Raw genomic sequence first — 60,951 nt, 5'->3', positions numbered from 1 at the left:
ATTTTGAATGAAAGAAAAAAAAAAAAGGTTAATTTTATCCTGAATCCTTTTACATTTTGAATATTTTAAAATTTAGTTGCTCAACTTTTAATTTAAAATTTTAGTTTAATTTGTTTGATTTTAAAATTAAATTTTAATTTATAATACGGGTAATAAATTTTCTTTAAATTTGAACATGTGAATTTTTAATTTCTAAACGTATATTTCATGATGGTATGATATTATTTTTTGTCGAAATCAAAATGTTCACTGTCGATTACAGTGACTAATTTTCTCATCACAGGTGCTCTCTAAAAAGGTAAATGACTGGTCATAAAATGTATTTCGTTCTCATGGATGGAGATCAAACTTATCTTTATGGTTAAAAGATAAGATGAACAATCACTACACCATATCTTATGGTTAATGACGTGACATTCATTCCATATCTCAAGGCATTCAATTAATATTTGAATGGCGATATTGGACAAGCTAGCAACAAAATAAAGGTTAATTTTATTTGAGAAGCGTGGGGATAGAACCTATACTGTTTAGCAATAAGGAGCATGGATTGGAAACTTCAAAAAAAAAAAACTACGGGGAGGAATTTTAAGATTATATAAGGTGCAAAGATCTATTATGGAATGTATAAAATGAAAATTATTGCTCACTTTGATTCCGAAGTTTACTTTGAGCTGTTTTATTTATATGATATGGAGAGAAAGAAGGAAACCAATTGACATCATTAGGAAAAAAATGTTAATATATAATAGCAACCATGTAAGCAACAGATTATGTATAGATAGAATCGGGTTTGAGGATGGCTACATATTGGCTAATGTAGAGGGAAAACTAAGTAAATGTAGCAGTTTACTATTTTGTCCAAATACAAAGCACAAATTATCAGAAAAAAGAAGAAGAAGATACTATTTAAATTTGATGAAATCAATTAACAGTTATTGTAAATTAAACTTTACTTTTTTAAAATTAGATTGATAGAGAAAATTAAGTTCCTATAATTAAAAGTAAAAAAAGACTATCTCAAAAAAAAAAAAAAAGACAAGCACCGAGGACATTTTTTACCCAAAAAAAAAACCATTGACTTTGTTTTATGACCGGAAAAAATGATTTTGCTTTAATGGAAAAAAAACATTGATTTGTTTTCAGAGTTTTACTTTTTAATGCTCTGTCAGCTCTTCAGGACTGCGAGTCAAAACTGACGTCCTCATTGGATGACTTCATCGTTAACGTTATCGGAGTTAAAACGATTGATCGTACTATTTAAGTGGGTCTGATGGAGAAACTGTGAAATAGTAAAGATATTTGTCCAAAAAGGGAATTATGACGGTACTGTAAACTGATCCAATAGCAATAGGCGATAAGAGTGCTTTAACGGTGTGATCCGGCAGTTTGAAGGACAGGCTCAGCCCCGTCGCAGTTTTTAATATCCCTGGTAAAAAATTTTCACAAGTTTGTGGCTCAAGGACGACCTTGGATAAAATCATAAAAGCAACGTCGTATGGTATATATTGGAATCCAGCTATTTTTCTTGTAGGATTGAAATTTGAGTTTAAACCTCAAAAGTAAAACGCCACTACATCCAATTTTTATTTTTACGTGGGTAAGAAAGTTAAGTCTTGGAGCTTTTGGGATCATCAAATATCAATGTGGATCCTATCCTTTTAGAAGAACTGATGAAGACTGAGGATTGGCTTTTTCTGGACCTATGCCCTTTCCCGAAGAATCACCTTTTTTTTCCCCTGACTCCCGTGTGGTTGAGAGCTAAAAGCCCACTCCTTTTGTTGTTTTTATCTAATCTGGATCGTCCACCGGTGGGACCATAGTACTCTAATGCCTGCAGCCTTACACAACCCCTCTTCATCACGACCAATGGCAATGGTGGAAACTCTTCATCATCTTTGGTCAAACAGTTTTTTGGTATCTTCCAGTTTCAGCATATTTAACTTTCTGGAGGAACTAATTTGAAAATGAGAAGCTAAATCAAGATTTAAATATGTTAAACTGTTATTCGAAATCAAATAGTGGACTTTGTAGTAGTATTATATATCAAAACCTTTGCCTAAAGTAACTTTTTTTTTTTTGGTGGGGTATCTTTATTCTGGGGATAAAAGAGTTGAGAAAACTTGTTTCCTTGTAGATTACTACTTAAGAAAATGAGCGCCGCATGAACTGTGTTAAGGAAGACAAGCATTTATTCTCTTTATTTAAGATCCACTACAATAGAAGCAGCATAAATTCTTATTCGGTTTGTAAAAATATGGGGTGTATGTATGTGATTAGTGGAGAATTCTATGCTAAGAATATTAAGCGAGTGTTTTAGGGAATAAAGATACCAACTTTTAGAGCGACAAAACCTATTTGGGTATTTAGGTTTGGCCTTTCCATTTTTAATTTTAGGAGCTCTCCTTCATTCGTGCATGGTTAAATGATTGACAGAAATGGAGAATCCATCCAAATTTAATATACCCTTAAATATATCGATGTTGGAAGGTACATGATAAACGATTACCGCTTGTAGTGCTTTGAAGGAGACAATGAGCTCCCACATTCCACTTCCCTTGAATAATTATTAGTATTTTACAAAAGCTGTACCGCCGATGGCTTCCACATTCTTTTTCTTGTTCTAGATCTCAAAGTTTGTAATTCTGTAACTTTGTCTTCCAGATGCAAATGAAATCTTTGTTAGCATATAATCTCAGATTTGACCCAAAAAAAGGTAGGAAAAGAGTTGAGGTTCCCTAAGGCTTTGTTGGCATTGGTTCACTAGGCATAACAAAGCTTTTTTATCTTTTTTCTTTTTTTTTTTCTTATGAATGCCCCCAAAGTGATCTACTTAGTAGCTTACGTGCCCAACCCGTCTGGCTCGATATGTAGCCAATATGGAAAGAAAATCTTGCATACTATTCGACAGCTTTGAAGCATCTTTGCCTACTTTTACTTGTTTTAGCAGTTGGGGGTTGAGCACGATCGCCCAATTAATAGATGATATTTATAAACACGGCAGTCATTTCTCAGCAGCGTTCAAGGATAAGAGTGCAGCAGTATTGGACAAAGGTCACATCTGCAGCCAGTCTTGTTTTTGTTCATCTTTTGAACTATAGTAGGCCTAGATCGCTAAGCCTGCCGACTGCGCCCTAGTGAGTTGCTTAAATGGGCAGCAAGGCCCAAAGGAAATAAGTTGATATATTAGGTTGTATTTTCAAAAAGTTAGAAAAGAGTATTCAAGGAGATATTTTGCAAGAAAATGAGTTATTGACATTAACATGTTTAAAAGCAGAGCCAAGAAACATCGATTAACAGTAAACTACATAATTAAAAACATAGTGAGCAATGCTATGGTTGCTAGCAACATAAAACATCTGGACTAATCTCCTTTACAAACTTCATGAAAAAACCAAATTATGGCATACTTAAGTTCTCCACTGCAACTCAATTTGAACCCGACCGTTCCTGGAGTCGATGAGTTGATACTTCTCATTGACTCTTCTGTTATGAACAACATCAACTAGGTTTATAGAAACATGACCCAAAGATTCCTGGTAAAACATGCGAAGTAATGTTATTTCATTACAAAAAAGGAAAAAAAGAGAGGAAGCAACAGAAGCTTGTTATGCATCATGATCTGGTGAATTATCAATATGATAAAAAATGAAAGTCCAAACGTCGTCACAATAATTAGTGTTAATAATGAGATAAGAAAAAAAACATTGACAAAAGAAGAAAACAATCCGCATCATACAAAGATAACGGAACCATTTGAACACTGGTTGGAATAAATGCAATCGGAAGCAAACCTTGGAATGCAGTAGCCCTATCCTGGAAGAGGTACTGTAAACTTCTACGTGAAGTCTATCATTTGTGGGTGGTTCTTCTAACCTAAACTGAAATTCCTCATCCCATCTTGGATCTCTGTTTTTCTTTATACGCTGCATGACAAATAACAAGGAACACGAAGCTCATGCAGGCAAAAATATAAAAGAGGCAACATTGCTGATTCACAACCAATAATGCATCCTGGACTTGGAAACTGCCGAATCTTTTATTTTTAAACATCACTGTTAAAAGACTAAGATGCATTGGAAGTTTGGCACCAGAATTCCGCACTATTTGTTTTCCTCAGTCAACATGCTTGAACAAAATATTTACAGCAGAGATTTTATGGCACATACCTTCGTTTTTCTCTCCGCCCCTTTGAATAACAAACGCACATGTGGGTTTGTGTGGTACTTCCCTTCGAGATCTTGAGCTTCATGCACAATAATTACAAGCAAACCTCCACCTGCAGGTGTTCCTTCTGGAGCTTTTTCCATCTTACCTGAATCGTCAATGTCATCTAACATCTCATCCTCCTTGAAAGGTTTGTACACGAGTTCGATGACAAGCTGCCCACGTGGCTTGTCATTTTGCGGATCATTTGGGTTCAGAGTTTTCAGCAGAACAAGAGTCAAAACTTTTGGCTCATCAGGTGTAAGGTCTTTCAATGGAACTACATTTAGGCCCATCTCTTCATGAGTGCCAACCTGAATCAGTTAATACATACAGCTTGAGAAATACTGAAATTACATTGTGGAACATACATAGGCATGCATACATGAGTATCAGGTTAGCTTGGAATGCTTTAGATGCTATCAAATTAAGTGAAGTCTTCCAACAGGGACAGAAAGAACAGTGATGCGTACTATCATTGCACATCACGACACCAAATAGAAAGGTTATACTGGTCGCATTAGAGCAACCTTGGAACCTACAATTAATCTAGAAAACATATAAAAAGGATCATACCTGGTCCCAGTCATAGACCCTTAACTCCAAAACTTGAGTTGCTGGATCTTTAATAACGAAACTAAATTCCTCATTCCATTCAGGGTTCAAGTTGCTGCGTTTCACCGTAGTTTTCTTGAACGCTACTTTTTCCTCCCTTAAATTTAGTTTCACATAAGGATCTGATTTGCCAAGGAGATCTTTCCTCTGAAGCTTCACTGCCTTCACAACTGTCACATCAAGAATTCCTAAAGGTCTCTTCAAAGCTCTGCCAATTTAACGAAATGTTAGCAAGAGATAGAATCTCATCTGTAACTTGAAAGCCTGGAATAAACACACTTACTGTTCAGGATCCATTATTTGCACTTCCAGGGCTTGAGGCCACAGGTACATATTTGCAACCTGATCCTTTATGAGCTCCTGGATATGTATAAAATAATATTTGGGTTGTATTGAGATTGCAAACAGGATTCCTGGAAAATAAAGGGGGCCGATGGCATTCTATGGCTGGCATATAGATTCCATATATGAATGCAGTTTCCACTTCCCTTCCCATTGGAAAAGTGAATGGGGGACAGAGAAATGGGCATAATATTTGGCGTACATAACCAAGGTGGAGGCCGGAGCAGTTAACCATCATCCATAAGGTAAATAACAGTGTTCTCTAACGCAACACTTGATCTATTACAAGAAGATAAGAAAAATGAAGTATTACCTGGACAAACCTGTATAACCCTGGAATGGCCATAAGATCCACCCCTAGTAACTTCAGCCCAAAGTCAACATGTGGCTACAAAATAAAAATAGAAGATTAAGATAAAAAGGAAGGGAAGGGAAAGAAAGAGGCAAGAAGATCTTTGTTCAGCCACTAAAGGTCTACAACTGTCTGGGTGATGCTTTCTCCTAAACCTTTTATGCCGAACTGAATCATGATAAAGCTTTGGACAGACAGAAAATAAAGACATGCAATAAAGTTAATAACATCAATTCGTAGTAAATGGAGATGATGATAAATTAAAAAAACCTCTCCTAACAAGAACGATGCTTAGAGATGTCATCAGCATCAAATACATAACATTTTCCAAATGAAGCAATAATGCAGGACAAACTTAATTACTGAATAAATAACCATGTATGGCTTTGTGAAATACAGCATACCTTGTTCATTAGGGAGACAAATATACTGGCAAAACAAGGAAAGATACCAACCAAAGGCTTCAGAGTGATTCGAGGAATACCGAATACTTGCAAATCAAGAACCTGAAACATTTAGAAAATCAGTACTCCCCACTGGAACCATAAATAGATTCTCTCTTTCTCCTGCTTAACCATTTTGTTTCACATGCTTGCACTAATATCTGTTCATGAGAGGGGAACAGACAGATATACATATTGTATGCACGGCTAGACATTTCTTTCACGTCTCATCATGCATATTTCTTCTCTTAATCCACCATTACACTAGCAAATACCTGAATAGTGGCTTTTAATCCGTAAGCTGTAACTGCGATAATGATGTTAGGATTCCCTGCCCACTTAATTGATGGTTCCATGATCAGTTCCTTGTCATCAGTGGTATAGACTTTCATTCCTGGGATATGATTAAATCAACAATGAGTATCACGCTATAATATTGTGCGATAAGTACAAGGGAAAAGAAGAGAATGGAATGCATTTTGTGCATAGAACCCAACAACATCATAACCACCATATGCATAATTTTTTATTCTAAATGACAATGTGCTTTCAATACTTTTCTTGAATTATTATACTACAAATGGCCATTGTTCTGACTCATTTCCCTTACAAATCCTCAGTATTTATAACTTCTCTTCCAATCTGAAAACTAGTTGTTCATCACAAATGAAATGCAAGGGTTATTCATATAACATATATATAGATAACTCAGAACCTCACTGTCAACTTTTGTCAGTCTAAAGCATGATCAAGACACATAGCATGCTTCAATTTTTTCAACATAAGATTCTAATGTTCCCATCATGACTATCATAATACTCTGATGTCTGGGATAAATATCTCTCCTTTGAGTGCACAAAAGAAGTCCAATCAAGTGATCATATAAGGAAACATATTTGATGTGCCATATGAGTTGAGCTTTATGAGTGTGAATATACAGGAATATCTGTTAGGGGAAGAGGAGTCAACCTTGAAAAGTAGGTGGTATGGTACCGAGAGTGAAAGTTTCAAATTCAACTGATTGAATTTTGTATTGTGGAGTTTGCTCATCAATAATTGGCTTTGCTATATTCTTGGCAGTTGTACAAATTGCCTAGAAAACTTGAAGTGTCAAAACTCAGCAAGGAATTCAGAAAGGTAAAGCCAAACAAATGAAACAGATCAAAGATCATTAGAGTTACACATACCCTGTCCAGGTAAGGCCACATATTCTCAATAAATCTGTTAAGCCAGTCAACCTTCAGAGAAACACAGTTATAACCTTGTTGCATAAGTTAATTCAGTTAAGACATAACATTGCAGAAATCCCAAAGGAAATAAGAACCTATAGCAAGAATAACATACACGATCGAAATCTGGATTTTTGACCCACAAGGGGATCTCTGGAATCAACCGCTGCAAAGTTTCCAAGTCCTCGACCAAAGGACAAACTTTTACATCCTAAAAACAGACATGTTTAACAACCAAAAGAAACAATGCAACCATCTTGTCAATGTTCAAATGGTTGAATCATCATATTGGAGACAATTTACGATGTTGTTTAGCTTCCACACCAAAATGCTCAGTGGGATATCATATCACTATTTAGAAAAGCCTAAAAAAACTGAAAATTTTCCTAGAAAAACCTAAAGCCTACGCTCCTGTGATCATTACACAATAGTGTTTTTCAACTTAAAATGGTGAATATGCAACTTTCAAGGTCATAATGACACTAAAAAGTAGTGATATTTGCACACTGAAACTGGAGATAGAATCCAGAAACTAAAATAGGCTGAAGAAACAAACAGGATCTCATATATTTATCAGACCATAATGAAAAACTGTTGATCACCTAGAATGAAGTTTTTATCTTATATTCACTTTTCAACTAAAAAATGGGTAAATTTTACAGCCGCTTATGGAAGTACAAGAACAGCCACCCATGAAATAGCGCTTCACTCAAACAAAAAAATGATGAAAATCATAATGCATAAGAACCAAAAAAAGTTATCAACATCCACACGAAAATAATAGAAGCAAAACATAATGAGAATTCAAATGAAACAGAACCAGACCTCAACATCAGTGGGCAGTGCGTTTATAAACGCGTAATAGCCAACGACGAGCCCAATTGAAGTTCCAATTCCGAAGGCAAAAAGACTAAATATAGAGTTCAGAAAACCACACAAAATACCGAATATAGTGCTCAGAAAACCCATTTTTCTTCCTTTTTTCTAAAAGATGGCTAAAATAGTTAAAACATATAGGCTTGAAGTTTTTGCTCTGTTCAAATATAATAACAGAAAAAAAAAACCCAGAAATGGAATCTAAGTAACAAACATTCTTGATCGAGGAAAGAATCAGATAAAAACGAAAAGGAAAGAAGTATTGCAAAGAGATATTATGGTTTAAATCTCATGAAGAATGCATTAAAGGTTCTTGTGGCCAATCTTTTTACGTTCAAAGAAGCCGCTTAGTGTTTTTGGACCTATACAACGGCTTTCGCTATGAAATATTCTTCAACCGCGTGATATTTGGCCTTTCGCCGTCTTGTCGGTTGGTTGGTTATGATTTATGAATTTCCCTTCCGTTTTTTTCCCTAAGCTTTACAACATTCCGAAAATTTCTGAAATGTCATTTTCTTAAAAAAAGTCTGGAGTTCAATCTCACAGTATACAACTGTCATTCATGGATTTTTATAATTTTTTCCATTATATTTACATCGGTGAATGCAGTGTATTTTTAACGATAAATTATATATATATATATATATATATGAAAATACCACACTTATTTAACAAATATATTTATAAAATAAACGCCTTAGTTGAAATGGTAATATAAATATTTTAAAACTATAATGTCATAATGTGTATTTTCTATAAAAGATAAAAATATTCTCAAAGTAATATAATTTATTTTGTAAAATAGGGTTATTTTAATTATTAATCAAATGAATTGGTGTTCGATTAACTCGTAACACCAACTCAATTAGATTTATATAACTACATTTTCTCACATCTACATAGGTGAAAGAAAATCGATATATCAATAATTGAGTTCCAAGTAAAATTGTAAAGCGTTTATGAATAAATTCTCCTTAGGATTTCAATTATTAAACATTGTAATTTTAATTGTTTTACTAAAATTTCATATAAAATAGTAAAAGACTAAAACATCATTGTATTAATATTTAATGCTTGTAAAAGTTTTTAAATAATTTTTATCAAGTCAATGTGAAGTTAATTCATAACACCAATTTAATTAAATACAAGTTTTATACATATAGTCAATGTTTTTAGAACTAGATCGATAGTCAAATTGGTCAAGTCACGGATTCAATCAATTCAATTGAAAAATCATTAAAAATTATAAAATAGGTAAAAATATAATAAAATAAACTGGTTTTTAGTAAATTCAAATAGTATGTACCAATTATTGATCTAATCAGTGTAAAGTCATTTTCCAAATTGATACCCCAATCGATTTCCGATCCAATCTATCCGAAATATCGTTGGATATAACCAGGGGTGAAGCCAAAAAAAATTTTTAGGGGGTGACGTAAAAATACAATTTCACCATTTTAATAGCCTCTATCTTTATAATTTTTAAAATTTAAATAAAATTTTTATCATTTTTAGGAGGGGCCAAAGTACAATTTTACCTTTACTAATTTAAAATTTTAAAAATTTAAAATGGTTTAAATGAAAAAATTTTCATTTTAGGGGGGCCAGGGCTCCTGCCAGACCCTTGATTTCACCCATTGATATAACCAGAAAATATAATGAAAAGTATGATATATGGAAAGAAATAAAATTTTTATTGATGTGATTGCGAATTTATTTTGTTTGTATATTTTTTTATCAAAATATATTTTAATGTGAATTTTTAAGAAAGCAATGATGCACTATAAAGGAAAACAAAGGTAATCAACAGCTACATAGGAGAAGTCATTCTATAATATTCTAATCTGTACAGAGTCTATTATTTACCCCTCCTAATCTATTTATACTTTTCCCCAATAATCTAACTTTCACTATAGCTTTTATATTCTGTGTTTTGCAACCCTTGGAAAATCCTTCTATTTCTTTCTTTCCAAATCATATAAATCTGTGAATTACAAGCAAGCTTCAAAATGAGAGTAAGAAGAGACTTTCCTTTCAACCTAGCAACAGTCCAATGCAGCTCTTGATGCCATCTTATTATTCTTCTATGCAACTAACACAACTTCAAAATTTCTTCCCATATCTTGAAAAATCATAATCAAAGAAGAGGTGCTCTCTGCTTTCTTGCACCCTTCCACAAAGAGAGCAATTCTCATCAATATTCGTACCATAAGAAAATAATTTCTCCTTTGTTGGCAAACTGTCCAATATAGCCATCCAAGAAATAATAAAGTGTATTGATAGATGATAACTGTGTTACGTATTGTCTTGGTGCAAAACCCAATTTTCCATTACTCCATCTGGCGAAATTGTGACAATATTGTCTTATTAGTTGGTTTTACATGCGGGGTTCAGATGACTTTTTTAAAAAAAGTTGATTTTACATCAAAAACAACAAAAGTTTCACACAAACATATAAACATCCAAATGAAAAACTTCGGCAATAAACTAAAAAATAAGAGAAAAAACGAATAAATTCAATTGCTCTGCTAAAACAATCTAAAGAGCTTAATGCCAAGTTAAGCTAATTGAGTTTACGTGGAGTTTGACTCTTTTCATTATTTTTTATGTCCAATTATTATCTAATACAATTTTAAGAATGGTGATTAATGTATGGATGACAAAATATTGGATAGTATCCAATCCCTTTACATATATTGTAAGGATAGACATAAGTTTAGATAAATTCATTTTGAATTTATTTTAAAATGTGTTTGATAAGATAATATTAGATTAAATTGAAAACATTAACATGTTTGGATGATATAAATTCCGCCAAAATTCCCGAATATCTACCAAAGATAGGATAAGATTAGTTTCTCGAACAATTCTCCGTATTATCCATTACAAGATGGAATTTGGATAGCTTAGGCCTTGGTGTAGTAACTGTTATGCTCTTGGAACATCGGGACACTGTGAGCTGGTAAGAAAACAAAGGGCGCATGGTGAGAGGATCGTCGTGGACGTGCGCTGGGAACAGTAGCTGTTGCTATCACCTGCGTGCACCGAGCGTAGTGCACTGTATAGCCAATGCCTAAGCTTGCTTGGATAATCGATACTGAGAGGTGTTAGAGATCATCATTCCCTTCTTCTCTGCACTGACAGACAGGCAAATAAAGAAGACGCATTGACTCGTCCCTTACTGCAAGTCAACTCCCTAAGCACCCCGGAAAACAGAGAGATATAAACAACTTTCAGTTCTTCTTCAAATTTCAATAACTTGTTCGGGTAAAGATGTCACAAAATTCAACTTGAATGCCCAAATGCAATAAGAAACAAAGAAGATGCAGCTTCCGCTCTTTGAAGCGAAGAAATTGTGGTTGCGTTGGGCTCAAGGTCCGTGATAGTAATGGTTTTAACGAGCTAAGTTGTAAATCTAATTCAACGGGCGGCAAACTAGGTGTTGATGAGCCCATTTAGACACATTAGGCCTTTTAAGGTCAAACTCAACAAGCCCTTTCCTCTTTTAAAGATGGATTATAATTTACTAAATAAAATATTAATATTCTATACTGAAAAATAAATATGAATAATTTTATTTAAGTGAAAAGAAGGCACAGTCTTACGGGTCGTCTGGAGGTGCGGTCGCTTAGTGTCTAAAGTTGAAAGGGATTCAAAATATTATTTTTTAATTTTTAAGGGCTCAAAATTTTTTTACTAACTTTTAATAAACATAAAATCTCATTTTATTATTTTACCTAAGGTCCCAAAATTGTCAAGAATGGACTTGGTCATTGAAAAAAAAAAAGTGATTCATTAATGAGATGCTATGTGCACTGTAGGATATATGAATTTTTTATCATTTGACCACCTTTTAGGAAAACCATCTTCGGTGTTTGTTTAGGGAGACGTCAGATGACCCCATTTTCATGCATGGGCACTAATTCACAATTGCCCTTCGTCTTAATTTAATCCAATTATATTCCAAATATTCACCTCCACGAAGTTCATTTGATCGAGAAAAGATCCGATAGGATTTTTATCGAAGAAACCCAAATAATTAAAGGCCGCCTAGAATATAAAAATGAAATAAAAGATTACACAATCAAACCCATGGCCATGGCTTTTATCAATATGGTCGGTGCGTTTAAACTGATATAAATCTCACGTCACCGCCTATATTATATACAAAGAAAAAAATCAATGAGATTAGGGGACAGTGTAATTGTAAAACACACGTCAATTTGCCCAATTTAAGTAAACTTTCATGCTAGTCCACCTATGAAAAGGAAAGGGGATATGGGCGGACCATTCAGATTTGGCAATTTTTATTTTTATTTTGTAGAATTTTATATATCACATAACCAAAGCAAATAACAAGCATCACCTAAAATTTAAATATTAAAATTTACCCAAAAACTAGTCATGACTTTGTGACAATCTCATTACTGTAAAAACAAGTTGACCAATATAACACCCAAGTTATTTGTTTGAATCAACCACAATCTAATTCTCATATTTCTACTGTTACTATTAATTATATAACTAATTTACAATTGGAGAATGACTACTACTAACAGTCCCATAGTTTGTTGATAATGTGTTAAAAGTCTTATAGTTTCACCAACCAAAATTTGATGTTAAACTTGTTGTTCCATTATTAAACGATAATAATATGGAGTTTTTAAAAGAGAGTTTAAAATATCTTAAGATAAAAAAAATTTAATGACGAATGTGTGATAGAATCTTTTTAAGTAGCCATCTTTGGTTGCATTTTATATTTTTCATTATATATTTAAACTTTAAATAAAATTATCGACTAGGTTTGTGTTTTGTTCATTGGTGGATCAAATCAATAAACTATGAAGTTTAGTATTAATATAGATAAAAAAAATCACTTATAACTTGTGAAAACAACACCAATAATAATATAGTACAGGTGTCATGATGATGATTAGGCAAAGTGCCGGAGTTAAGGGGTTCGCCTCCTAAAATAATTTTATTTTATTTAAGTCATTTATCATTTTAAAATTTTAAATTAGTAATAATAAAATTATATTTTGATTATCTCAAAAAATAATTAAAACTAAATTTAATTTTTTAAAAAAATTATAAAGATATAGACAATTAAAATAATAAAAATTTATTATTAAAATATATAATTTAATTCTCTACAAAAAATTTTTTTTTTTTGGCTCTGTCACTGGTCAGGTATACGTGAAAATCTATAATGCAAAGCTTGGAACAGAAGCATGAAAACTGAGCAATGAGGACCATAAATTTTGTATAATCATTTGTACATGGCAACTAGTGTTACTATTGTCAACCCTAGCTAGGATGGTCTTACTTTCGCTGTTAATTTTTAATGGCGTCCGAATATTCCTGATTATCGGATTATCTACTTGAATATTTTAGAATTAAACGATTGAACAAAAAAAAATATGTATTTATAAATAAATAAAATTATTCGTTTAATATTTAAAACATTTTAAATCATCCTAAATTAGTAAAGATAAATTTATATTTTTCTTCCTAAAAATAATAAAAAATAATTTAATCTTTTAAAACTATAAAATATAAACTATTAAAATGATGAAATTTTATTTTTACTATTATAAAATTACAATTTAATTTTACCCTAAAAGTATTCACTCCAAAGCAAGTTTCATGTACATAGAGGACCAGCCAAATTGAGAATTGATGTAGCTCTCTTTAGTCTTAACAATATCTTGGTTTAAAAAATTTCATACTTATTTTTGATGAATTTGGTAATTTTATTTGTCTTAAATAAATAAGAATTAAATTGAATAAAATAAAAAGACAGAGTAGCAAATCTATTATATGTTTTATACATAAAATATCAATATAAAGTATTTCCCATCATAATTTTAATGGAGTGACAATGTTGCTTCTTTATTCAACGTAATGGAACCGATTTATCAATGTTTTCATTATAGGGACCGAAAAATATCTAAATTATAGTATAGGAAGTATTATGGTACTTTTCCCTATTGCTTGCATCACATTAATTAAGGCGAAAGAAAGTCACGTGCAGAAAGAACCGGAAAATCTCATCAAATGCTTCCACGTGGAAGAATCTCAGTAGGACTTGCACTGTATTATTGTAGGACCATTTGGTGCATCATGCTCATCATGGGTTCTGCCTAGAAAAGATTTATTATAAATAAATATTTTATTAATGCGTTGTCCGCGCTCATTCCCTGTGCTTGAGGTAAAATAAAATAATACCCTCCCAAAATAAGTCTGGGTCCCACCAAGTTGGGTACGTGTATGGCTTAGATTTTATCAAGTCCCTTTCATACCGGACCAACCTCGAAGAACCCGAGAAACTCATCAACGGCTAGTATCTCCTCAACGGCTACATCAAATAATTGGATCCAACGGTCAACATCGAATCGGCGGCTGCCGCCCAAACGTTTGTCTTCCGGGTATTGTCGGTAAATTAGGAGTAAATAGTAACATTTAAGTTATAAAAATAAAATAGCCGTTGGAGACTTCGGAGGCTATATCGCTTCTATAAAAAAGAGGCACAGAGTTTTAACGTTCATGAAAAATTACTAACCAAAGATAAAGAAAGAAAAATCCAAAAACCTCCCCTTACATACAAAGGGATCTTTCAGATCCGTTTAGAATCTCTCTTCAATATTTTCTCTGGATGAAGATATATTTTGTATGTATTACTTGATCAGCTTGAAAAAAAAAACTTGTTTCCTCCTTTTCTGTTCTTGGCATTTTCTTTGTAAACATATGCTTTTAAATACTTATTCCTTGAGAAAATCTGTAAAGCTCTGTGAAATATAGACTTTTAAAGGTTTTGGTTTTAGGCTTTTGATCATATTATTTCAAAGATCATCGCCTGTTTTTCTTTGTAAAATTTTTGCTAAAAAAAATTTGTTCCTCGTTTTCCACATAGATATCTTTATTTTTTCAAGTTTCAGTGGAAACAAACAGGTTTTAAAAGAGAAAAAGAAAACCCAATATTATGGAAGCAATTTTCATATCATCTTCAGGTGAGAGATCATTTTCTCCTTACAAGCAACTCAAGAATATTCCAAAGAGAAATATCGGAGCTAACTTCGTTTCGAATCCAAACGAAAACTTAGCTCCAACATACACCATCAATGGAGGAGGAGGAGGAGGAGGCGTTTTGTTTGCTCCGCCACCGTCTCTCTCCTTTTCTTATCCTCCTTCAGGTTCTCTTCTCAATCCAATGTTCTATCAGCAGATGCAGCAGCGGCAACCCCCTCTCCTTCCATTTCCATCCCCTAATAAACCTCCACATAGCTCTCTTCCTTCTCGAACCCGAAGCCTCTCTTCCTCTCCTTCTAACAGGAAAAACCACAGACCCAGAGACCAATCCCTCACACCCAAGAGGTCGAAATCAAAACAACTCATCCCTGGGAAAATAGAGGATCATCCAAATAAAGATCATTTGAAGCCAACAGAAGCAACAAAAACACAGGCCATAAGTAATTTTCCCATCACGGCATCGGTTAACCCGTTAGGACCCGACCCGAGTGATCTCCCTAAGGTTTTAAAGCCATCGTACATAGCAACAGGTAGCGTCGCCAAAGGTTTGGAGAAGTTTTCAGGTTCCGTCTTTACACTCTCTCCACCGCCTAGCAGCTTGCCTTTGCCCAAGTTCTCGCTTAGACCGAAGCTCGGATGCAACGCTGAAGCCGCTGAGTTCGATGTGGGAGCCACTGACAATCTCCGACGGCTCCTACGTCTCCATTGAGTAAACGAAAGCTTGAGTCGGTTTTGGTTCGTGGTGCAGTTTGAACTTTGAAGGGTCCTTCGCTTAAAGGGCCTTATTAAATTTAAGGGTATGCTTTCCTCAATCGACTAGTAGTTTTCTATTTTCCGTCTTCACGTTTCTCTGCTGGGTACTATTATTATTTCATGGGAAATATTGTGATCACCTCCTGTGTTTTTTTTTTCTGAAATGAGGTGCACGAAAGGAAAAAAAGAAGAAGAAGAAGAAGGGTCGTCGTCTTAGATTTGTTGATGATTTTTCTTCTTTTATATCCATGGTTGTGTGTAATATATATGTGTTTGTAATTTAGATCCGCATATTGTGATCACCACCTTGTTTTTGAAATGGGGTGAGCATAATTATACTGGCGGATGATTGTATGGTTGATTTCTGTAGAAAATTGCCAAAATTATTGTTGTTGTTATTATTATGAAAATCAATACTCCTACTACTAGTATAAATTCTTACATACCTGTAGGCTAGTATATTTTAACGAGAATTTTGTTTTTTAAAATTAAAAAACGATTAATTAGAATTGAGGCCTGATTTACTTAAAGGATCCCAGTTGGTGACAATATCAATTAGCTGGACGGCATAAACAATGAGTAATAATTTTCAAACCATATAATTCCGGTAATAAAGGTGGAATAAATCTGTAGAAAAATTTAATAAAGGTAGAATAAATCTGTAGAATTTAATGACCTAGCAATCTAGTTTAACATGATGTTTGTTGAAGTAGGAGCTTATAAATTGGAAAGGATAATGGTAAAAATGATGGAATAGCAAGGGGGGCTGGCCAAGTCGTATCCGTTGACTGCTCAGATCCGATATTTCAGCTGGTCTGATATTGGAGTCGTTAGCACCTTTTTCTCTTGTGAACTGCTTTGGCTATGGCTTCCAAGAGAAGGGCTCCTTCTGCTTGCCACGTGGTCTGATATTGCTATGCCTAAAAGAAAGTGCTGGTGCGGAGTTCAAGCCATTTGGAGTTCAATGAAAGCGTGGTTCGTGGGCTTCAGCCCGTTTCTGCGGGTCTAACAATCGGATATGGATAATGGATAATGGCATACTTTAGGTAAAAACTATATTTTGAAGTAAAAATAAAATAAAAAATCATCATTCCGGGAGATAACTCTTTCCTTACGCAAATTTCAGTTGCCATGCAGTGGTAAACCCTATAGTCAACCAACAAAGAACTATCCAATTTGATGATCGCCATGACAACTATTCTCGGTTCCTTACTTATGGAGGTGGCTTATACTTTCTTTTCTGTTCAAGTTATTTCACAGATTCGCCCCATTTGTAGGGGATGTAGAAACAGTTAAAACATTTTTCTGTCATTGATCGTATTTTATGATAAAAAAAAAAAAAACAAGCATTTTCGTTTTTGCAGTGGGATCTAGCAACAGCAAACCTTGCCCTGCCATTGCTAAAGCCCCTGCATTAGCAAGAACTGCCAAGTAGTTATAAAACAGTAGGTTGGTGTGTTCTACAAACGGCTCTTGCATTGTACAAGAAACTTAAATAATTAAAAGTGGCCTCCTTGTTCTGATGATATCCAACTTCATTCTTTAATTAGGAAGATGCCAACTCTGGTTTCAAATAGTAAAAAAAAAAAAAAAAGCCATGTCAATTTAATTATGGTTTGACAGTTTTCCGAATTCAGGTTTGAAAAGGAGGCACTCAGCTTTCTGGAGGGCAGAATCAGAGTTCATAGTTTAGCAGGCAGTAGATGGTGTCAAATCAAATAACAATTATTGTGCTACATCGAGACGTTGAAACCATCATTGTTTTGAAGAATGGTCAGGTTGTTGAGAGCGGAAACCGCATGAATTTGATATCCAGGAAGGAGAATATGCCGCTCTTGTGGGATTTCAAATATCAGAAAACATTGCAAATTCAAGCTCTATGTGTCGTTTTGATGCTTCTTGAAGTTCTAGCCTTTGACAAACTCCAGAAGTCAATATTTTGGGCAGGATTCAAGGTCAATTACAATGAAAGAATGGTCTCAGAAAAACTTTGGTGCTAGTCCATCAATATGGGAGCTGCTAAAACTAAATGTGCCAGAATGGCCCTATGCACTGGCTTAGCTTGGCCGGTGTAATTTCGTGAGGCATGGGAGCTCCACTCTTTGCCTATGGAATCACGCATGTCTTGACTGCATTGTGCTCACTACTCACTCTCCTGATGATTCCCAAATTATGAAATTAGAGATTGAAAGGGCGGCTTTTATATTTGATGGTCTGCCTATTCTTACCATTCCAATATATCTGCTGCAACACTTCATACACCATGGGAGAACACTTTTTACATTCCTCCCATTTTAGTTCTATTCAGAATATGTTCCTTCAAGTGCAGCTACCCTTCCTAATCCTATTAAGGTTCAAAAAAACTGCTGATGCAACCATAAATGCTTTAGCTGATCGGTTGTCCACAATTCTGCAGAATGTAGCAGCTACAATGATAGCATTTGTAATTGCATTCACTCTAAGCTGCCACATGGGCCTCATTTCCCAGGCTTGGCTCCAAAAATGTAAAATTGTTGCATGTTCTCTCTAAAAATTGTGAAGTTATAAATTAACACAAAATTATATTTTGGTCCCGAAAAAAATAAATAAAGACTTTGCCCCTGCGCTCCTAGGTGCTTCCACAACCAAGTAAGGTAAAGTTTAAAAAGCAGCTTAATTGCAATTAAGCTGTTTCAATAGTATGCCTATGAACGGTACAGTAGTCAAGATGGGAGCAACAATGTCAATTATGCGTATGAAGCATTCGTCAACGGTCGTACTGTTGCAGAATCCGGTGTTGAAGACCGGATCTCATTTTTGGGTGAGTATGGGTTGATGGTAATGATATTAAAGTCACTAAAAATGGAGATCATTAAGGTTGAAAACGAGTTCAGCATTGTGCTTGACCACAATATACGAAAACATCAAGTGTGGGAAAGGAGGAAGCATCAGAAATAGTGATACTGAAAGCAGCCAAGGGCAAGGCTCATCCATTCATCCGCAAACTGCCTCAAGGAAACTACAAACCACCTTATTACTATCTGTTTTAAACTACAGACATCTCGAAATTTCCACCAACTCCATTTCTTCTTGATAATGCCACTAAGCAAAGGTTCTTGATCTAGCTTGTTTCAAGTCTATAATCTTTTTATTTTATTTTAAGAAAATTGTTTATATTTTTAAATTTAACAAAAATATCTTTTAAAATAATAATATGAATATGAGGTAAACAAGTTTGAATACAGTATGCCCTCCAGATCCATCAACACATCCACCCTGAAGTGATGATTCTCTGATATCTTAGATACCCCTAAACACCCCTAGAAAGCAAACTAGCTGGATTAAAGATTTGAATGAAAAGTATTTTAAAAAATTAAGAAAATTGAAGATGAAGTTAAGAAAAAGGCTTGTACGAAAAGAAAAGTAAGATGACAATGATCCAAACAGGGCTTTATTCAAAATTCAATAGATATAATTAATGTTACGTCATATCGTATTACTATTTCTATATTGAGATTATCAATCATTGTCGAGAACAGATTGCAAAAAGTAAAAAAGAAATGGTATTTTTTTAAAAATGGAAAAAGGATAATAATACGTGGAAGATGATGAGAGGCTTAGGTGGCGAGGTCAGCTTAGCATTCAGTTCAAACTTAAACCGCATTTGCTTCCCCTTCTCCATCTCCTCTCATTTTGCCATTTTTCCCTTTTCTTTCTCCATTTCCTCTGTCATTCACTTGCTTCAACTTTCCAATCTATCTCTTTCCTTATGATTTGATTCGTGGACATAAGCGATGAAGCCTGTAGATCTCACTCTTCGTTCCACAGCTACCACCACCACCACCACTGCGTGAACCCCCATCTGACCCCAGAACCTTTGAAGAAGGATTTCAATATTCCCTACCCTTTAATTCTCACGGCGGACGAAAATGAGCGCCTCGAGATTCATAAAGTGCGTCACCGTCGGCGATGGAGCCGTCGGAAAGACCTGCTTGCTGATTTCCTACACCAGCAACACTTTCCCTACGGTCAGCTTTCTCCCTTCTTCTCTTTCCTTTTTTTTTTCGGATCTTTGATGGATAATGATCGCATGATTCATCAGGGATTTCCTTTTTTATGATTTTTCTTTTTGGTTCTCAGATAGATAAAGAAAATAAGATTTAAAAAAAAAACTGAATAAATAATGTTTCTTTTGTCGGATAAATGAAAGAAGAATTATTAAAAATGGTTGTCTTTCATAAATGCTGCTATAATTGGGCTTAATGCCGTACATTGTAGACAGATCAGCTATAACCTGATCTCTTCATAGTTAATTGAAACCAAAGTTGGGGGCGATTGCGCTATGTCAGGGTCAGATCATCTTTTAATACCCATTTTCTTATTCATAACTGTTTGCTTTAACAATTGCTCTGTTAACAGGACTATGTCCCGACTGTTTTCGACAATTTCAGTGCAAATGTCGTCGTCGATGGCAGCACTGTCAACTTAGGTTTATGGGACACTGCTGGTAATTTGGAAATGGCTTTTGAAATTCCCTTTTTTATATATTATTAGTAAATCCTTGTTATTTTTAGATTTTGGTCTGAAATTAATTGCCTTTGGAACAACAGGTCAGGAGGATTACAATAGACTACGACCACTGAGCTATCGTGGGGCTGATGTGTTTATTCTTGCATTTTCTCTCATCAGCAAGGCCAGTTATGAAAACGTTGCCAAGAAGGTTTAACCATTGAATAATTTTGTCTCTTGAGATAATAACTTTGTTGCTGATCACGTGTTTTCTTGCTTCCCATTTCAGTGGATTCCTGAGCTAAAGCATTATGCCCCTGGTGTTCCGATAGTTCTTGTTGGAACTAAGCTTGGTATCATTGTTTCGCCCCCAGATAATTGTCTTTGTAAATTGTTATTGGGCTGATTCTACTAGTGGCCGAAAATATTTTTAAATAGAAGAGGAGTGTCCTTTTTATGCTAATGGTTTTGAAATTCTTGCCATTTCATGAATTTTTCTTATGTTTTCAACTCTTTAATGCTGCAGATCTCCGAGATGATCAACAATTCTTGACAGACCATCCTAACGCAGTGCCCATTTCTACAGCTCAGGTACATATTTATAGATACATTAATTTTTTTTTCTTTCAAGGATAATAACATGTTCCACTTAAGTTTTAAAAATATTTGTCTTGGATAACTTCTTTTTTTCCTCAAGGGAGAGGAATTAAAGAAACAGATTGCGGCTCCTGCATACATTGAGTGTAGCTCAAAAACACAGCAGGTTCAATATTTTCTACGTCGTCTTCATTATCTTTGAACTGAAAATTTATGTTGAATTCTAATGGAATCTTGTGCAACGTGCAGAATGTGAAGGCAGTGTTTGATGCAGCCATTAAGGTAGTGCTGCAGCCTCCGAATAAAAATAAGAAGAAAAAGTCAGGTGGTTGCTCAATATTATGATCAGATGAAGATTCTTCAAGTCTGAAAAAGATGGAACCAACTGCCAGCTTCTCGCTGCTCGTATCTCTATATCAATTTTCCTCTCTTATTTTTTTTCTAGTTCAAGGAAAACAGCAAGCCATCATGTTTAGCATCAAGTCTTAACCTGACTTTCTATGGACTTTCTGTGAAAGCATCAGGTGATTTTGTTTCGTGTTTTTACTTAGATGACAAGTATTCCTTGTTAACATGCTCGCTTCTTCTGCTTTTCATGTTTAAACTTCACTCATGTTTTAACCAGATGTGAGGAAGATCCTAGTAGCAATAACTGGTTTCTTGCATTCTTTCTTTTTTCTTTTTTTAATTTAAAGCATTTTTATTTAATCATATGCTCCATTGATGCTTCCAGTCATAGATTTAAGTGTCATGTGATTTTTAGTATGTACAAATACCAAATCGAGCAAATCGTATCACCATTAGCCTTGCATCTTCTAATATCCACCCGTCACGAAAACACCCCCCTAACGATTTGATTTAGTGTGATAGAATAAAAATAACTTTTTTGAATGGCCATCATCCTTTGCTTCCCGTAAATTATGGATCATCTTAGTCTGATCAAATCTATTGGTTGCTGGAAAGGAATTAAGCTAACAGCTACTCTTTATTAATTTTTTAATTCTAAATTTTCAATTGCAAAAACTAACTTGTTAGAGAATTCATATTTTGACATCCCTAAAGCCAGAAGGTGAAAAATAAACCATTTTGTTCTTTAAACAGCCTCTTGAAAGGGAAAACCTATTTGTTTTCAACTTTTTTCCAACTTAAATAGTAAATATAAAATAAAACTTTGCTCGACGCCTTCCCTTTTTTAGACTTAGAGAAGGAAACAAGTAACAGAACTCGAGAATAGAGACCATTTTATAAGGCGTTTAGTTCGATAGTAAAATCAAAATACTCTCCAACTTCAACCATCAACTATGCAAAACTAAACAACATGGTTGCCCCTCCTCACAACGATAATTCTTTACATTCCCAAAAATTTACTTACAATTTAATGGATTCAAATTTGGCACCCATTACACCTCCTCTTTGTTTCTGGAATTGAATGTAACGCAAGGTACTGGCAAGAAAAGCATCTGAGGTTGCAGAATCACCCTGCATCTCTGTATTGATTAATTCTATCAGGTGTTGGATCGCAGCAGCGGTGATTTGTTTATTTCCTTTTTCAAAGTAATAGAGGTACCTGAACCAAGTTTCACCAAAATACATGTTTATATTGTAAAGATTAAGCTATTCCGTATCAGAAAGGTTCAATCTTGTACAGCTCTAAGCACTGACTTGTTCAATATCTCAACAAAGAGCGTGACTGGCCCACTGCTATCTCGTGCAATACTAGCCATTTGTTGAGCAGCATTTGCGATCCTCAATGCTCGCTTTAGGCACAGCAGGACCCTGCAACCTCCCTTATAAAGTGTTTAGTTCTAACTATTGAAAGGAATTTATTGTTTACTAAAAAGGATAATAAATAAACCTGAAGGTTAGTGTGGACATGATGAAAGAATAATGTTTTCAAGCTAAAACAGGGTAAGTTTTGAGGTCAAACCTCTCCCCATCCCTAATGCCGTCCTGACCATCAACCCAAAAAAGATGTGAACATGCGTAAACAGCTCTGCACTGGTCGGGCTTCTTCAATAGTCGAGCTGAATACTGACCAAAGTAGCACATAATTAAATTTGGTATAAACAGATCAATAAAGCACAATGATCGGAGAAGAGGTAAGCATTATTACTCCTGTGGTCTTGTGTGTCAAAGTATCTCGGTTCTCGACACTAAAGACATTCATCCTCTGGAGAGCCCCAATTATCAGATGAATTGCAGTCACTTGGGCTTTGGAGTTCTAAGAGCAACAAACACTCGACAGAAATTAGAAGACAAGAATGTGAATAATTTCATGGCTCTTTCATTGAAACATTAGCTGATGACTCTGAAATTACCGCAATTTCTTCTTCGTACAATACAAACACTTGAGTGAAAAATTCATAAGCAACATACTCAAGATCACAGCCATTAGCTGCCTGATAGTCACCAGGAAAAAGAGAGGACAAAATAGAGGTTAGAAGGTTCAACCTAAAGTTTAAGGTTTTCATACAAAACTAAAGATTCTGCGATACTGTTCATGATGCATGAATTTCCATTATCATAATGATAGAATACCATCAAATTTAAGCCATAATGAGGGGAGATTAGCAATGAGAACACCCTCTTAGCATCTAAAACGAAAATATAGACCCATAATGTATGGAATCGATAAAACAAGACCCTAAAACAAGAAATATCAACCATGACCCTAAACGTTGTCCACATGTAAAGCTGATTCTTCTTGTATGCACCTGCTTACATCAGATATCTCGTACCCCTTACAAGCAGGCATTGTAAATCTCTGTGTGTCATTGCCCCAGTACCAATTAGAAAAAAAGGCATGTTGTTGCTCTTAAAATGTAATCAAAATTTATTATTATCCAAAGGAATTCTTGAGATTCAATTAATTATTTAATGAATGACTTTTTTGCTATAGTTGTATAATCAAGACCCAAGATTACATCTTCATTAAAAGAAGAAAAAAAAAAGGAACGAAGATTACCTCAGCACATTGTAGGTACAACCTTAAAGCAAGTTCAGGTGATGGAACAGCTGAAAGTGCTTCGATCATCTGAAGGAAGAGTTATTAGAGTGATTTTTTGCAGGATAATATAGGTGTTGGGAGGGGGGGGGGGGGAAGAATATGACAACAGCATAAACAGTGATAAATCCCTAAACTGCAAAGAAACCTGACTCAAGAGCTGGAAAATTTTCTTTGGTGTTGCTGGCACTTCTTCTCCCACTATGTCTCCCTCCTGACCTTGCAGTTGCCTAACCAACTGCACACAAGCACCACAATATGTCTGAATTATGTTCACTACCAATATTATCAAGTGTTATATATATATAATTTTTTCCTTCCCTTTTGGCCTTTAGTTTCAATAAAATCTGAATTACTACATATATAAATCACACCAGATCATTAGTTGTGGAAAGGGGGTGGGGGAATGAGAGGGAAGGATCTAAGAACAAATACAATGATTATGCTCCAAAACCCAACTGCCTGCATGTATAATCTTTTAGAATTTTACCAATAAGCATTTAATACTTCCTCGTTGTAGATAGAAATAAGATGAGACATAGGAACATAACAATATGGAAAAGGAAGAAACCTACCCGAAGTGCAGAAAAAACAAGTGAAGGAACTGTAAAGGGTAGGCGTTTTGGTCCCCCAGCCATGGTATGCTTCCAAACAATACATATAATCTGAAAGGAAGTCAATTATAATAATCATTCAGGGGATAAAGGTTTTGGATTGGTTATAAACAAGGTAAATGAAAACACTGTAATTAAACATAACATTATCCTAACTATGGTACAGCGGTGATGTTCTATGGGAAATGAACAGGCATTAAACCTAACTCAAAGAAGATGGTGAAGTTCCCATTTTTCTATCCCTCAAGAATATCCACTTATATATTGTTCTGAAAAATGTCACAGAAATTAGCTTAAAAAGAAATATTAGAAAAGCATACCTTCAACATTTCCTCCGGTTCATTATTATATAGCATGTGAATTAGCTTAGCAACAGAATTTTGCTCATCTTTGAAATCCTCTTCATCAAGCTATGGCAGATACGTAACAAATGAAGGGCATAAGAAAGGAGAACCATAAGTTGATAACTTATTCACATTCTCAAAAAACATGACACACAAAATAAGCAAGAGAGGAAAGAAATAATTGAATATGGATCTGAAAACAGAGTAATAGAAGTTATATAATTCAAATATTTCAATCTTAATAGAATATCAGGAAATTTCTAGTTTCAGTATGCACCTCATCCGTAGCACCATCCAGGTCCTTAATGAGTCCCTTTATTAATTCAAACAACACCTCAACCTACAAAAAGCAATGTTACTTTCTTCAAGAAAAGAACTTGATACAAGGAGAGAAACAGAGAAGAATGAAGAGGCATGCCTTGTCCGCAGTTGATATGCATGTATTATTCTTCATAATGCTTTCAATGATAACCATTGCCATGACTTTATTTGTTCCATTATCAAGATGGTCCATTACTCGTGGATAATTAGAAATTTTCAAGGCTGTTACTGTATCATTGTATTTCTCCAATGGAGCACTCAAAAGAGCAACCACTTGTTTTGTTGCCCGGCTATCTTCAAGTTTTGGTATGCTAGACAGCTTCTTAACACAGGCTCCCTGTAACAAATGACCGACAATAGACAATGACGAATATTACTCTGACATGTTCATTGTTCCCAAATGCTGTAAAATAGCATGGCCGAAGTACAGCACTAAAGGAGAAATTTTTTTAGCAGATCCCCAGATGAAACATACCAGTACTTGATCCACATAATCAAGCCGATCAGGATGAACACGAAGAGTAAAGGTAAGAAGAGAGACATACAAAGTTATAGCTCCAACAGCAGGCATGTCTACCTGCACTTCTATGACCTGCCATTGAATCATATCCAATCAGCTAGCAGAAAATGACTCACTATTCCACATTAAATGCATAAAAATAAAGGAAGGTGTTTACTGGTAGACAAATGAAAAAGGGGCAAGATAGGGGTCAACATCCGCGGTTAAGTTCAGGGGGCCACCATCTGACTCCATTATGTCAAAGCATTTACATTCTTTAACAGAATCATTCCTTTATAACATTGGAATAAGTTTCAAGGTACCATGCAACTTCAGGGTGAGAATAATAGTTGATTTACCTTCTCAATTGCATTGCTCAATTTAGTGAAGGCTTCAACTTGTAGAAATTCAGTTAATACCTGATGTAGAAAAGGTCTGTCAGCAACTTGCATATGCAGGAAGAGAAAAAGTTAATATACTGATAACTTACATCAGCACTTGAAGCAGCATACTTTGACAGTCTGTCCATTAGTCGAGACAAAACTGTCTTGATGTCAACTGTTGGCTGTGATATAAAAGAAGAAAAATGTATTCATCAAGCTTAGTGCCTCATAATAAAAAAGACTACAAAACAAAATGAAAGCCAAAATGGTTCTAATTAACAAGATCCTCCCATACAGGAGGAGGTCACACACTAAGAGACCCAGTCTCTACCAGGCTACTCTACAATGAATGCTCACTTTATAGGACATGGAGAAAGTTTAGGTACATAGGTCTTGATAGAAAAACAGGAGTGGGAACTCCTATATGGAAACAATCAGGTTATCCAGCACATAAGATAAATTGTGTTGAGAGATGTTAGGATAGGTGGCCTAGTGGGAAGGGCAAGGCACAAGATAAAATAAGAAGATCATTTCCATTACCCACCTGGACCTGGGGGCAAGCTGCCAATAACATCTCAAGAGTCTGCAAGTGATACTCATCAGGGAACACCTGAATTATGCAATCCATCAAATAATATTGGGAAAGATCATCTTTGCAATTGACAACCTGCAAAAGAACCAGATAAAATCCTTTAATGCTACGGACCTCTCAAATTTATATTAAAGAGAGAAAGAAAACAGAGGAAAAAGAAGTAAAATTACCTGCTCTAAGACTCTTGGAAGAACTGTTTCTTTGTAAATCTCAAGGTCCACCCCTTCTATCTGACTGAGAACATGGAGATTTTTTCCTACCTAATGAGAAAGTTCAATATAGAAGCATGAATTCCCCTCGAATGTGCATCAAGCACACTGATGCAGAGTTTAGCCAATTGAAAATTTTAGATTATTGATATTACAAGTTCTTGAAGTGCGCTCCTTTCTTTTTCCCGCTTCTCTCTAACTCTACCAGGTCCCTGCAGACCAGAAATTGGAATTGAAGTCTTCAACTCAGGATGACCAAAGAGTATGAATGAATCACAAGCACCATGACACCTGCATGGCCAAAATTTATGCTCTCATGATATATTTTCACTTCTAGGCATGCATGTACTTTGGTGCATTGCATATTTGAAAAAAGCTTGATAACAGACATTCAACAAACCTCAAGCTGCATTCGCACCCAAAGTTTATTCATCTCGGTGAAATTTTCCAGTATAAATTCCACAGCATCCATCACAGTGTCAGCATCTCTGCAGGAAGACATAATCATGTCCTGGCAAGTGGTTAATTGTCTTTGAAGCAAATTCAGCACTACCATAGAGATACAACATATATTCCTTGGCCCAAAAGACAGCCAAAACAAAACAGGTTTCTAAGTGTTAACAGAGTTCAAACAATGGAATAGTGCAAAAGCTACTTTTAACTAGTTCATTGTCTTCAAATTTTTGAATAGAGAACTATGAATTTCAGCCATCTAATGTAAAAAAACAGCCAAAATACTGAAAGGAAAAAAATAATGAACAAGGACCACAATATCTTGGGAAGTGGTTCAACAACATTGAAATATCAATTCCCATCAGCAAAGCCAAAGACAATGAATCAGTCATCTTATGAAATGAAACTCATTTCGAGAGGAAGGAAAAGAAAAGCTAATCAAGAGATCTCACCCCTCGTAATCAGAACCAATATCTAGTAACTTGTCTCGACTGATTTGAGCAAGGTAACTCCTTAAAAAAAGTCCACGTATGGGATGTTGAACTCCATGACACATTTCCACAAGATCTTGAAGAAGTTCCTTCGCAGGAGCCTCCTTAGATTTGATATAGACAGATCCTACCGTGCATAGGAGATACCTGATAGATTTCCAAAATGACAATGGAGGTCTAACATTTGAGAATAGCCATATTCATAAGACAATTTAACTATTTGGAGCTTAATTATATGAACCAGAATGTCACAGTTTCTTCCATATAAGTTCTAGAGTCCAATTTTAGTGTAAGGTACTACAGTTACGGGAAAGAATTGTAGCTACAAAGAATGGAAATGCATGCCTTGAAATGTCAAAAATTTGGAAATGATATATATATATTATACGAATAATCACTTACAATCTAGGCAAAATATTGCCGGCATGTTGAACTAGCTCGTACAGATCAACCACAGAGACACCGTGTTTGCTTTCATCTTTAAAGAACATCTCCAATATCCTCAATTCATCGAAAGCTCGCATATCTGGAATCCCAATAGCAAATACATAAAATTACATAAACAGTCTGAAAATTCAAACACACTCAACTGCATCAATCAAAAGAACAAAAAAAGAAAAGGAAAAGGTAGAATTACAAAGTTCGTAATATTTTTGAGGAGAGAGTTTGGAGGTCCGGAGCTCTGATAACATCTGAGCGGAGTACTTGAGAGCATCTCTAAGATTATTGGAATCCTGAAATAAGATCGATCCAAGTTAGTACCAATGGAAGAGGATTGGAGATCGTGATGAGCTCAAATTCAAGTTGAGACAGTGAAATTTAGGAGATACCAAAGCTCGATGCAAGTAAAAAGCGTTGTGCTGAATACCAGCGATCCCTTCCGCCAGCCATTTCTCTTCGTCCTCTGCTCCGATTAACAACATTCTATCCCCCTCACTCTATGTTCCTGCTCCGGTGGAGCTGCTCGAGACTTTCAACGTGAGCGTGACCAACGTCCGCACGGTCTTCTCACTTGAACCAAAAGGAGAAGAAAAAACCAAGGGTTGATTCCTTTTAGACTAAGTTAATTACTTCCCCCCAGTGACCCGTTGAAGATTCAAGGCACTGAGGGGGAAATACCCGATTGGAGTCCAATTGAGTTAAGCCCTAGACCATTAACAATGGGCTTTTCAGAAAGACATCTGGCTTAGCGGGACTATGTTAAAATTTTCAATTATTTTGTAAACTGTTTCAAGATCATATTAGAAAAATGAGTACTTCACTTTGATAATTTACTTTTAAAAAATCAACATATTTTATTAATCACTAATCAAGAAACATAATATGGTTGAACATCTCAAATCTTAATGTAATCAAAATACAGAACATTTTAGCAAACTTATAAGCTTCTTTGTTTGGATTTTGGAGGCATTAGATTTTAATGTTCTCACGCTCATGTAGAAAATTCTTGCATTCAAGAATTACGCAACCAAATACGGATTAATTTTCCCTCATGTAGCGGATTAAAAATGATACTTCTTCAGCATCTGGCATTAATCATCCCTCTACTCTCAAAACTTTGAATCACCCACCTTAATGTCTCTATTAACTTCTGTGAATAGAAACCCAAAGATCTGAAGGTTCATATTTTTATAAAAATTTTACAATATAAAATTAATATTATTTATGATTATGTGTGCAACAGAAAATTAGTTATAAAATGAAATCAATAAGAAATGCCATAGCTTGTTTAATGAATTTACTTCTAGAAAAATTTCCGTCTTTTTATAATATTTATTTTAGATATACAATTATTATCCTCGTACATACACTTCACAACATGTTTAAATTTGACATTTTATATTTAGAAAAAGAAAACACCTTATGCAATGGGAGACAATGCCAAAATTCTCCACTTACGTAATACCATGGTCAAGTTACGTAGAGTTTGTAACATAAAAATAGCATACAAGCATCTTGTCATACTTAATCAAATTAAATGAAAAATTTTAAATTAATTTAGTTATTTTATTAATTTAATTTAGTTTTTTTAAATTGAATGAAATAAAATTGAAATTGAGTCGAGTAAAATTATTTAAATTAAATTAAAAAATTAAACATGCTAAATAAAACTATTATTATAGAATAACTTACTTCATGTTAGAACACATAAATTTGAGAATATATATTTAAAATATTTTTCAGATAAAAATTAAATAATAAATTTGAAACATTAAGTTTCAAAATTATTATTTTAAAATTTTAAAAAATTATATCTTTAGAAATTTCTATAATTTTTTAAATTCAAAATTGATTTTTTATAAATATTTTAAATTTTAAAATTATTTCAATTTTTAAAAAATATTTTAAATTCCATTTATAATTTTTATTAAAAGACACCAATTTATTTATTTTCAAAATTAACAAAGACCAAAAATTATTTATACCAATCTATTATTCAAATTATTTAAATTATAAAATTCAACTCAACTCAAACAATTCAAATAACTCAAAATTTAAATTTTTTAATTTTTTAATCAAATTGAGCTTTACTAACCTTATTAGAAATGAACACGAAACATATACAATTCAAATGTCAGAAAAGCAAGCAGAGAGTATCTTCGGTGGAAATCCTATTTCCAATTAGAAATTTTATAAAATGATACATGCTAGTGTTTGGCCAACAAACAAAATTGTGTCACAGGTCGGGATTGTAGCCCAATCTCGCCTTTCTGCTCTTCAATACAAACTTTAGGAAACTGATTAAAAGAATTAGGGTCGCGCTCATTGTGGAGGAGGAAAAAACTACCCTCCACTAAGTGCTGTTGTCAGATTGCTATAACAATCAAAATGGAATGGTATAAGGCAGTGCATAAATATCAGCCTCAGAAACAAACTGAGCACTTGGCCATGAAGTTGCACAACCACGACAAGTAGTAACACCACTGTCAACTTTAGATGTTTTAGCGGCCGTTTGTCCTTGCTGCTTGACCTTAAAAAGCCAGTTATCACCGCTGTCATCATTTAGCTCAACGAGAGGTGGCATCCAACCCTCGATCAAGCTTTCATATGGCAATGCAGCCTTCTGCATCTCACTGTCACGCACTGAAGTTTCGGAAGAGGGAATTTGTGCTCTCCTTTCATCATTGTGCCATAGATTTTGTTCAGGCACATGAGTAACTGTATTAGCTTTTATACTCCAAGATGAACATTGCTCTCGAGTGGAATCCGACCTCACAGAGGTAGAGACTGTTTCTTCACTAAGAGATGCAGCAGATTGACAAGGCTTTTTCAAGGTAAACCGTATCTTTAAGGCATTATCTGTTCATTGAAAAATATAACAATTAAAATTCCAAATACCTGTACATACATTCCTCTAACGAACCAATAAGCAAGTACAACCTCTCTGATTAATCAATGAACAAAACTTACCATTAACCCTGCTTTCACTAGAGAATAAAGTTTCCCTTTTCCTCTTGTTGCTGTTTTGGCTGCCATCAGATGTGTAGCAAACAGGTGGCCCATGTTCTTCGGTAAGATCACTATTCTCCAATTGGTCATCTTTATAGACATTTAGGGAATCATCATGCTTAAATTTCTTGGTGAGACCGTGAGTTTTATCCTTTCTTTCTCTTTCCTTCTTTTTCTGCTTCTTCTCACTTCTCTTGTGTAATCTCTGTTCTCTTTTGGACGGTACCTTCTCTTTCTCGAGCTTTATTGCACAACATAATATGAAATTTAGATGACGGGGCAATGGATGACCAAAGAATCATGATTTTTAACCATGGAAGTTTGGGACATTTTTAAATTGATATAGCGTTCTATCAGAGATCAATCAGAAATTGAATTCAAACACGCTGGACAAACAGGGTACACAAGTAATAAACTCTCGTCCCAGTTAAAAGAGTATAAAATTACGGAGATAATCAATCACATCCATACAAAGAAATCAAAATCAAATTCAAGGCTTCAGACTTATCTACAAATTTATTTAGACACCTGGAAGTGTTATTTGTACAAATCTTTCTAATCCATAATTACAGAGTAACAACAGTCATTCAAGCGATTCCTTTAATATAACTTAACTTATTCCAATTGAAAAAAAACCACAAACCCAAATCATATTCAACTACCACAAACGCATGCAGTTGAGCAACAAAAGTGAAAACCAAATACTTTTGCTCAACGAACCTTAATGGATTCAGCAAACCCCTGCCTTAAATATCCTGGAGGCGGGTAAGGAAAACACCGAGACATTATCGGCTTTTTCTTTTCGAAATCCCAAGAACTTCCTCGAGAAATTTATGAATCGGTAACAAAAGATTGTTCAGTATACGAAAAAACTTACGAACTAAAAAATAATACAGAACTCTCTCTCCTAGAAAGAAACCTAAAAACCAAGAGGACTACGGCTAGGGTTTTTTTTGACAGACGGCTAAGGTCTTTGAAATCTCTTAAAACATAGGAAAAGAGGACGGCTATATATAGCGTGAAAAATTAGTGATCGACCGATAATACCCTCCTCGCTTGGCATGCATTACAAGCCTCTTCGTTGAAATTTTAATGTTCTTTTTGGTCGTTTTGGTAATCCAATTTCAGTCACGTATTCAATTTGGAATTGACTTTTCGTTTTAGACTTTTAGTCTTTAGTATCATCAAGCGATGTCGTTTTGTTTCGTGGACATAGCAAATGCCACGTAGACCAAACTTAAACCCTAAACCTTAGTGGTTTAAGTGTTTAACCAAGAACAGGGGGAATTCGAGAAGTTCTGGAAACTAGAACATACATCGACATCGCTATTTCGATTTGCAACCATGAGAAGAGTCAACGGACTCGCTACCGTCGGCAGAGCCTTAACCTGTGGCGGCGCCGTTGAGAAACGGCTGGCTCAAGCGGCGTTGATGAGTACATGCTCTTCTTCATCGTTAAATTCTCATATTTTCTCGCAGAAACTCGCTGATCGATTAGGGCTGTCGCGTCCTTCCCTCGTGCGCAGGGTTGCGGGGACCATGTTGTTTTCTGTGGCAGCATCGTCTTTGGCTCAAGATGCTCTTGCTAAGGAGAAGCCTCGCTCTGAAAAGTTCCTCCCCAAGGAAGTCGTTCTCTACCAGTATGAAGCTTGCCCTTTTTGTAACAAGGTTAAAGGTAAATAAAATCACTCTGTTTCGGAGCGAATTCCATATTAAGATACTATCCTCGTTTCCTGGATTTTTTTTCCTTTGATTTCTTAATAGAAATGAGTTTCTTGTGAAGAATAAGTTCAAAAAAATGGAGGGTGGACTTCAGTTTAAAATAAGCATGAACATAAAGTTAGCTTTTTTATATTGAATTATATAAATTGTGTAATTATGGTCATATCCTTTTGTTAAGCTTTCTAACTATTTTGACGGTTTAATTGGCCGTAATATCTAAAATGACACATTTTCATAGTTTCAGGCTTATTTTACCAATATGCCTTGTAAAATTTGAGTGTGAGAAAAAGGACCGCTAGACGACTTTGGTTTTAACTTCGTTTTTCTTTTCATTAACCTTTCTTTTCTGATGAATATATAAAGCTTTATTTGATTGATGATTGTAAAGGGGTCTAGACAGTTGAGATAGTGATAACATGCTGAATTGTGGTGTTGATCAGATAGCTTAGTTGGTATGAAGTCTTGGAACTAAAGCATATCAATACGTGTGATTTTGTTATGTTGTTTAGGAATAAATGAACTTCTTAAGTTTCTTGTAATCGGTGGAATATGTGTTTTGCTTTGTTCAGAATCTTAAAGAGTGACAGGCCATCCATTTTGCACGTGATTATTTATTAGTCAGACACTGTAATGGTTTACCATAAACTCATTCTGAGATGAAGTGAAGTGAATTTAATTTTCATTTGATCCCCATTTATTTGAGTTATTTTATTTCCCTTCATTTTTTTTTCTGTAATTCATTTGATTAAACTTTTTGTTCTTTATTACAGCATTTTTGGATTATTATAACATTCCATATAAAATTGTGGAAGTCAATCCCATCAGCAAAAAGGAGATAAAGTGGTCTGATTATAAGAAGGTGCCTATACTTAAAGTTGACGGTGAACAGATGGTTGATTCTTCTGGTTATTTGCTCTCTCTCAATCAATTGTCTACTGTGTTTTGATAGTTACATATATTTTCACCTTATAAGTTAACATTAGCATTCTTTATTTGTGTTCCAGATATAATTGATAAGCTTTTTCATAGGATCAACCCCGATAGCTCCATTCCTGATGGTGAAGAGAAGAAATGGCGTGAGTATGTTCCTATGCATCTCTGATTGTTCATCATATTAGATTACAAAAGTTGCTACTGTTTTATTTAGAGGACATCTGTGAAGATTGCCAATTATTTGTGAGAGGAAGAGTCTATCAAATTTTTAGACAAAATTCATGTTACTCCTATTTTGATTAATTTTCTCATCATTGTTGATTTACCATCAATATGGAGTCAGGCTTTCATTATAATTTATGGTGATACCATAATGTAGGTGGGTGGATAATCACTTGGTGCATGTTTTATCACCAAATATATATCGAAGTACTTCTGAGGCACTTGAATCATTTGATTATATCACCACTCATGGTAAGATAAACTTTTCCTCTACATTCAAAGATTTATTTGTATTTAATATAGATGGAAGATATGTTAGACTTTTATATTTGTGCTACCATTTTTGGTTGCAAGTGTTATTTTATTTCTTTCACAAATTTTAGTTGCTGGGAATAAAGATTAACTAGGTGGAATGGATGGAAGGATATTTACAGCTATCGGCAGTTTGGTGTTATTGACTCTAGGTTTATAATTAACTTTGAATGAAGTCAGAACTTTGTTAATTCATGGTTGTTGTTGAGATTGATGGGCAATGCTTTGCTTTGCAGGTTTTGGTATTTGAACCTCATTTAGCATCATGTTGTTTTCTACTATTTCAAATAAATATTTTTTCTTGTCAATGTCGGTCATGCTGGGTAGTGGGTTCTCTTTAGTCGATTACTTGTACTACTATTATTTGTTTAAATTGTAGGGAACGTAATATTTTTTGTGTGCTTCTTGCTCTAAAAACTTTTAAAATGATGAGAGAAAGGATGGTATTCTGCTATTCATCTTTAATTTATGTTGTTTTCTGATAAATGTAGGCAATTTCAGTTTCACAGAGAGGTTGGTAGCAAAGTATGCTGGGGCAGCAGCTATGTATTTTGTCTCAAAGAAACTGAAGAAGAAGCACAACATTACTGATGAGAGAGCAGCCTTGTATGAAGCTGCTGAAACGTGGGTGGATGCTTTGGACGGCCGGCATTATCTTGGTGTGTTTTAGTTAACAGTCATATGCAATCTAGTGTGTTTTTGGCAAAATATATGAAATGTTTTATTCACAAACCATTAACGTCTCAGTGTAATCTCTATTAGCAGGTGGTTCAAAACCCAATTTGGCTGACCTTGCTGTTTTTGGTGTTCTAAGGCCTATCCGATATCTAACATCCGGTAAAGATATGGTGGAACATACACGTATCGGTGAATGGTATGGTCGGATGGAAAATGCTGTGGGAGAGTCTGCTAGAATTAAGGAGTAAGAGAACAATTTTGGGTGCTGGAATAGAAGTCCCAGCACAATCAACCCAAATTTGTGAGTAGAGTGTTTGAAAATAATAATGCTAGAAAGTGAAACCTCCCATTGCATAGGCAAGAGTGTGACTCGGCTTAAGATTACTTCTATATTATTAAAAAATTGGTGCTGTATGGTTAATTTTACAGTTCTCATAAACACCTCTAACTAAAAACCAGAATTTCCTACTGTAGTTCATGTTAGTACCTCTTATCTATCCTGTTATTTTGCGTACTTATGTGGCTTTTTGGTGGTGACTGGTGAAGCATCAAATAAAATGCGAGCGTTTTACCCTAGTTGGTTTTTTGTTTTCCAATGTATTCACTGGGAATTTTTGTGTTATGTAGATCCATTAGGTGGATGGATAATGATCATGAATTCTAAAATTATTTCATATCTAGATCGAAGATCGTACCCTATTTAAAAGATTGAGATCCTTAAAAGTTATATTTAGATATTAGGTTCGTACCATCTTGGGGCTTATCAATTATTATTCAATACATAAAATATGTGAGTTTCTTACTTTGATCAAATTTAAGATTTAGTTCAAGTATTTATAAAGTTAAAATTTGATAATTTGAAAATACTAATTTAGTTATTATTGTAGTTTAATTTTTTGAAAAATATAAAATAATAGGGCCGAGAAAAAAAATCTAAAATAGATTTAAACAATAACATATGAGCAATATTTGGTTCACAAGTTACAGTCGCGAGCGGTGTTAAACTATATTTTATTTAAAAAATTTATTTGTAAAATAAATATTATTTTATTATTATTTAAATTTTGTTTTAAAAATAATATATAAATTTTAATTGATTATTTTTATTTACTTGAAAAGTATTTCTTTAGAAATATTAATACCATAAAACATTATCAACCCATAAAACAAAACCTATATTATAAAATAAAATTCAAAAAATAAAATTACTACGAAATAAATCAAGAACCAAAATAAATCATCACAAATAATTAAAAATAAAAATATTTTAACTGAAGTTAACCATGCCAAGTAGTGTTTGGAAAGCAAAATTTGGGTATAATTACTTGTAATTATGATGACATATTTGAATAGTTATCGTAATTTGTGAATTCCATCAATTTGAATGTAATTAGAGCACTTCAATTATATTTTCAATTATTTGGGAAGCTATGTGATGGTAAAAAGTTTGAGTACAGATAATTATACAAAATCTAATTTTAAAACCTATTATTATAACATAATTTGAGTAATTACACTCAAATCTAATTTAAAAAAACTATTTCTATACATTTTATAAAAATTAAATGATAAGCATGAACACATATGAGTGTTTGAAATGGTTATGACAAAAAATTATATTTTAATCTTAAAAATATATTATAAAAATATTTTGTATGTTTTATAAAGTTATAACAAAAAAATATTATTTTAGAATGAAAAAATAATTTACATGTTATAAAAGTATAATATAATATATTTATGTGTCAATATTATATATTATAACAGTAATATACTTAATTCATAAGAATATGTCTTATAATTTTTTATCGTAATTTATTTATAAAATATTTATAAGAAGTGTTATGAAAGTTCTTGGATAATTTATAAAACTTATTTATAAATATTATATATTATAAATATTATTTATTTGTACTTAATTTACCTACTGCAATGAGGGATATAACATAAGTCTTTCTCCAAAATAATTTTTATAAATTTTTATAATTAAGGTTATAAATTATTTGAACTGTGAATCTAAATACAATAGATTTTCTTGCACCATATTGTAGGATATGATACCATTTGAGAGAATGGTTCCAAACAAAAGAACCATAGACAACTCATGAGCTCTTTAAATTGAGACATTCAATGATTTGAGATGTGATTAATAAGACATTTGTTGTTCTAAAAAAATATTTCCCATATTAACATCACCTTATTATAATATAGAAAAAATGTTGGATCGTCTTGACATGTAGTATATTTCATAACTTCAATCATAGGTGAAATTGAGATGATTTATACTTTAAAAAGTACGTAGAATAAGGAGATTTTAACAATCTTAATGATGCATATTTAAATTCGGATGATGAAGAATTGATCAAAACCAACGAAATAAAGATAAGGAGCATATGTTAAACATTAAAGATAGAATAACCAAACAAATATCGTTAAAACAATTAAATAAAATTGTATATGATGTTTATCAAGAATCGTATTATCAAGCTGTGTTTTAAACTAAATAATACATATGATGATTTTATTTTAATCTTTATTATTTATTTAAAATTATTTTCATCATATTAATAAATTTTATAATAATTAATATTTTTAAAAAATATAAATTATGTAACAATAAAATTATATTTTTTACTAACAAACAATATTTAGAAGAAAATATAATTACACATTCACTAATTATTATGTGGGGCCCAATTAAGTCTCCAGGTTCAAATCTCCAATTAGCAGCCAGGTGAGTATTGAGGCTTAGGAGCTTCATCAGCCCAAACGGCCCAACATTGTCGGCATCAAGCATTGGCTTGGCATATCAGGCTCGAATATTATCATCTAACGGCTGGCCACCTGTTCTTTCGCTTGAGTTAACCCTACAAGATCGTGCCGCGCGTCTAGCATATACCTAAATCTCAATACATTTATGCACATATAATTTTCCCCCTTCCCGACTCCTCATCGACTTTGACTCTGCAACCAATAGAAGATAGGAATCGAAGAACAAAGGCCATAGCAATTCTCTTTCGGCAAACACAGAAGAATTTTGGTTAGATCAACGATGCAACAAGGAGATTACAGCTCCTATTATCAATATCCTTACCTTTCAAACCCCAACCCCAACCCCAACCCCAACCCCAACCCCAACCCCAATCCAGTACCCTCCGAATTTCACCAGCCACCTTACGCATCTGCACCACCTTTTAGCTCCGGTTATGCCTCCTCTGATTACTCCGTTTACCCCCCAAATTACCCTCCCTATTCCCAAAATCTTGATGCTGCCCCTCCCACTGCTTCCGCTTATACTCCTCCACCCTCAGCCACAACCACTCCACCGGCTCCGGTCATAGCTCCACAATCGTCTTTCAATCAACAACCCATTGCGCCACCCTCGGCGACCACGGCTCCTTCTTTTCCGCCATATGATTCACATGTTCCCTATCAGCCTCCGGCCTCCCAGCCTCCTTATTTCCAGCAGTATGATCAGCATCAGACGGCTTCCAGCTACGGTCCAGCTCCTCCAAACCCCAACCCTAACTCCACGCCTAATCCGTCTTACTATTCTAATCCATACGGCCAAGTTGGATCATCGGTATCAGCTGTCCATCCCGCTTATGAAAACGCTTACGACAATTCCATGAAATTCGATCACGGCGGTGGCAGTTATTTCGACGATAAATACGGAGGATATAATCTCAACAGATCCGATTTAGGATCCGATCTCTATGGAAAGCGATCGGATAGCTATTCACGATACGGTGATGATGGTGGGTATGGTGACGGGGTTTATGCTTATGAAGGAGGAAAGGCGGAGCCTTATGGGGCACGTGGTACAGCCTCAAAATCGTCGACTTGGGTTCAATTCGATGATTATGGGCGATCTATTAATATCCCTTCTGGGAAGGACTCGTCTGGTGGGTCAGGTTCAGCCGCCGGTAAGATTTTGAGGGCGGTGCCGAAGGATGACACCCAGCAAGATGTAAAAAGCGGTGTCCAGAAATTTCGTGTTAAGTTGTTGTCTGAAAGTGGAGCACATGGCCCCATGGACGTACTTTGCCAGGTAACTTTTAGTTAAATGTCGTCGGACTTGATTCACATTTGGCTGGAGAGATGAAGTTTCTTGTATTTGATTTAAACTATATTGGTTGTATTGTTGAATTATGTGTAAACGTAAACTGGATGGTTAAAATGCTTTGAAGGTTCTTCAAATTTTTGTCCGATAAGTCCTTTAGTTCTGTATGATTTATCATCATTATAGTTCATCTTTCTATCACTGATGGATAATTGTGTCTGCTAGCCCCTTATTTGTTTATCCAGTACTTTGAACTCGTGATATAGCTTATTTTATTTGGTGACAGATTGGTTTAGATGGTATTCGTATGCTTGAGCCTAGCAGCAGTCGAATATTGAGAATATATCCTCTTGAGAACATCACAAGATGTGAAGTGAGTTGCCTAGTATTTTTATCTTCTTTCTCCTCCCTCCCTCCCTCCTCCTCTCATCCCGGTGTTTTTCTCTTTGGTTTTCTTTCTTTTAATGACGTGGTCATTGTAATAAAAAGTATTTTTTTCTTGTAACGTAGGTGTTGGACTCATCTACCTTTGCATTCTGGTCCAAAAGCTCTGTTGACATTGAACCAAGACGGATCAGGTTGCAATCAAACAGTTACACTACCAATACCCTTCTGGATATTGTAACTGCTGCAACTGTACAGGTGGGTCTCAGAGAGTTATAATTTTCTTATTTTCTTGTGAGAATTAACTGTTTAATTTGTATGACTTAATGCTATCATCTTTGTCTACTTTTTTTCTGTTTTAGCTAGTACTTGGTATATTCTTGATCCTAATCTAAGGTATTTCAACTCTTCAGTTAGAAGTAGTCGTTGCTTTATATCATGGAGTTGTTTTTATGATTCTTAGCATTATTCAGCATTGTCATATAGAGTCGTATTCTGACGGATTCAGCATTGTTGCACATGGACTAAGACCTGAATGCAGATTTCATTAGTTCATTTATTTACAGAAATACACGTACACATACATGCAGAAAACCAGCTAATTTGTTTTCAGGAATCAGGAGGAACAAATTGAAGTACAATTGTGCATTGTTTGTTGTAGCTTAAGAAAATATAACCTGCTAGAGTAAATTTGTATTTCTTGATACTGCCATTAGGAATTTGAAGTGCCCATCAGAAGAGAATCCAATGGCAAGATATGTAATTCATTTGTATCACTCAAAATTTTTAAATAATGAGCCTTTAAGTCATGTTAAAGATATGGAAGATTGTCATTCTGCTGTGGTGCTTATTGGCAGTAAGCATATTCTGATGGATTCAGCATCGTTGCAAATGGATGAAAACCTACTCAAAAGACTGAATGCAGACTTGGTTATTAATTCTTTTATTTGCAGAAATACATGTACACATGGGTGCAGAAAATTAGCTAATTTGTGTTCAGGAATGAGTAGGAACAAAGTGAAGTACAGTTGTGCAGTGTTTGTTATAGCTTAAGAAAATATAACCTGCTAGAATAATTTTGTTTCTTTTGATACTACCATTAGGATTTTAAAGTGCCTATCAGAAGAGAGTGCAATGTTAAGATATGTGATTCATTTGCATCACTAAAAAATTCTTAAATAATGAGCCTTTAAGTCTTGTTAAATATATGGAAGATTGTTATTCTGCTGTGGTGCCTGTAGGCTGTATGCATATGTGCATTCATATGTTCAAAATTTTTTTTTCTTTACTATCTTGATCCTCATAAATGTATAACTTGATTCTTTTTTTATTTTTTGTCCTCTGATCGGTACATCAGACATGCTTGCACTTTTGCATGTGTCTAGATGACTTTACTCTCCTACATTTTGATTGCAGATCAAGGAGATGGGTTGGAAAAGTCGGCCTCCTGAATCTGCCAAGACTGCTGAACAACCTGCAGAAAAGAAGAGAGGATTTGCTGATTGGATGAACATTATAAAACCTGGTGCTGAGGAGAAAGATCACTGGGTAAAGATTAGAGTTCCACAGATGATCCCCCCCCCCCCTCTTACACCTGTATATTGCATGTCAAGTAACAAAAATCACATGTGAAAATTTCATAATATGCTTATTCTATATCCTTTTTCTGGTTAGGTGCCTGATGAAGCTGTTTCAAAATGCACTGCTTGTGCAACAGATTTTGGGGCTTTTGTGCGGAAGGTACGTCAGTCCCCATGTTTGGAAAAGATTTTCAGCTTGCCTTATTTGACATTTAAGTTTAATGCGCTCTGTCCTTTTTCTTTTCAGCACCACTGCAGGAACTGCGGGGATATTTTCTGTGACAAGTGTACCCATGGTAGAATTGCTCTAACTGCTGATGAGAATGCTCCACAAGTTAGGGTTTGCGACCGATGCATGGTATGCTTATCAATCTGTTTCTCACCTTTCCTAACAAAATAGTTTCTGTGGTTATTTCTCATGTTTATAGTTTTCAGAATTTAGCATACGAGTGTTAGGCATTGGTTTGTGGTAAGAGTCCAGGATGACAAGGACCTATTATACAGATCGTACACCGTCTAGGTTGAACATGTAGAGTCCTTGTATTTCTAGTGTGTCCTTTACTTTAAAGCCTCTCTTCGGGCAACTGACCAATGGAAGAGTCATTAAGGATATCTGTTGTCCTGTGGTTTAACCTTGAACTATTATTCTCTTCCCCTTTAAAAGCTTTTATTTGAAGTGGTTAGAGGCATCTGGTAAGTGGTTGAGGCAACTGAACTTGATTAGGCTGTTCAAGGGAAGGTTGAATACCTGGAAAGCATGAACGTATTTTTCATAGTTGTTTGCTGAATTATGAAAGAATGACTTTCTTTTTACTTTTCTTTGGAAAGGAATTGTCATATGTAATATTCCTATCAGTCTTAGTACTTGTCCTTCTGCTGTAGGCTGAAGTGACTCAGAGGCTGAATAATGCTAAGGAAATATCAAGTAAACCTACTGTATTGCAGAGCCACGAGGATCTTGCTAAGAAGCTTCAGGTATACATCGTTTTGGAACTATATGATTTTTAATGTTGATCATAAATTAATTTGTGTCAATCTGGCTAAATTACTTATTTGAATTGTCCCATTGTGATCTCTTATGACAGGAAGAGATGGGGAGAAGTCGCAGAGCATCATCAGGTAACTACTTGTACCTTGAGTGTTGTATGATACTGTGAAATGAGTTACTTGCATAGCATGTATATTATCGTATTAGTAACATAAAATGGAAGAGCGCATAAATGTATTGAGCTCAGGGTGTTGCTTGAATAATGTGAGAAGACGGGGGTTGGATCAGTTGTTTTTCACATTTAATAAATGGGGACATCGAAAGTTATGTTGACCTTTCTTAAACGGTTTCATTTTGATAGGCTCCATGTCTGATGGCTCTGGTAGGCGGATGAAGGAAGTTGCCTGTCCTACATGCACAGTTCATTTGCAGGTCTGTAATCCATGCAGAGCACCATTTCATGATTGCAAGCTTACCGTTAAGTGTTATTATAAATTGGCTGAATTCAAGATTATTTTGCAGGTTCAAGTTCCAAGCTCAGGTTCTGAGACCATTGAATGTGGGGTGTGCCAGCATCCTTTTCTCGTTAGTGCCCATTGATCAATGCGCTTTTGTCACCAGTGAATTGCTCTTTTTCTCTATTAATTTCTTGTTGAGGTCGTGTTTATAATAAACTAATACGGATGAGCTCTCAATTATCTCTTTTGTCATCTCTTCAAGTTATTGTGAATATGGAACTTATCTCTTGATCTTTAATCAAGTCTTTTGTGTAAAATTTACCGACCGTTTTATCTATAGTGATTGCAAGAGTGTTACCCAGCGCCACGGTTGCGCTTTGGTTTATGTTTCTGCAATTGTTGCGTGTAAGCGGAAGAATATATATACACTCAACATTGAATACTGATAATGATCATTCTGCCCCAACAATAGCCCACGACTGGTGCTTGAAACCTTGAACAAAGCCATTGAAAAATAGTTCAAAGGCCTTCCGCTGTTATGGACATGAACTTGAATTATATGTTAATATGGGTCAGGACGTACGAATCACTTTGCGGCTAGGGCTCATACTATTTTCTTTATTCATCATTACTGATATTCAACATTGTAAGAAGCACCGGCCTTCGATATCTAAGTGCACAGCTGCTAAGTCTAGTATTGTTATCATGCTACGTGAGAATTGAGAAGTTGACACGGTAATTTCACTGTAGTCCCAAAAGAAATTCAATTTTTGCCACATTAGAAAATTGACATCAGTTAATTAGCATTGTCGCAAAATACTTGTATATTGCTTGTAGTTATGGACTGCAGCATCCTCTAAAATTTCACTGCCTTTAAGCCACTATTCCGCACCTTTAGATAATTCAAAGATTTGGCCATAAATGTGTGTATTATACATTGACATTATTGTCAAAAATCAACATTAAAGATGGTGTTCCTTCAAATTGTTTGTTGACCAATATCATAAAAAGGAGCAGATGAGAGATCTCAACAACTGCTTGGTTTGGTTGGTAACAACTAAATGCTCTATAATTAATTCTCTTCAATTTTATAAACATTTGCAAGATTCCGTTCCTTCTTCCAAAAAGAAGGCCATAACTTCTAATGGCATTACTTGCCTTTAACAAACGCTAGGTTAATGACGACACTCATGGTTTAATTAGAGAGTTAATGTTTAAGTTCCCACCTCCAAAATTAAATGGTTTAAATTCGGAGAACTGTTCTATTTCTAGCCCTAGGTCTATTATCTTAAATCAAATTAAAGAAGATGTATGGGAAGCGAAAGGAATTAAATATTAAACCCTAAACCTTAACGTAATGTACATGCAATGCCTTATGAATCCATGAGTATTATCCAATTAATTAAGATTTTGTATTTGATACGTTGACATTGTTTATTAACTCATCATTAAAATGAAATGAAATATATTTATTTTTTAAAATATTTGTAATATATTATTATCTGATTCACAATTATACACTATTAGCATTAAATATAAATTCTTAGTTGTTGATATTGGCTGATAGGGTGGGTAAATGAACCAAGGAAAAGGAAGAAATTTGAGGAAACTACAAGACTCACACAATGACTTAAGGAATTTGAAAACTGAGATGATATGGTAAGTGAAAGCATATATATATTCAGACAAATGTCAAAGTACCTTGAGTTATGTGACCTAATCTTAAACCACGTGTGAACTAACCCAACTTTCATAATCTATGCGATAATGAGTCAACGTGTCTTGGCTAATGATGCAGGGTGGAATTTCTGCTACTAGTGGAGTAATACGCATTTGGCGTAATGTGAATGAAATAAGGGAGAGACGAGTTAATCCAATAAAATTGGCAATTGTGGCAAATCAGTCACCTAAGCTCCCAAGCAAGCGATACTGTCGTCTTAAAGAAGATAACTGTGGCTTGTCTTTCATGCTTTTTCCACCTATCCACGTGAGCTCTTCTTCATCAAAGCTTAGCTCTTTCCTCAACTTGTACAATTGCTTCCTACCATTCTCTCCACCTGTCACGAATCTGTTGGCAGAATTCCTTTCGTGGCCCCGGTTCTCTTAAACGCCCATCAAATAGAAATTATAGTTTAATAATGAATCAAAAATATTATTGTTTAATACAAAATGTGATTTAATCACCATAACAATGCATTGCACTTAAGATGGAAAGATTAATCCGTAACTAATAAGAAACCCAAAACATTTCCTGCATATCTAAGCTATAAGATTTAACGTACAATTAGTGTAAATCTAAAGAGTTGAAATTTCATTCCCGGGTACTGTACTGTGGTGTTCAGCTTTAAAATCATTCCAAATTTAATTGACTTTCGGTTTCAAAGTTGACAACTTAAAATCGAAAATTTAAGCGATATTTGTGGATTAGAATCTTAATTGCCAGCGGGGTCGGCCAATTTATAAACTAATTGTGGCAGTTGGAGGTTGTGATTGCGACTTTTCTTTGCCTTTAATTTGCAATTTCTTTTTTTTTATGTATATCTGCCTTAACTTGGATAATAAAATTATCTGTCAAATCTTAATAAAGAAAAATGCATACGCACGTCTCATCATTTTCATTAACTACCATTTTGGGAAATTTATTTCACAATACTTGTTTTGTTTAAACTTTTCAAAAGTTTTAGTTCGGTTGGTATTGACATTGTTATCGGTGTAAAAAAACGTGAATTTAATCGTTTTGAAATGTGTTTATCCTCAGAAAAGGCTATGAATTGTTCTAAGTGTTGTATAAAAAATAAACAAAAATATTAGAAAACACATGATTTGTTTCGGGAAATTATGTTGTTGTTTCTTTTTAAGAATTCAGGGTTTAGAGTTTAAGGTGTTATATTTAAAGTTAGATAATACTCAAAATAAATAAATAAAAATCTAAAGGACGTTAAATTATACATAATAAATTAGATGAGAAAAGAGTTAAAAATGAGAGGAAGCATGGACAAGGTCCAAATGTCGTTCATGTTTGCCATGCACATATATATATATATATATATATATATATATATGTTCTACAATATTCTTTCACTTTAGAAAAGAAAAAGAGGGTGAAAGATGGCAGTAGATCCATGACCAAAATAAAGAGAAAGCTGGGAAATTGAACGTAGAACTGGAACGTGTAGCTTGGGTAGGTTACACAAATTTTATTTACGTGATACCAAGCATTATCTTCTTCCAAAAGAAAAGCATTATCTAATTTGTAATTAATGTTTATTCACCTTCTAACACCATCTCTACCTTTTTGTTTTAATGGTTTATAGGAAGGTAGAAATATGAATATAAAATGCATTACAATTTTTTCTTTATTTTACTTCAATAAAATTTTTTGGCATAAAATTTTATACGACAATTTGCACGACAACTTACCCATTAAATTTTTAATGAAAATACTGCTATTTTTTTGAATTTTATATTTTAAATTATTTGTTAATGTGATATAGAGAAAAATAGTGTCATATCAACATGAAGTACATGTGAAATTGTCATCACATGGGTTGTCACATCAACATCATTAAATAAATTAATGTTTTAGTATACATATCTATTAAAAACGATTTGACCTTTTTGAAAGATCAATGGTTAAATTTAACTAAAAAATAGTTAAAATCAAATTAATAAGAAAAATGTAAAAGGTTGATTATATTAAAAAAAATTATCACTATAACACGAATTTCGCTGATGGCGTATAGATACAAATTTAATATTTACATACTAGTAATATAGTGTTAATGGTACAATGCCTCCTAAACAACATTACTTAAAATAGCAGCCGCGACCCTCCAAAAAATTTAATCATAAAATAGAAAAAAAGTAAGTAAAATTGGCTGTGCTTTATGAAATAGAATCCTTCCTCTTTAATTTATGATCCTGTGATTTGCATGTATAAATAAGCCAAGAAAGAGGAGTGGGAAGACAAACCATCTTTTATCAAAGTTCAATATTATATGCATACTTAGTGCAATAACAGCTTCATTCAATATACCATGGACACGAGATTGTGGTCTGTTTCATCAACCTCCTTGCTGTCTCCTCTTTTGGTAATATTAGCGCTTTTGATGTGCGAAACAAAGGCTTTGGTGAAGCTACCTCCAAATGAAACGGTTCCTGCTGTTATTGCGTTCGGGGATTCCATTGTTGACACCGGAAACAACAACAATCTCATGACCCTGATTAAGTGCAACTTTCGCCCCTACGGCCAAGATTTTAATGGAGGCATTCCAACCGGAAGGTTTTCCGATGGAAAAACCCCTTCCGATTTGTTAGGTAGTGATTAACCAATTCTCTCTTCTTCTCTTTTTTCCACATTATTAGAAATTTTCTCTCTGTTTGGTCTTCTTGTTTAAGTTTTCAGCCATGTTAATTGCCCTCTTTTTTTCATATTAGGGAAAACCAAGCTGAAAAAAAACCTGGTTTTGGCTTAACATGGTTGACATTTTTAGGATCCAATTTTTTAAACTTTTAACTTTAATTATTTTGAAATTCACAAAATAAACATATTTAAAAACTACTCATTGAAGGTTATTCTAATATATAATTTTTCTAAATTTTATTCATGATTAATTTTAAAGAAAGATCAAAGTTGAATTTTTTTTTTCATCAAAACATGACAAAGTAATAGGGACGAAAAAAGTATATAATGCTCGAAAATGGGAATTTTCATATTGTTTGAGCATAGAAATGCTCATGTTTGTAATTGTATGTTCACGAAACATACTGGCAACCCATATCTGATCAGTCAAGGTATAAAATAATATAGACAGCAGGGTTTAATAGTTGATGTAGTAGACTCAATTTGAAGGGTGCATGACTAGAAATTAATGAAATGAAAGAGGTGGAAAGGGCGGTGGTTGAGTGAAAACAATGACTTGCATTTCATTATCATAATTGATTCGTTTGCAATATCACTTATCTTACTATCAAAGGTGTACATATGTCACATGCATGCATGCATACAAATTGATGCATATTATTCGATATGAGGAAAATTAAAAACAATGAGCACATCAAATAGATTCAGACAACACTTAAGTACCAATTGAAAGCAACCCTCGAAAGAGAAAAAGAGAAAGACAAAATGGAACTTCAGAATCAGTTCAGCAGCATTTAGGTCTTTTAGTTACTGCATATTTGACTTGCTCTCCATTAGCTTCAAAATCTTGATGATTCATTGCAGGGCCCTTACTTAGAAATGATCATGTCATCACGATTAAAGGAAAAGAAGAAAAAATAAATTAAAAACATGTCGTCCCCAGTCTTCTTCACATGCATAATTAAACTATACAATATAGAATTTTATTCATCCCTGATTTATATATATCTAATTAAGAGATTTTTAAAAAATTTACTAGAGCAGCTTGAAATCTTCTTAACTTTTTAGTAATATCTCAAAAATAAAACCTTAAAAAAACTCACCTTTAAAATCCCTTGGAAAAACATTAGGTCCAGATAAAAAATCCGAGAGTAATAAATTATTATATATTTAACTTTCCAATTAATCCATGATGTTATTTTTTTCTCTTCTTTGGGTTAATTAATTTTCAGCTCAAGAATTGGGAATTAAAGATAGATTGCCAGCATATTTGGATCCAGACTTGAAACCCCAAGATCTCCCAACAGGAGTATCATTTGCTTCTGGTGGCTCTGGATATGATCCTATGACTCCCGAACTAGCGGTACACAATATTTCTTCTTAATTAAAACTTCCTTTTGTTCTACCCTTTTTCATTCTTAGTTCTTACACAAGGTTCTTTTTTTACCTTGATTTCTCCAAAAATCAGTCGGTAATATCGATGGCGGACCAGTTAAATCTCTTTAAAGAATACATAGCGAAGCTGAAACAACTTGTCGGAGAAGAGAAAAAAAAATTCATCATAGCTAACAGCTTATATCTTGTCGTAGCCGGCAGTGATGACATTGCCAATACCTACTTTGTTCTCCGTGCCAGGAAAATGCTGTACGATGTTCCTGCTTATACTGATTTAATGCTGAACTCGGCTACTGAATTTTTAAAGGTATTTGAATCTTCATGGCAATTTTCTTTGGCAACAATATGTTTTAGGCATGAATTTGTTGTGAATATAATAATATTGCAAGGAACTATATGGTTTGGGAGCAAGAAGAATAGCGGTTTTTAGTGCACCACCAATCGGCTGTGTGCCATCACAAAGAACTTTAGCAGGAGGAACGGAAAGGCATTGCGCAAATGAGTACAATGTAGCAGCTAGGTTGTTCAATAAAAAGCTATCTGCAGCGTTGAATACCCTTCGAACAAGCATGCCTGGTGGGAAATTTGTGTACGTAGATATCTACAAACCCCTCCTTGATCTCATTGACAACCCTCAAAAACATGGTAATTAAAAAGCCTACCTTTTGGACCCTGGACTATATTCTTTGGTTACACATGGAAAAACTTTTTTTAAATTTTGGGATTTTCAGGCTTTAAATTTGCAGACGTAGGATGCTGTGGGACAGGGAACATTGAAGTAGCAGTTTTGTGTAATAAATGGGTGCCATCTACTTGTACAGATGCCTCAAATTATATATTTTGGGACAGTTATCATCCAACGGAGAAGGCATACAGAGCCCTAATAATCCCACTTCTTCCCAAATATGTGAACAAATTCTTGTGAGCCAAATTCCTAATTATGAAGACAACCAACTAAAGCTCTCTATTTCTCTGTTTTCTTTTCACTCTATCTTTTACCGTGTGATATCAAAGACTGGTGTTTTGATGTATATATATTTTAAAAATATTTTTAACTACCATATATTTGGCTCATAATTATATTAATTATATTTTTAATTATGTTTTAAAAACTCACTGTACTCTATCATATCTCCATCAATAATATCATTTGGTTACTGCTTCACATATAAATAGACTTGAATAAAAAATAAGGTCCGTTTGAAAAATTGGCCAGGCCTCGGGTAAGGTATTTTTAGCCTGAGTCCGACCTGGCCCAAATTCACTAAAGGACAAAACAAAAATTTGATCTTTTTTTGTTTTGTTTTTCAATGTTATTTTCTTGTTACAACTATTTTGTTGTTATTGTTTGGATATTGTATAAAACTTATTTTATTGTTAATTTTGTTTTTATTTTAGAAGCACTTGCTTGTCAAGTTGCATTTATCTTAATGTTATTTAAGTCTACATATTTTTTTAAAATTTATTTTCAATTTGTTGGGAAATATTTATTTTGATATTTTTAATTTTTTTGATGTATTATATATATTTAAAAATAATATAAAAATTAATACGGACGGGCCAAGCCGGGTCCGAGCCCAATAAATACATAATATGGTTGAGAGTTTGGATAACTTAAAAATAAAAGCAAAGACCAAATCAGGCATTGTTGCTTTCGTATTTCTTGTTCCAGTGGACCATGTCCCATCGGTATGAATATAACATAATTAATAAATGACAACTGATTACAAAATATCACTAATAATTTTTATATAAAAATAGCTCCTCAAAAACTGTATTTACTTTACTCGTTTCTGATACTTTATGTAACTATTGATACTAATTATCGTTGGATCTCACAGTCTGATCTAATTTATAGTAAACAAAATAGAAACAGCAAAACAATTTGATTTTTCATATGCATCCATTATTATTTCACCAACTAATAACAGTGTTTCATAATTGAATAATCATGCATTTATTATTTTCTTTATGTCAAAATACACTATTTTTTAGAAGATTAAAGTGGTTGAAATTGAAACGAATTTATGAAAGATGGAAAATTGCTGTAATATGCACAAAAAGTTGCTTTAGAAATTGAAGTAAAATATATGTAATTAATTCATCCATTGACGTTTTAGTGGCGAAATTTGGGGAGAGATTTTATGAACCCAAGGTGGCCACACTTTTTCTCATCATCAAATGGACCGTCTCTGACAAGAGCCCAAAGTGGTTGATCCAACTTGTCCATCGGACGGCAGTCCCATCCAATTCATAGGTAGACGCTGGCCATTACAATATTGCTACCAAATTGCATATGAAGTAGTTAAATTGGTGAAAGAAAGGATCTCTATATTTACTGATTTTACTGTGGGATATTTATTGTTCTTCCAGTTGAACAGCTGGGAATTAAGGACGTATTGCCAGCATATTTGGACCCATTGTTGCAGCCTCAAGATTTACTAACGGGTGTAAGCTTTGCTACTGGAGGATCAGGATATGATCCATTAACGCCCAAATTACATGTCCCCGCACTTTAATTTCCACCAAAACAAAGATATTCTTCTTCAAACTTTCATCTCTGGTGAATCAGTTGGTTTCATCAATGTCGGATCAACTGCTGCAGTTCAAAGAATACAAAGAAAAGTTGACAGCAATTGCATGAGAAGAAGGAACAAAATCCATGTTGGCTACAAGTTTATACATAGTTGTATCAGGGTAAAATTATCTTCCTCTTCTTTTTTTACTTTTAAGCTGTGAATTTTTGTTTGTGACTTCACCAAATTTAAAATCTTAACATATTTCAGGGTTTGAGATTGTGGACAAAGGGTGCTGTGGCACTGGCACCGTTGAGGTGTCAATATTATGTAATCAAATAGGAAAGAAATTTGTTAATCATTAACAAAAAAAAAAAAACCATCTAGTTTGTATTTACAAGAGCTGATTTTAGATGGATTGAATTGGGCTGATGGGCTGCCTTATATTACTGGCGAGGTTAACATTGCTGGCTGGCAGGTATGGCAGATAATGGCATCTTTCAGAGCGGCCCAGTTCTAAACAATAAGAATGATTTTACACCGGAAGAAGAGGAGGAAGTTCGTGGCCAGAATCAGTTAGCCTTCGAGTGAACAATCTCAATTGAATTGAACATAGCTTTCTTCCTTTATTTCGTTTTTTCTTTTTTTTAAATTTTCAATATGCATGGGGTTGTTCTTCTCTGTTTTTCCTGGCCTTCTTCAACTTTTATGTTTCTTCCGGTCGTTTTAATTTTAATAATTTCTTCTTCATTAATTACCAGCCTGTATTTCTGGATACGATTTTGCTACATTGAAGTGGAACATGTAGGAAAACAGAGATCCTGCTTAAAGTCAAGTTAAAGAGCTTCGATTCATGTTTATTACAGTGCAACTCAGAACTTGTCGATCCTGCTATTTTTTATCCAACGCTACGCTACCACTTTTACTGCTTAGAGCAAATGTACTTCTGACCTTGTATCTTCCGTTCGACCATGTTATGGATCCAAATACATCTTTTTTGAGCGGATTTGCGGCTGAGAAACTCACTTGATACGATGACTTTTCATCAATTTTACTGAAGTGCAGTTTATCTGGGACCACTTGAACATCAAGACCTGCAGGTGCATCAATGCTTATGTTATACACTGTTTTAGCATCTTCCATTTTGGCATTTCCGGCAACGTTTGTAAGGGTTCTGTTCACTCTCCTTCCTGCTTTTTCATCGAAATTGGAAATTGCTATTGATGGATAATTGATGTTGGATATAAGATCAATGCTTGACTCCTCTGGGCATGTAAACCCATCTGGGATAGTGTTGGCCATAATTTTTATCGTAGCTATATTATAACCATGGTAGCATAGGAAATTCAGGTAGTCAATAGCAGTAGTCTCGTAAACTAGGCCAGGTTGCAATGGTCCTGTGGTGCTTACTTCTCCTGCACCAAAATCATAAGGCGTTGCTGCTGTACCTTTCTCGGTCGTAATTGGGGCTTTCATATTATTTGTTTGAGCCGCTGTAAATTGGTTGAAAGCAGTCATAGACTCATAGCTTAGTCAAAAGTTCCAGACGTTACCATGTAAATGCAAGCCTAGATTTGCATTTTGAGTTCCTCACCTGTTGTCATAATGGCTGACCTGATTACGGAGGGACTCCATGTAGGGTTTCTTGATTTAACTGCTGCGGCAATCCCGGAAACATGAGGACATGCCATGGAAGTTCCTGAGAGCACATTATACAGTGGCGGGTCTTTGCCTTTTAGTGTCTGAACCGTGTCATTCCCTATCCATGCTGCAAGAATATTCACTCCAGGTGCCGCGATATCAGGCTGCGACATGCAACCCATTTGGTATAGCTTTATCAATATTAGCTTAGGAAGAAACAAAGTGCTGTGAAATAAGACAGAGAAGGATTTGCCTTAAGAATATTCTTTGGGATGGTGGAAGGGCCTCTAGATGAGAAATATGCTATAGTAGGTGCCGGTTTATAATTTGTCGGTGCTGTCGTAGGCAAGATCGTGGCAACTGGATTTCTACAAATCTCAAAACAGGCAAATGGTAAGTAGATTGAAACATTGAATTAAATTCAGTCTTGAGTTGCATTTGAGATGAGTAGCTGTATTACTTTGTTGAGTTGATATAGGAAAGAACCTTAGCACCATCTTTTGAACTGATCACAGTCATTGGAAATGTACCGAAATTGAATGCGACGCCTCTTAATTCATCGTCAATCAAGATTACCCCAATACCTCCAAGTTTCTTCACTTCATCTTGTTTATTTCTCTGTGGATACAATGAATCTTCATTGTCACAGACAACAATCTTTCCTTTGATAATTTCTTGGTCCATCGAATTTGGTTCGCAGTTCCTGAACAACAGAACACGGAATAACCGATCATTTAGGGTGCAAATTGCTTGAACAAATTTGCTTCAATTATTAGGCACCTTGTTGCATTTTCGTCTACTCCACTTTTCTTGGCTGATTTTGCATATATAATTGGGTACACAGGAGAATTTTGAATGCTGGCGAAATTAATACCTGTGCCCTGCATATCAGTAAGAAGATGCATGACCAAATCCGACATCAGAAGTCCAGAAAAGGATCCAAGGAGGATGTGATTACCTTAATTACTTTATTGTTCCCCAGGACAACATCAGACTCAAAAACCCGGTCAATCGTGGTGGCGGCTACAGTTAAGATCCAAGGTGCAGAGTTCACAACCGATCCAGGGTTCGGTCCATCGTTTCCCGCGGAGCAAACCACAGTAATCCCATTCTGCACCGCATGGAATGCTCCAAGGGCAATTGGATCGTTTATAAATTCTTGCTCTAGAAATGACGATGATCCAAAGGACAGTGATAGCACATCAACCCCGTCAGCAATCGCATCATCAAATGCTGCTAATACAGTGGATCCATGGCTTCCGTTTTGAGAGGAAAATACTTGATATATAGCTAATCTTGACCCCGGGGATCCACCCTTGGCCGTCCCAGCCGCCAGTCCATAGTAAGATACATCCTTGACCTCAACTCCCGCTGCAGTGGACGCCACATGAGTGCCGTGCCCCATCATATCCCTTGGCGTACGGGACTTGTTTTCGCCAGCACCGTACGATCTTGCTCCAATTATCTTTCTGTTGCAAAACAAACCTTAATTGCGACAACAATAAAACTGTGGTAATAGTTTAGTCATATGGGTAAGAGGATACTTGTTGCAGTTGAAGGTGCTGGAATCCTGTCCGTTGGCGCAAGTACCGTTCCATCTTAACGGAATTGGACCCATGGTCTCGTCATTAAAACTCTCCGACTCTGGCCAAATTCCTATTTCCTTGAATTGCTTCAAGTTAGTAAATATAAATTTTAAAAGTGAAAATTGCCATGCGAATTGCGTGATAGCAAACATTGTAACAACAAAAATGAGGCATCGTGATGTGATACTCATTTCTATATATGGGTGAAAAGTTTCACCTGTATCTAGGATACCAATGATGGCATCCGTTGAGTTTGAATCTGAGCTCGGATTTGATTCAATCATCACCGAAGTTTCATACTTCAAGAAATCCCATGATCGGGTAGTATGGAGTTGTAACACAGGGTCGGGGAAGACTGATACAACTCCTGGTTTCTCAGCAATTGAACGAGCCTCTTCAGCTGATAGATGTGCTGCAAACCCAGAGAAACCACTTTTGTAGTTGTGTATCAGGGCATCCTGTTTCCTGAGCACATGGTGAAGCATCAATGGCAAAGGGGATGGGATCCGTAACTAATTCAAATATATATATATAAAAAAAAAAAGGGAGGGTAGAAAGTATGTATTCACCGTTTTAACAATGAATCTAGGAGTTGAGCATGATCATCCTTTAATGAACCCTTAAGCGAAGCCGGTGCGCCCATGTAAACAATGTAAACACCATCGTTGTGTGCGGCAGCTGCTCCAGGTTCTGACAACAGAGAGACACAGAAGAAAAAAGACGTCAAACTGAAAATAAAGGTAATAAGGGGCTTCATGGTATTGTCAACTGAGAATCTGAAAGTGGCTCAAAATGGGTTTTATCCACCTAGTCTAGTGAAGAACTGGAAGTCGTGTATGCACGCACTTCGAATCAGCAAATAGTTTCATCCACCCAAAGTGCGGTGGTAAGCAGGGGCCAGGGGCCATGATTGGTTTGGGAATTAAGAGCTCAATGGTAGAGGGAGATAATATTTCTATATATAGTCAGCATCTAATAGTAAAGGTATTTGTCCTACTCGTAACTGTTTCTAGACGATGAATTTTAAATTGAAAACATTTCTTTATTCAGTTGAATTGCTCACCTGAAAAACATTTCTTTTCTACTTTTTATGTCCATTTTATGTTCGAAGTTTAGTAATATCCCCTCCAAAGTTTAAACCAACAACCTCAATTTATAAGATAAAACATATCTTGTATGAGAAAAGATGAAACAATTTTGAAAGATATTAGCACCCGCAGATGATGTCATTTAATTTCATACATACATCTTTAAAATCACTTTGTAAACAAATAAATTTCTTAAATTTTATTAAAAACCTTAATGCATTTAATAAATATTAAAGCTAAATTAATCATATATGTCAATTTCTTGTTAATTTAGAGAAATGGTCAGATTTTAAAGAGAGCGTGAAAGCAGGTCCTGCATAAATGGTAGGAAAACGTGCCTAGCTGGACATATTTTCCCTTTAAATCTCATTTTTTGATTTTTTTTAATGTATTTAGATTTTGTTGTGAGATGGTTAAATGTTAATAGTTTTTGTCTTTGAATCTTAGTTCGATTTCTTTCTCACTCATATTTATATTTTTATTTCATATTGTTATAAGTTTTTATATTTTTAATTAATTTTTTAACATCAACTCCTTTGCTTAAATAGTTAAATAATAATAATTTTATCCTTGGATCTTAGATTCAATTCCTCCTCTTCTAAACATATTTATAATTTATAATTCATGTTTTTAATTAATAAATATATTATTTTTAATTCATCTTTTAATTAATAAATCTTTTATTCATAAAATCAAATAATAAATATGTAATTATATAATAAAATTATTTGAAATTAATAACTCCTTTATATATAATATAAACATAAGCTAATTCTAATAAAAATATCTTTTGATGTTTTTCTTTATAAAATTTATATGTCAAATATTTATTTTCTCTATGTATATTGTGAGTATGGTGATTTTAATATTATAAGATGAAATAATTTTTCAAATTAATTATTATTTTATATGTAAAATATTTCAAATATCATTATTTTTCATCTACATTGTGGGTATGATATTTCAAATATTTTATTAATTATTTCAAATATCATTATGTTTATATGTGAAACATTTTAAATACACATACAAAATATATAATACTAGAATTTACTACACTCATGATATTGATTGAAAAATAAACATTACACATATAAAATTATATTTACTAAAAATAATGATATTTGAAAAAATAATTTGATATTATTAATAAAAGATATATTAATTAAAAGATGAATTAAAAATAAAAAGATTGAAAATAATATATTTATTTATTAAAAACATGAAATAAAAATTACAAATGTGTTTAGAAGAGGAGGAATTAAACCCGAGATTCAAAGATAAAATCATTATTATTTAACCAAGGGAGATAATATGTTAAAAACATTAATTAAAAATAATAAAAAACTTAAAACAACATGAAATAAAAATACAAATGTAAGTGGGAGATAAACCGAACCTAAACTCAAAAACAAACCCATTAACATTTAACCATCTAACCAAAAAAACTATGTTAAAAAAAAGTCAAAACATGAGATTTAAAAGGAAAATATGTCCAACTAGGCGCGATTTCCTACCACCTGTGCAGAAAACACTTTCACACTATCTCTCAAAAATCCATCTATTTCCTTAAATTTTCTTTGGTATATATGAGGTGAAATTATAATTTTTTTAGGAGGGACCAAAATTAAATTGTAACTTTTACTATAGTAAAAATACAATTTTATCATTTTAATAACCTATATCTTTATAAATTTTTAAAAATTAAATCAAATTTTTATATTTTTAGAGAGACGAAAGTAAAATTTTATTTTTACTATTTTAAAATTTTAAAAAATCTAAATAAAAAAAACTACCCATTTTAGAGTGTTGAGCACCTGTCAACCTCCCTAGTTTCGACCTGCGAACATATAAACATTCTCATGCACGCAACCGTATTAATGTATATAAATATATGTATACGCTAAACCTATAAATGCAAAGATCCATTCCCGAAGCTGCATCGCTTCCCTTTCTTTCCATTTTCCCGTTTTTCCTTTTTGGCCCTCTAACTACTTTGGTTCTGCTTTTTAATTCTCCAAGCCAAGTCCCGTTTTTCTCCCTCTTTTTTTTTTTTGCTGCTTATTTAGCGTGGAGATCGGTTATATGGATGATGATCGGTTGCCAAAATCGACCTTTGTTATTGTTTTATTATTACTAAAAATTTTATTATACATGTACAAATATAAAAATAACAAATTTAAAATATAAATATTTAAAAATAATATACAATAAATGATGAAACATATAGTTTTAAATTAATTAATAATAACATATTAACTACACCCTATGAACTTACATGACTAAATTAGCAAACAAGTTGAAACGTAAGGATTAATAAAAAATTTTATCTTTTTCCCAGTTATCCTTGATTCGGTTCAATTCTCGATCTATACAAAAATTCGATTCAATTTATCAATTTCTTACAGTTTATAATATCCCCTATTTTGCATGAGTCAGTGCAATTTTATCTTTCGAATGCTCTCTAAAATTTTGGATTTTATTCAATTTAGTTCGTAAAATCAAAATTGTCATAACTTTCAATTTTAAGTTGGTTTCGTAATCGATCTCAAATTCAACCTTCTACAACCCTCTATTATCTATATTTATAGAAATTTAACATAAATTTTGAAATTTGTGCACTTTAGTCACTATATTCAGAAACTAACAATTATACTTTACAAACTAGTTGTAACACCACCCTAAACCCGTATCCGTCGCCGGAGTAGGGTTACGGAGTATTACTGATCAAACATACATAATTTCAAGCATTTCAGGTCATATAATATTCAAGTCAAAATCAATCACAATCAATCATGTAGTCCCTAATATGGGCCCTCGAGGCCCAAAATAAACAGTAAAAATAGTTCAGGGCTAAACTAGGTACTAAAGGAATTTTTTTCGAAAAAACATGGAATTTTTTTTCAAAGGTACAGGGGACACATGCCCGTGCGGCCAAGCTGTGTGGGCATTCGAAATGGCCTCACACGCCCGTGTGTCAGGCCGTGTGAAAATTGGAGGGTATACTGACTTGTGCCACACGGCCTAGCACACGGGCATGTGGCTTGGCCGTGTGAAGCTACTGACTTGTTTTCTATAGAAGTTACAGGGGACACACAGCCGTGTTACCTGACCATGTGTCACACACGACCGTGTTACCTGGCCGTGTGTCACACACGACCGTGTTACCTGGCTGTGTGTCACACACGGCTGAGATACACACCGTGTCTCTGCCCGTGTGGATAAAAATAGGTCATTTTCCAAGCCATATTTCTCACCCAAATTGATACCAACCTCGACTCAACAATATGCATATGACCATGATATAGTAGGCATTCAAACCAACCCAAAATCAAGCTTAAAACATGTAACATCATCACATACAACCATTGAATTTGCTAAAGTCACAACCTACATATATCATTCCTATCCAATTCACAACCCAAGTGGTAAGAATTTGTTTCACTTTACCTATCAACAACCAACCTAGATGAATCACCAAAATGACCAATTCATTTAAGAAAACATTACTTTCAAGATAGCATAAGACTTCAAACATGTATTTACAATTATTGAGACTTGCAAAATCATGTACTCTAAAGCTCAATAAACAAAAAGGATGCTAACATTAAATTTGCATCCTAGGTACATGCCAAAAACACAAAAAGGAAACATCACCAACATTGAGTACGAGATTCTTGCGGGATGCCGAGTCCGATTCTACTATTTATCCAACCTGCAACATGTAAATCAATTTATCATTAAGAGGTTCTATTTATTAGCTGAACACAATTCCAATCACCATTAATATGAAATTCTAACTTAACCAATTAAGATTTCAATTCTTTCAATAATTTAAGTAACCTTATCGTAAGATCTATTAGCTATGTGGCACTTGGTGCCTAGCGGTAAACTGCAGAAAAGGTTGCGCCCAGCGCTAGTCGAATTAACTGACGGTAATGAAGGTGAGCCCAGCTCTAGTTGGATAAACCAACAATATTTGCACCCAGTGCTAGTCGGGTATACCGACGATAATAATTGTGAGCCCAGCTCCAGTTGGATCAACCAATGGTGATTGCGCCCAGCGCTAGTTGAACTAACCGACGGTTGTGTGCCCAGCACTAGTCAGACAAGCTGACAAAGATTACACCCAGCGCTAGTCGAACATATCGACGATTGTACAATTGTTTACTTCCACAATTTCTGTAACAATCCGATAGTCATGGGTGTTAGAAAATATATTTACAAAATTTCGTTATTGTAAATTAGGCTTGTCAAATATTTATTAGAAATATTTACGAAGTTAGTTGTGGGGTTAATTAGGTTTTGGTTAGGTGAATTTGCATGAATTAAGAGTAATTAGGTAAAATGACTAAATTGTATATAGGGTAAAAGTTGAATTATAAATTAAAGGAAAATTAAAGGGACTAAAGAAGCAATTATTCCATTGGAATTAAATGAGGTGGCATAAGTAAGATATTTGTGAATTTATCATATATATTATAAAATAAATTCCTTTTAAGTATTAAGTATATATATTATATTATATAATAAATTAATGTATAATAAAACAAAATAAAAGAAATAGAAATAGAAATAGAAATAGAAAAGAAAAGAAACAAAGTGAAAAGAAACAGAAAGAAAAAGGAAAGAAAGAAGGAAAAGGAGAAAGCCAGGGTTTCAATTGTTTAAAGCTCAATTGGTTAGTCAATTTAGTCCCTTTTCTTGTAATTTTTATGTTTTTGAAATCCCGGTATTAAATATTACCCGACCCATGTCAAAATTTTAGAAATTATTGAGTTTTTAAGTGATGTCTTTGTTGAATAATTTTAGTAGTAGGGATTAAATGATAGATTTTAAGTTAGAAATGAAAAAGGGTTGAATTGTAGAATAAAATTGTAAAATTTGAGTAATAGGGACTAAATTGTGAAAATTTAAAAATTTAGGGATGTAAGTGAAATTAGAGAGTTAAATTTAGTTTAAAGTGAAATTTGTGTGAAAATATAGAATTAATTGTAAAGAAATAAAGTTAGTCTCGGTTTAGGGACTAAATTGAAATTTAGACAAAGATTGAGTAAATATTGAAATATTCAATATGAAATTATATTGAGTAAATATTGAAATATTCAATATGAAATTGAATTGTGTTGTATTGGTGAATTTTAATTGTTTTAATTTCGTAGCTAACGTCGTACCGGAATCCTCGACTAAAAAAGGGAAAGATAAAGTCGACGAGGAATAGCTCGAAATTTTTGGTTTGTATTTTTATAATCTGAAGCTAGTTATTAATTGTTATAATTTTTATTTAATGTATATGGTAAGTGTTGAGTGTAATAGTCCGGTTTCGACCCTAATCGGAACAGTGGTTTTGAGACCACAAATCCGAGTCAAAAAAATATTTAAATATTATTAGCTTTGTTTATACTGTGTGAATTTATATCCATGAAATTTACGTGTTTTAATTTTTTCATTTGAGTGCCGATTTAATAAAAAGGCTTAATTGAGTAAGATGAAAAAGTTGATAGCTAAATATGTAAGGGTTGAATTGTTGATGTCTTTATAGCATGAGGTATTTATGATGCAATTAGGCCATTTAATTCATGCACGGGCACTTATGGACATGAGTTAGTGGAAATGAATAATTATATGATAATTAAAGAAAATAAAATTATAAAGGTTATATATGGAAATGAATAATTATATGATAATTAAATAAAATAAAGCCATTATCATCTTTGTTGGCCGATTGCATC

The 60,951-nt window shown here is 34.1% G+C and overlaps 9 protein-coding genes and 1 long non-coding RNA gene across 18 annotated transcripts; 6 read left to right on the top strand and 4 right to left on the bottom strand.

The window, feature by feature from the left end:
• Positions 1-3,230: 3,230 nt before the first annotated feature.
• Positions 3,231-8,428, bottom strand: LOC105771145 (synaptotagmin-2). 3 transcript variants are annotated; one of them, XM_052630886.1, is made up of 12 exons: positions 8,013-8,428; positions 7,303-7,398; positions 7,146-7,196; positions 6,928-7,051; positions 6,234-6,352; positions 5,920-6,021; positions 5,431-5,551; positions 5,105-5,234; positions 4,783-5,029; positions 4,170-4,520; positions 3,795-3,926; positions 3,231-3,536 (listed from the first exon to the last, which is right to left on the bottom strand). In XM_052630886.1, exons 1-12 carry the CDS (start codon positions 8,154-8,156, stop codon positions 3,411-3,413), a joined length of 1,743 nt encoding a protein of 580 aa, XP_052486846.1. In that variant the 5' UTR covers positions 8,157-8,428; the 3' UTR covers positions 3,231-3,410. The 3 variants fall into 3 exon arrangements, with proteins under 3 accessions (XP_052486846.1, XP_012448008.1, XP_012448009.1); XM_012592554.2 differs by having other exon boundaries at positions 5,105-5,181; positions 5,477-5,551; positions 8,013-8,425; XM_012592555.2 differs by having other exon boundaries at positions 5,105-5,181; positions 5,477-5,551; positions 6,928-7,059; positions 7,303-8,150.
• Positions 8,429-14,599: 6,171 nt separating this feature from the next.
• LOC105770212 (uncharacterized) lies at positions 14,600-16,255 on the top strand. Its single transcript, XM_012591309.2, has one exon. It carries the CDS (start codon positions 15,046-15,048, stop codon positions 15,799-15,801), a length of 756 nt encoding a protein of 251 aa, XP_012446763.1. The 5' UTR covers positions 14,600-15,045; the 3' UTR covers positions 15,802-16,255.
• A 3,202-nt stretch (positions 16,256-19,457) lies between these two features.
• Positions 19,458-21,598, top strand: LOC105769244 (rac-like GTP-binding protein RAC1). Its single transcript, XM_012589735.2, has 7 exons — positions 19,458-19,852; positions 20,244-20,331; positions 20,435-20,544; positions 20,623-20,686; positions 20,860-20,924; positions 21,031-21,096; positions 21,180-21,598. Exons 1-7 carry the CDS (start codon positions 19,754-19,756, stop codon positions 21,273-21,275), a joined length of 588 nt encoding a protein of 195 aa, XP_012445189.1. The 5' UTR covers positions 19,458-19,753; the 3' UTR covers positions 21,276-21,598.
• Positions 21,599-22,145: 547 nt separating this feature from the next.
• Positions 22,146-28,912, bottom strand: LOC105769243 (vacuolar protein sorting-associated protein 35B). 6 transcript variants are annotated; one of them, XM_012589732.2, is made up of 22 exons: positions 28,671-28,908; positions 28,478-28,574; positions 28,243-28,366; positions 27,802-27,987; positions 27,297-27,384; positions 27,052-27,108; positions 26,858-26,947; positions 26,640-26,762; positions 26,203-26,277; positions 26,072-26,131; positions 25,689-25,805; positions 25,311-25,550; positions 25,170-25,232; positions 24,869-24,958; positions 24,510-24,599; positions 24,083-24,172; positions 23,896-23,964; positions 23,249-23,329; positions 23,044-23,151; positions 22,858-22,961; positions 22,593-22,706; positions 22,146-22,497 (listed from the first exon to the last, which is right to left on the bottom strand). In XM_012589732.2, exons 1-22 carry the CDS (start codon positions 28,761-28,763, stop codon positions 22,299-22,301), a joined length of 2,358 nt encoding a protein of 785 aa, XP_012445186.1. In that variant the 5' UTR covers positions 28,764-28,908; the 3' UTR covers positions 22,146-22,298. The 6 variants fall into 6 exon arrangements, 5 of the variants coding, with proteins under 5 accessions (XP_012445186.1, XP_052487037.1, XP_052487038.1 ...); XR_008196072.1 differs by having other exon boundaries at positions 22,439-22,497; positions 22,593-22,717; positions 28,671-28,912; XM_052631077.1 differs by lacking the exon at positions 23,249-23,329 and having other exon boundaries at positions 28,671-28,911.
• Positions 28,913-30,439: 1,527 nt separating this feature from the next.
• LOC105770051 (uncharacterized) lies at positions 30,440-32,269 on the bottom strand. Its single transcript, XM_012591089.2, has 3 exons — positions 32,011-32,269; positions 31,252-31,531; positions 30,440-31,140 (listed from the first exon to the last, which is right to left on the bottom strand). The coding sequence occupies exons 1-3, from the start codon at positions 32,074-32,076 to the stop codon at positions 30,665-30,667; spliced, it is 822 nt and encodes a 273-aa protein (XP_012446543.1). The 5' UTR covers positions 32,077-32,269; the 3' UTR covers positions 30,440-30,664.
• Positions 32,270-32,554: 285 nt separating this feature from the next.
• On the top strand, positions 32,555-35,733 carry LOC105770719 (uncharacterized). Of its 2 annotated transcripts, none has more exons than XM_012592039.2 (6): positions 32,555-32,965; positions 33,783-33,917; positions 34,017-34,092; positions 34,325-34,419; positions 34,971-35,138; positions 35,245-35,733. In XM_012592039.2, the coding sequence occupies exons 1-6, from the start codon at positions 32,635-32,637 to the stop codon at positions 35,403-35,405; spliced, it is 966 nt and encodes a 321-aa protein (XP_012447493.1). In that variant the 5' UTR covers positions 32,555-32,634; the 3' UTR covers positions 35,406-35,733. The 2 variants fall into 2 exon arrangements, with proteins under 2 accessions (XP_012447493.1, XP_012447492.1); XM_012592038.2 differs by having other exon boundaries at positions 35,242-35,733.
• A 2,359-nt stretch (positions 35,734-38,092) lies between these two features.
• LOC105768992 (hypothetical protein) lies at positions 38,093-43,015 on the top strand. Its single transcript, XM_012589319.2, has 10 exons — positions 38,093-39,208; positions 39,507-39,593; positions 39,731-39,862; positions 41,021-41,152; positions 41,279-41,344; positions 41,432-41,542; positions 42,067-42,159; positions 42,270-42,303; positions 42,534-42,604; positions 42,695-43,015. Exons 1-10 carry the CDS (start codon positions 38,210-38,212, stop codon positions 42,770-42,772), a joined length of 1,803 nt encoding a protein of 600 aa, XP_012444773.1. The 5' UTR covers positions 38,093-38,209; the 3' UTR covers positions 42,773-43,015.
• Positions 43,016-46,567: 3,552 nt separating this feature from the next.
• On the top strand, positions 46,568-49,449 carry LOC105768993 (GDSL esterase/lipase EXL3). Its single transcript, XM_012589321.2, has 5 exons — positions 46,568-46,947; positions 48,226-48,356; positions 48,462-48,695; positions 48,778-49,033; positions 49,120-49,449. Exons 1-5 carry the CDS (start codon positions 46,668-46,670, stop codon positions 49,311-49,313), a joined length of 1,095 nt encoding a protein of 364 aa, XP_012444775.1. The 5' UTR covers positions 46,568-46,667; the 3' UTR covers positions 49,314-49,449.
• Positions 49,450-49,860: 411 nt separating this feature from the next.
• On the top strand, positions 49,861-51,592 carry LOC105770576 (uncharacterized). The gene is made up of 3 exons (XR_008196111.1): positions 49,861-50,645; positions 50,762-51,085; positions 51,175-51,592. It is a non-coding gene; the product is annotated as an uncharacterized LOC105770576 (long non-coding RNA).
• A 137-nt stretch (positions 51,593-51,729) lies between these two features.
• LOC105770574 (CO(2)-response secreted protease) lies at positions 51,730-54,888 on the bottom strand. The gene is made up of 9 exons (XM_012591831.2): positions 54,701-54,888; positions 54,349-54,596; positions 54,090-54,201; positions 53,504-54,014; positions 53,326-53,426; positions 53,006-53,248; positions 52,799-52,913; positions 52,499-52,709; positions 51,730-52,397 (listed from the first exon to the last, which is right to left on the bottom strand). The coding sequence occupies exons 1-9, from the start codon at positions 54,886-54,888 to the stop codon at positions 51,796-51,798; spliced, it is 2,331 nt and encodes a 776-aa protein (XP_012447285.1). The 3' UTR covers positions 51,730-51,795.
• Positions 54,889-60,951: the final 6,063 nt, after the last annotated feature.

The sequence above is a fragment of the Gossypium raimondii genome, chromosome 5 (genome assembly GCF_025698545.1).
Source record: "Gossypium raimondii isolate GPD5lz chromosome 5, ASM2569854v1, whole genome shotgun sequence".
Classification (NCBI taxonomy): Eukaryota; Viridiplantae; Streptophyta; class Magnoliopsida; order Malvales; family Malvaceae; genus Gossypium; species Gossypium raimondii.
The sequence above is the reverse complement of the archived record's forward strand: the minus strand, read 5'-3'. Positions and strand labels throughout refer to the sequence as shown.

Coding starts and splice junctions, on each gene's coding strand:
- LOC105771145 (XM_052630886.1), bottom strand. CDS start 8,156: ATGGGTTTTCTGAGCACTATATTCGGTATTTTGTGTGGTTTTCTGAAC. Junction 6,353..6,927: donor CATACCACCTACTTTTCAAG/GTTGACTCCTCT, acceptor ATCATATCCCAG/GAATGAAAGTCTATACCACT. Junction 6,022..6,233: donor GATTAAAAGCCACTATTCAG/GTATTTGCTAGT, acceptor TAAATGTTTCAG/GTTCTTGATTTGCAAGTATT.
- LOC105770212 (XM_012591309.2), top strand. CDS start 15,046: ATGGAAGCAATTTTCATATCATCTTCAGGTGAGAGATCATTTTCTCCT.
- LOC105769244 (XM_012589735.2), top strand. CDS start 19,754: ATGAGCGCCTCGAGATTCATAAAGTGCGTCACCGTCGGCGATGGAGCC. Junction 20,545..20,622: donor ATGAAAACGTTGCCAAGAAG/GTTTAACCATTG, acceptor TTCCCATTTCAG/TGGATTCCTGAGCTAAAGCA. Junction 21,097..21,179: donor GTAGCTCAAAAACACAGCAG/GTTCAATATTTT, acceptor TGCAACGTGCAG/AATGTGAAGGCAGTGTTTGA.
- LOC105769243 (XM_012589732.2), bottom strand. CDS start 28,763: ATGTTGTTAATCGGAGCAGAGGACGAAGAGAAATGGCTGGCGGAAGGG. Junction 28,575..28,670: donor TTTACTTGCATCGAGCTTTG/GTATCTCCTAAA, acceptor ATCTTATTTCAG/GATTCCAATAATCTTAGAGA. Junction 24,173..24,509: donor TTGTTTTTTCTGCACTTCGG/GTAGGTTTCTTC, acceptor GCTTGTGTGCAG/TTGGTTAGGCAACTGCAAGG.
- LOC105770051 (XM_012591089.2), bottom strand. CDS start 32,076: ATGTCTCGGTGTTTTCCTTACCCGCCTCCAGGATATTTAAGGCAGGGG. Junction 31,532..32,010: donor GGTTTGCTGAATCCATTAAG/GTTCGTTGAGCA, acceptor TGTGCAATAAAG/CTCGAGAAAGAGAAGGTACC. Junction 31,141..31,251: donor TAGTGAAAGCAGGGTTAATG/GTAAGTTTTGTT, acceptor TTCAATGAACAG/ATAATGCCTTAAAGATACGG.
- LOC105770719 (XM_012592038.2), top strand. CDS start 32,635: ATGAGAAGAGTCAACGGACTCGCTACCGTCGGCAGAGCCTTAACCTGT. Junction 34,420..34,970: donor TGATTATATCACCACTCATG/GTAAGATAAACT, acceptor TGATAAATGTAG/GCAATTTCAGTTTCACAGAG. Junction 35,139..35,241: donor GGACGGCCGGCATTATCTTG/GTGTGTTTTAGT, acceptor AATCTCTATTAG/CAGGTGGTTCAAAACCCAAT.
- LOC105768992 (XM_012589319.2), top strand. CDS start 38,210: ATGCAACAAGGAGATTACAGCTCCTATTATCAATATCCTTACCTTTCA. Junction 39,594..39,730: donor AGAACATCACAAGATGTGAA/GTGAGTTGCCTA, acceptor CTTGTAACGTAG/GTGTTGGACTCATCTACCTT. Junction 42,304..42,533: donor AAGTCGCAGAGCATCATCAG/GTAACTACTTGT, acceptor TCATTTTGATAG/GCTCCATGTCTGATGGCTCT.
- LOC105768993 (XM_012589321.2), top strand. CDS start 46,668: ATGGACACGAGATTGTGGTCTGTTTCATCAACCTCCTTGCTGTCTCCT. Junction 48,357..48,461: donor CTATGACTCCCGAACTAGCG/GTACACAATATT, acceptor TCCAAAAATCAG/TCGGTAATATCGATGGCGGA. Junction 49,034..49,119: donor TGACAACCCTCAAAAACATG/GTAATTAAAAAG, acceptor TGGGATTTTCAG/GCTTTAAATTTGCAGACGTA.
- LOC105770574 (XM_012591831.2), bottom strand. CDS start 54,888: ATGAAGCCCCTTATTACCTTTATTTTCAGTTTGACGTCTTTTTTCTTC. Junction 54,597..54,700: donor CTAGATTCATTGTTAAAACG/GTGAATACATAC, acceptor CCATGTGCTCAG/GAAACAGGATGCCCTGATAC. Junction 52,710..52,798: donor TCCCAAAGAATATTCTTAAG/GCAAATCCTTCT, acceptor TGCATGTCGCAG/CCTGATATCGCGGCACCTGG.